The 57,854-nt window shown below is 42.9% G+C and overlaps 1 protein-coding gene across 2 annotated transcripts; it reads right to left on the reverse strand.

Moving 5' to 3' along the window:
- Positions 1-7,859: 7,859 nt before the first annotated feature.
- On the reverse strand, positions 7,860-51,808 carry LOC147895788 (endoribonuclease YBEY, chloroplastic-like). 2 transcript variants are annotated; one of them, XM_087382514.1, is made up of 12 exons: positions 51,366-51,808; positions 44,191-44,406; positions 44,022-44,117; positions 43,723-43,927; positions 42,772-42,852; positions 42,518-42,618; positions 42,336-42,428; positions 16,714-16,785; positions 11,210-11,329; positions 11,059-11,109; positions 10,764-10,952; positions 7,860-8,457 (listed from the first exon to the last, which is right to left on the reverse strand). In XM_087382514.1, exons 1-12 carry the CDS (start codon positions 51,738-51,740, stop codon positions 8,287-8,289), a joined length of 1,770 nt encoding a protein of 589 aa, XP_087238640.1. In that variant the 5' UTR covers positions 51,741-51,808; the 3' UTR covers positions 7,860-8,286. The 2 variants fall into 2 exon arrangements, with proteins under 2 accessions (XP_087238640.1, XP_087238641.1); XM_087382515.1 differs by having other exon boundaries at positions 7,862-8,457; positions 43,723-43,900.
- Between the last annotated feature and the right edge of the window lie 6,046 nt (positions 51,809-57,854).

The following is a 57,854-nucleotide window of genomic DNA, read 5'->3' on the forward strand; positions in this document are numbered from 1 at the left end:
CAGGAGGTCAGAGCCACATGGCAGTGCTGAGGTCGTTACTGAGGTGGCAGTGATGTGGCAGTTGACTTGGTCAAAGGATGATGTGGTAGTCAATGATGGTGTGGCACTAGGGCTGATGTGGCCTTAATGATGTGTCATATCAGGATAAGATGATAATGTGGTACTGGGCTAGAGATGATGATTTGGCAAGTTGTTGGCTACCTACATGGCCAACAGATAAGGTAACACATGGTAAATAAGGTTGCTGGCCGGTTGCTAGCTGCCTATGTGGCAGATGAGGTAACACATGGAAGATAATGCCTTGCTGATGTGACACGGAGTGGATAAGTGCCATGTGTCCTATTTTTTAATGGTGCCACATGTGGTCAGCCTAGGGATAACCCTGCCATGTAGCAGTTGGAGAGCCAACCACTAGAATCTATTGTAGATGCTGATGGAATCTTGAGATTCCGTCCATCAACTAACATTGTGTGGTCGCCATCTTCGTTGTTGGTGATTGTGTGCCGCTTGCTGAGCGTTGGCTGGCCGTGAGCCGTCAGGAGAGTCGTTTGGAGGCGTAACATGCGGTTGTATGCAGATGGAAAGTTGAGGCCAACAAAGAGCCGACTGGAGAGGTGAGGCATCGGCTATATAGAGACGGGGTACTACAAGGAGGCATTGACAGAGCTTTGAGTTGGGAGGCTTTAGTCATAGATAGGCGTTTGTAGAGGCGATTGAACGTTGTAGACTTTGGTTCTACCGATGGGCGTTGCAGCTCATGTTAGAGGTTGTTGCCTCTGAACGTTGGAGGTAGGTTGTGTAGAGGCAGCTGGCCGGCGGTGGTGCAAGGCAAAGTTGTTAAGCCTAGTAGATGCTCTGATACCATGACCAAATATGAAGAGGGACAGGAGAAGATTGTAGATGTTGATGGAATCTTGAGATTCTCTTCGTCGACTAACGCTATGTGGCCGTCGTCCATCATTGGTAATTGTGTCTGCTGCTTGGTGAGTGTTGGTTGGTCGTGAGCTATCGGGAGGCTCATTTGGGGGCGTAGCATGCGGTTGTATGTAGATGGAGAGCCAGGGCCAATGAAGAGCTGGCTGGAGAGGTGAGGCATGGAGACAGGGTGCTGCAAGGAGGCACAGAGCTTTGAGCTGGGAGGCGAGGCTTTAGTCCTAGGTAGGCATTTGTAGAGGCGATTGAACGTTGTAGAGGTGGCTCTGCAGACAGGCGTGGTGAACATTAGAGGTAGGCTGTGTAGAGGCAGCTGGTGGACAACGGTGGTGTGAGTTAAGCCGACTAGTAGATGCTCTGATACCATGACAAAATATGAAGAGGGGAGAGGAGAAGATTGGAGATGAGGAGAGATCAATGTCGTTTTGAGGGGCGGCTTGGAGATGCTCATTGGTGGACGTTGCATGCAGTCAGTCCAGCATGGGCAGTCTTGTTAGAGCGTCCGGCTTGTAGGCGCTTGTTAGAGCTTAGTTGCTTGGGCTTCATTGAGGAGCCTCGATGGCTTTGGCGAGCAAATGGAGTCAGGCTGTGGCGAGCAAGAGATAGGTTGTGGTCTGTCATGGTAGCTGCCCCCTTTAGTCATAGGTAGCACAGGTGATGACTGTCGAGGCCATGCCTTGGTCGATTATCAGAGTTGTAGATGGAGCTTTTGCCTTTGTCTTTGTTTGTAGAGTCATAGGAGCCTGGTCGAAGGAGTTGCACAAATAGTTGGTGTAGCCAACAAGGTAGATGGACTTTCCTTAGAAACTATGGCTCTCTCTCTCCCTCAAAAGCTCACAAGTACCTTTGTTTCTCTCAATCGACCTAGAATCTCTCACACAAGCTCTTGTAAGAGATGAGATCTTTTCTCTCTCAGAGGACAACAAAGAGATTTCTCTAAATAAGAATACCCATCTCATAAGAAGCTCTCAATGAAATGGAAGAATCTCTCCACAAGTAGGAATCAAATAATCAAGGGAATGAGTGAAATATCTCTCTCTTTCAATAGATCTCTCACGAACTCTCGAAAGAGATGAACGAAAATCCTTTGGATGAAAATTTCTCTATCACTCAATGCAAACCTTTCATCACAAAAATGAAAGAACAATCGCTCGCTCTCAATCTCTCACATGAACGATGGTGCCTCAATGGAAGCCATGATCATTCTCTGATACCATGATAAAATATGGAGGGGAGAGGAGAAGAGTGGAGATGAGGAGAGAGGGCAAAGCTAGAGAGCACACCACAAATGACTAATTATACAATAGACTTAGTTGAAAATGTAGAATATATACAAACCCTTTTAGGATTAGGGTTAGGGCATCTAACCCTTTCCTTTATAGCACTCTATTGGGTTAGTGCTATGAAAATATCTAACACATGATGTTGAGATGGTTTCTCAATATTCATTTTGTGTAGTATGCATGGAAAACATCCTAAACCTAAACATTATCTCGGTAGATGGCACATGTTGCAAACATTAACAAATAAATGCTTTGCATACGTGATGATGTGCGGCCATTTCTTAACTGGGCCTTGCAACACTTTCTTGTGTTTATTTAGAGTCTTGATAGGTTTGTAAGGGGGACAAAAGTGTTGTTTATGCTTTCTTGATTGATATGGCATGCTTTTTAGAGTGTATGGACAAGATTATTGTGAGCTCCTCGGTCCAAATGTTGTTGTTTTGGATACTCGTACATGGACTTGAAATTTTAATTGTAGCATGTATGGGTGGAGTGGATTTTGCAGATCAAGGACATGAAAATTTAATTGTAATTACCTCAAAGCTATCATAAAAGGAAGTATGAACTATGTATGATAGCTTTGAGGTAATTACAATTAAATTTTCAAGTCCTTGATCCGCAATATCCACTCCACCACTCAAACTAATTTCAAACTTCCAAAAATCTTTTCAACTTGTATATCACCCTGCTAGGGTCTACTTATAGACAACATATATTAAATCCAACTACTTGTGATATTAGCTTATTGTTTTTTGAGATATGGCTGTACAACCTAAGAGGAAAAAGTGATAAATTGAACACTTTGTACATAGTTTTTTTGGTGCACTCGATGCACCTATTCTAAATTTCATGTATCACATTTTACCATATTGCCACATGTTTTCCAAAAAACTTCAAAAACATCTTTATTTCTTTCACAGAGTACCTTTGGCTTATCTAATGCAATTTAATAGGGGTTTTAGAACATAGGATAAATTGCATAAGATATGGTGCAATCCTATTACGAACATGTGGATGGAAGGAGAAACCCGTATCCATTGAGGTGCATATATTCCCTTATCTTCATTTGAATGGGGGTGTGCACTACTCTCTCTCTCTCTCTCTCTCTCTCTCTCTCTCTCTCTCCAATACCTCCAATCAAGTCTAGTGGCATATTATTTAGTTGCTCCCCCTCATTTGGACCAAACTTCTTGTATTAGAAGATTAGAGCTACATGTGTATTCAATCTATTAAGTTATGGTCTTCTGGCGCTTACAAAAATGCATACGAAGGAGATACGCAAGGTTTAGTGAAAGGGCATGAAATCATAAATATTGAACTTAAAATAACCCTACCCTTAACACTAAATCCAGTTCTAATCAAGACTATAAATATAATGAGATGGCATTTGGGGTCATTTTACAAGTGTTCACTACCTCCAAGTCAATACTAGCTCCCCTTCTCATATAGCATATTCTCTTGAGACCTCATTGCCACCACTATATAATATTGTGCTTCTAAACCAAAAGATCCATCTACACACCTCTAGACAATGGGAAGACCATTGCTATGCAAAGCAAGAAATTCTTGGTAACGTCACTAGATTGGTTGCAATCTTCTAGAATTGAGTGAGCTACTTTGGAGCTCAAACCACTCCATGACATGAAGGGGGAGATGCTACATACTCGACAAGATTACATGAGTCAATGTTCATGCAAACCAAGGAGGGCAAAATACTAGCATTCCCCCCTTTACTTTTTACACATGATTCCTTTCACCAACTGCTATCTTCCCATTATACAAGTTGCAGATCTAACAAATTAGGGGGTTGGATGTCCTCTTTGAAGAAATGCCAAGAGACAACCAATGTGATGGACATTATCCAACAATTGGAATGCAATTAAAGGACAATATGAATAGAAGGTTGGAGCAACTAGATGACTTCATTCCTATCTCCAAGTCAACAACAACTAGAGACATTAGAGTCAAGTGAGAAAGGTTGATCAACCTACACCACCATCAAAACATCACACAAGCAAAAGATTTTGTCCAAGACAATAAGCTAAGACACCAAGATCTTTGTTAAATGTCAAGAAACTAGCACAAAGTTAGAACACTTACTCTAAGCAATGGATGAAGAATATGAAGGCATCATGAAGAAAAAGCTATGGGAACTTATGGAACCACCTCCAACTAAAGCGTTATTACTAATGGCATAGTTTTCAAAGGAAAAGCAAGGCTAGTTGCAAAAGTTTACTTTCATGTTATGAAACTTTAATACAATATCACAATTCAAGGAGGTTTTCTTTTCTCTATTTGGCATGGAATTGCAAGGACACTGTCCCCTTACCTATGACTTTGGATAGTATAGCTTTTGTAAGGATTAGCCTATTAGGTTATCATATAAGCTAGCAATAAATGCCTCAAATAATAAGTTTGAAAGAGTCTAATTAATTACATCGTTGTTATTAGAATTGAATTACATCATTTTCAACAATCTAACAAACAAGCTTCTAGAGGGCCCATGGTCTCAAACATAAGACTCCTATAATTTATGCAAAATGGTAATCTCTAAAGAGTCTTAATGATTGATAAGATGAAGCAATGCTCTTTTGGTTTTTTTCTCTTAACAAAGAGGGATCATATATAATTTTCTATATCCATAAGGGCATAAACATTTAAAACATATATGTATGTGGCATCTATATCTAGAGTTAGGAAGCTATTAAGGTATTCATTAACGAGGCAATTACCTATTGAAGCAATTCAAAGTCCTTTCTCGTCTTCTTGATGTATGCTATGGCATCATTCACAACTTCAACTCTTTTATGAGATCAAGGACTATTGGTGATTAGATGCAATAAGCATTTTTCCCTCCCTCGTGTTCTTAGAAATCTATGTGTTTCGTTCATGACATTGCATTGCCTCCGTCAAGTGGTGCCATTGATTTCCTCACTTCTATCACATTTGCAATGCACCTCATTGGGGCTCTTATTTTGACTCTTCTTTATATCTTAGGCTACATTATCTTTTTCTTCTTAAAAAGACTTCCATTAGGTTACTTCTTGTTTTGTCCAAGTTGGACATTCTCCTAGGTACTTCTCTATCAAGTATTTCTTTGTGTTGAGATTGAATACAATTTCACTACATAAGGAATCTTTTCTTCTCTATAAAGCTAGGTGTTTACAAAGAACAAAAGCTCCAACAATGATCGATTTCAACAACTTGACATCCTTCAAGTTCAAAGATCAATTGCCCTCTCATGGTTCTCTCACCTCTCCTACTATTGAAATCACTTTCAAAGTCCAACCTTGACTTGGACTTATTCAAAGCTTCACAAATGATGAACATTCAAAACTTGATGTTTCCAATACCTCTATTCTCGCAACATCAAGATTGCTCAAAGCAAAGCATCACACACAAAAATGGTTCCTAGGAATCAATTTGCAAAAAACTACTAGTTCACAAATCTAGCAATGAGTGCAATTCTTACATTGTATCAAATTGCAAATAACACTTATACATACTAAAGATTAAGACCATGCATGCAAAGGTGTACCAATAAGACTATAGAAATCAACTATATAAGGATCATTCCAAAAAGGCAACAAGATAGACATTCTCTTGATAATATAAACATCACAATGAGATCTCCATGACAAATTGGTAAGAGGCCTTCAATTGAATACCATGTATTATGATGCCATCCATTGTCCTAGCCCCTTCCCCAGTAGTTGGCCCTTAAACTCAAAGGTGCATGATATGCATCTTAACCCCTATTCAAAATCGCCAACCTGTCAAACCTACACATTTTTGCCCCATACTATCTGGTACACAATTCCAAGTCTTCAATCTAGTCAAATACTTTACTATATGTGCCACCCATGTCGCAACCCCTTTTCTATGTTTTTTGCAAGTGATTGTTGTCCACGTGACAACCAAAGTGATGTCCATGTGGCAACCTAGTTAGTTGAGGCCGAGGCTCCTCGTTCATGCTTGGACAAATGAGAAGGTGAACATGGCATCTGTTGGCTAGCTAAGGGAAGATCCACCTTCAAATGGGGAGTGGTTGTGGATGGTCATGTATCTTTGCCCATGCAAAGCACAGGTTCAATACTCATGTTTCTTAAGGGAAAAAACCTTGGGTTATTTTAGTGCATTTCGAAGATCTAGAGCATGGTTGGAGATGGATTCTCATTTTAGGAGTCTGGGATTTTAAATTTAGAATCTATATACTCCAAAGTTTTGATCAAAGGTACTGTTATATTGTTGGCACTGCAAGAAGGTAAAATTAAGACTATGGAAGATATCAAAGAAAAAATGAATGTTCGTTATGACATCATGGATATGGGGGAAGTTCATGAGGGTTGAACCCAATGCTATTGCATTTGTTCATTGTTAACTTGAATTGTACATGTGAGGACTCCTTCTCAATCCATATACTTAAGTATGCTTCATTTGTAACTTGCCAAAACAACCCACGAGCTTGTAGATATTTAAACCTCAACAACTTGCCTACAAAAACTTGAGGTGCAAGTAGTATGAACACCAAGTTCAAGACCTGGATATATAGTAAATCTTTAAGCATGCTTCATTTTGTGACCTACCAAGGCAGCCCACAACTTGTAGATATCTATAAACCTCAACAACTTGCGAGCATACACAAAAAACTCATAGTGCAAGTAGTACCCTTGCGAGCATTAAACCTATATTGACTTACAACACAATATGCTCTATATGACATTGAGATAGACAATACCCCACCTCTACAACTTTAGACTAGGTTTTGGTAAATACCCAACATCTTTCCATCATAGTGTAGCCAATGGCCATAATAGTAACCTTAAATATAAATGAAATCATTGCCCAAGAGCATTTTTAAAATTGCCCTCAAGTGTGAAGCCATCCACAGGTATTATCTACCATTAGTTATTTAAAGATCCATTAAGTCCACATGCTTGATATGTTATTTGAAAATCCATTAGATCCACAATACATTCTTTTGAACCAGCTTCCATTGGAGTTTAGTCCTAATCTCTAACTCGAAGCTCAAAACTACACAAGCCACTATTCGACAATGACGAAACAACAAGGAAGAACAAGTCCTAAGAGGGCGAGGAACTATTAAGAAAAAGAAAAGACAGCCACATAATTGGGATGAAGAGACATAGGAATGCGAGGCAAAGGCATATCATAGGAAACTGCCTAAGACAACAAGTATGAAAGAAATAACCTCACACCAACCCATTTTAGGCGCTCTAGAAAGGGAAACAAGAAAAGGAGAAGCTCCAAAAGAGATATGAAAGGAGAGAAAAAAGAAAGTCTAATAATGTCCATCAGAGACCGACAAGTCTAAGGGACATTTAAAAAACCAACTAATACATCTATTCAAGGAGGGCACAAGGCAACTCCCAAGGAGAACATAAAGCAACTTCTGATTGTTATAAAATACCTATGTTGTAGTCTAAAATAATAAGACAATAGAGGACCATATATCAGTATAAGACTGAGGATCTTTCGGTTTTGATTTAAAATCCTTGGTGAGGGACACGCCTCACGATATACTGCCCATCTGCGGGGGAAGATTCGAAGGGAGTGAGAAGGGACAGCAAAGGAGTCGACGGAATTAGTAGGAAGAAAAAAAATCCTTACATTAGTTTCATTCATATGCGCACATATGCATGTTAAATGCTTGCACGAGAAAAAGCAGTAAGGCCAGAATCCACAAATTGCAGGAGCACTTAGGCCTCTTGCTTAGGCTTCTAAGAGACCTTACCTCAGCCGGGATCCATGCACAATACCCCTGCCAAATAATAAGTGACCATATGTACATTGGGCTGTGCAGTTCCTTGTAGCTTAAGAAGAAATAAATTGAACCTGCCACTTTATTCCAATTAGTGGACAACAAGAAGTGTCTGGATGTGAGAACATCATCAATAATCAAACCGAAATAAGACTCAACTCTTTGCCATCATACACTAACTGCATAACAAACCAGCCTCCAGAGCCAACACTATGCATTTAAGAGCTTCCACCTTCTCCACTACAACAGATTCCCAATGAAACAGGATGAAACATTGTACACCTTGAATCAAGCCAAGATGAACCGTTCTAGGGCTTCAACTACCCCATCTTCGTCATTACTGGCAACCTGTGCATCGGCTACGGCGATTGTTCGGGCTGCACCATTTCCCATCACCACCCCCCAGCCAACAAGTTCGAGCATTTCAATGTCATTCTCCCCATCCCCAATCGCCATAACCTGAGCGCATAGGAATATACATATAGAGAAACAATCAGTACACCATATTTAAAGTGTTAACACTGTGCAAGGAAATGGTAAGGGAGGATGGTGAGAGAAATTTAATCGAAGGAGGTTCTATAGATCTAGCGAAACTAATTAATAGAACTGGTGGAGTAGTTAAAAAACCAGCAACAAATTCTGTTGAATCCTTCTATCCTCTTTCTCTATCAATAAGATGCTCACCTGCTGAAAAGGATAGAAAGGGAAAGACACGTAATTCTTACTATTCGGATTCAAACGGAAATATTTCCACAACTTCGACAAGGGAAGGACCGCAAGTTAGCCTGTCACTTAAAATAATGCTTCAGTGAAGAACTTGTCAGCATGAGACTTCAAAAATGTTTGTATTATTTCATAGACATGGAGAACAATCATGTATTGCTCAGTATCAAGCGAATCTGTGCCATGAACCGGAAGGCAAAAGAGTCATTGACTTGTCCAACATGAAATGAATCGGCCCAAAGGTGACACAACAGCATTCCCGAAAGGATGAATTCTCTCCAAAAGATCAGACACATGAAAACATGCAAGGCAACTTAAAACAACAAAAGAGAGGATGCTCATTTCCAATGACACTTAACAGTATCCAATAAATTGTCAGAGGTATTGGGGAATGATATAAATAATAAAGTACATATACCTAGATGAATCCAGGAACACTCCAAATTCATCCTCTAAATACACAACACAGTGCAGTTTCAATCTCACGATAGTCACTCATAAGATTGAAAACCATAAACTCATAGCAGGGACTAGCTACTATGACATCCCCACTGACGTCATCAGCGCCCAACAGTGGGTGTAGACCATAGTATAAAAATATGCTCTCACACATACAAATCCCCACACCCACACATACTTGAGCATCCATTTATACAAAGTCTTCGTACTGAGTTTCTGTCGGCACTCCGGAGGTAAAGGGCAAACTCAGCCATGACGAAGGCTAGCTCTAAAGGAGAAGGCTAATCAAAAAGTAGTCCAAATCTATTCATTCAAGCTACAACTGCTTGTGAAGTCTAAACAATTTCATTTTAGTCTCTCCCAAATGAGCATCTAAAGTACACCTCAATGATATTGCTCTTACAGTTGGTGCATCCAGCCTTGAGCTTCATATTCGAAAGCTCAAGGATTATCTCCTTGATGCTTGTATATTAGAATAAATGATGCACCTTCACTAGATCCTAATGTCACATCTCGTTTCATGTAACACTCAGCCATTACCCAAACTAAATTCTTTTCTAAAAGTGCACAAGTTCCTAAGGTGGGCCTTTCATAAGCGGTTTAGTGGATGTTCCATTCCTATATCATAAGTGGTTTATTGGTGGCCTACTTGTGCCATAAATAAAACCTTATCATCAGAGAACGTTTGCACTCCAGATTGCATGGTGACCCAACCACCCAACACGCATGTGCCAAAAGTCCGGAACTGCTTAACATCATTCACCAATCCAAAAGCAAGTTCCAGTCAAGCACAATACATTCCCAATGCTCTTTGCCGATCACACTTGTAACGTCCCCGAAATAAATCAGTTGCCAATAACCCTATCCACAAGAATGGATATAATGAACCAAGTCCATTGCAATTCTTGTATACCTGAAGAAGGAGGCTGCAAATAGAAATTGGTAGCCGTTTTATGTTTTTAGATTTGCACCCTTCTACAATTGATGTATACATTGCGCCAAGACTCTTGGATCCCAAGACAATGTATCCAGAGCATTGTTGGTTAGAGTCAGGCCTAAGCTTACTATTAGCCCACAAGAGATCATCATCTATCGAGGGATATGCGGGCGAGGACATGCAATGTAGCTTGCACTCATGGTGCTGCGTGGCCTGAAATTAATGGTGAGCTATTTAAGTACATGAGCTATGAGTAGCAGTGGGACCCCATGTCAAGGGTGCCTAGATCCTGTGGAACTCTTGCGTGGTGATTTTAGCTTCTTATCTCATCTTTACTCATTCCTCTTCTATGAAGCACCATTTGCATCATTTGGGTTAAACATAATATTGTAGGCTTTTACATATCAGTGTTTCACAGTGATAATGTTTCAAAAGAAAGTAGTGATGCCCTCATGGATGGTTCCTGCACAAAATCTGAATGTTTTATAGCTGCTACGTATTCTGAATAAAATATTCCTAAAATGCTGAAAAGAAACCTCTTCTGAAAATTAATCCTCAAAGCAGAGCTCTTGGCAGAAATTTTTATTAGCTCACAAGATACATCTGATTAGTATTTTAAGACAGACGAATGAAGTTAGATTCTTACATCATCTGGGTGAACACCCAGATTATCAAGCAGTAATGCAACCCCGTTGCCCTTTGATGCACCAACAGGAATAATCTCTAACATGTCAGCTTGTGCTTGCACAACACGTGCAAGATTCTTTGTTTCTTCTTCCCAATAAGGTCGAATCAAACTTGCAATACGCTCAGCAGTGTCTGCAAACAATAATTTCTGGCAGTCATTGTGAAAATGAAGAATGTTAAGGCATGTTTTGAACTTTCAAATTGGTAGCTGCAAATTGTAATCTTTGAAATTGAAAAGAAATTATAAAGCATGCCTGTATGGGAATGTTATTTATAAGATATTCCAGGGATGGTAAAATTTCTGCCTGCCAATTTACAAATCCAATTGTTAATTCCTAAATATATGTCTTTCTTGGGTATACTTATACAAGCACCTACATCACACTCAAATACACAGCCAAGTACCTTGGGTTCCATATAAACTCTATGCAAGTCTTCAATGAGAGGATGATTGAATAATGTGACTGTCCGATCACCACTGAATCCCACGAGTGGCTGTTTATGGTCTAAAGAATATTTGAAAGCCTGCAGATATAACCTTTTAACTTCATCATAATCTCTCTCTCTCTCTCTCTCTCTCTCTCTCTCTCTCTCTCAGCCTCCTTCCCTCCCTCGCACACCCTCCCTCCCGCCTCTCACCTGCACCCTCAGCCTCAGCTGCTTCACAGTGCAGTAGCAGCAGCTGCCTTCAGCACACAGACGTGCAACAGCCAAGCAGCAGCTCTAGGTCATGCCATCAACCTCTTCTCAACCCCCTAACTCCCTTCCAGTTTCGCGTCACCCTAGGCTGGGCTGGACCCTTGGCCCAGCTTGGGGGATAGCTTCAGCAGAAGGGTTCTCAGATTTGCAAAGGCCATGATGGATTTTTTCCCAAAACGAAGATGTTTGCCACGACCCCAATCAGCAACCTTCGTACTCTACCATTGCAGTCTCGTCAACCCCTAGCCCTTATGCATTGACATTCAAGTGCAGGATCAGTTCAGACCCATAGGAATAAATCTACTATTTACAGCAAGAAGTAAGAGAGCTCAGGCTTCAGCTTGCAGCCCTTGGAAGAAAGATGAAGGAGACGGAGAGTAATGGCAACCTGGAAATCATTGCAGAGGTCATACAAAAATGTAGCACATCTCCACCAGCACCAATGCTTGTTTCCACCATCAAGGAGATGATCACCACTCAAGTCAGCTCAGCCAATAAAGAGATGGCCATCATGGCCAACAACAAAATCAATAAAAGCAGACCTTTATGTGGAAGTAAAAGAGCAGGAAGCCATAGTACAAATCAAAATATCTTACGCATTGGGGGGGTTGCAAGAGGACTGCCTTGGCTGTCTAATGGATTGAGCTAGCCTAAGAATGGCGTGGCTAAATAGAGTTAGCCTAAGGATGGCGTGTGGATACGCAAGGCAAATTAGGGCAAAGCGAGGACCCCAACTGAAGTACTGCTACTTTGGGCATGCAACCTAAGTTTAGGACCTATTGCTAAGGATAACTAGTGTGTGGCCTATAAATTATTTGTCTAAGCTTTGGTTTGGTCTCACATGTATAATTGCTTGAAGATCGTCGAGTTTTATACTTGCCTAGCAGTGGGTATGCCACACTCACCAAACTTGAGCAACAGTGTTTCCAGTCCCATTTCACAATCACGGGACCAAAAGTCTTCGTTTCGACTCTCTTGTTCGCCTCACCCAGCTGGGATTCATGGCAGCCCCAAACATATCAGAGGCATAGGTCCCGAGTAGAGAGACTACATGTTTTATTAGCACGAATGATTCGCAACAAACTGCCAGTCATACATCAGATCTTTCTCCTAGAGTTTGGAGCTAAATCCCCTATAGCTTGATGTAGGCTTTCACACAGTCAACGTACCTCCATGGAGTCAAGGATTTCAGCACCACGACATCAAGACATGGCAGGCTAGCGTAGTTGGCCCTGACCTCCTCTATGGTAGTAGCGGTGAAGGGAGCGGTGAAGGGAGACCGGAGGAGTTGGTATGCTCCAACATGCATAGGGTTTTCAGGCCTAAGACTCCATATGGACTGCAGCAGATTTGGGGCACTTTGGAGGACTGGACTCCCTATTCACAGCAGACTCTTGACTTCCTGGATCAATTCGGAGCTTGGTCTGGAACACTTGGGAAGCCTAGGAATCCAAATCGCAACAAGAGGTGGCCTCCTGGTGGCTGGAAATCAAATTGCAGCAAACTCTCTCTCTCTCTCTCTCTCTCTTTCTCTCTCTCTCTCTCTCTCTGTGGACAATTACACATGCGAAAGTACAAGGATTTGGATGCTGGAATAAATTGCAATTCAGCTTGGGAGATGTGGGAAAGCAGTAGGAGGAAATCATAGCAAAAGAAGAGAACTTGGAGGGAAAGAGAAAGAGAATACACCGCACTAGGGCGCAGAAATAAGGGCTGCCCCTTCCCCCCCGAAGGTCTTTATCACAATAGAAAATAACTTTGTACAGCTGGCTCTGAGGAGAGCATGAAGCTGTGTACAACTCTTGAATAGATCTAGGAGCCCTAAGGGCCTTTTTTTATAGAGTTGGCCTAGCAAAACGCTAGACCTGGTTTTCTAAAGCTACTTTTACAAAAGCTGAGCTTTCCTGCTTTTAGCCCATCTTGGGGCAGCTTTTATGATCTTTTAAGAACCATGTGGGGGCCCCCTTAATGGCACCGTCTTCCTGGTGCTTTTTGGCCTTGTGGGACCTGCTTTTTTGGCACTTGCTCCATCATTTGTGAGCCTTTTTGCACTCTTCCAAGTCCTACACAAACACCAACACTTTACTCATTAAAGGTTAGCGAAATGCTTCCATTTCCTAGTTCTTGGACTGATCCCAGTCCCTTGTGGCATCCCCACAGTTCTCTTTTACCAATGCAAAGCAAAAATAAAAACAATAAAACTTATTCTAGTTAACCAAAGTCAACATTCTTTGACCAAAGTCAATTCTAATAAAGATTCTTTATTTCTTGGGGGAGGCACCAAATGGTGACATCAAATCATTGAGATCGATAGGTCACTCATTCAAGACCTCCTGAGCAAATCACATTATATTATCCTATAAATAGGTTTTCACATATCTAAACACCACATACACATTAGCATGCAATCAGTAGCTTATAGTCAAAAGATCTTTAAAGCGATGTGAATCATCACTCAAGCTTCAATATTATTCAAGAATAGATGGCATGAAAAATGGCTAGAAATTGTGGAGTACAATATGCTATACAAAGCAAGAGATGTTATGAATCTTCAAAAGGATTAAGAAATAGAGCAGATTCAAGCCATAAGTATAGACTATAGAAAAGAAACAAAGGAATTCTGCCATGGTGATTCTTTAAAACTTTGAGAATCCTATTTCATGAAGATTAAAAAACACCTAACCAAAGGATTAGATACTCTAGAAGTAATACAGAGTACAACCAAACATAAATTGTTTTCCTTAGTAGATGAATTTCTACAAGTCTGCACTTTTTGGCTTCTAAATCGTGAAAGCAAGGCAATACTACTGAACTGTCTTGTCCTTAGCAGATGAATTTCTACAAGTCTGCCCTTTTTGGCTTCTAAATCGTGAAAGCAAGGCAATACTACGGAATGTCTTGTAACGCTTTTCTTTCTACGGCACATGGTCTGCTTTAGAATAGAAATACGGATAGTTTGGAATTTCTATTCTAAACCAACTGCCTTAAATGGGAACAAAGAGAAATTAGCCACACTATTTCCGGTCCAAACCGAAGCCCTAGACCCCACCGTATAGTATGAATTACAAGGAAAAGTGCCTAGTGTCATTGTACGTTAGCACAAGTCCTTCCAATTTAAGATGGGTTTAGGATGTGAAATGAACTTTTGTCACTAGAAATATTTCCATCCTACCTCCCTTCATGTTATAACACCCTTAGACTTCTAAAAGGTGGTGCGCCCTCTTTAAAAAGGAATTCATTTTGTCTTTCAAGACAAAAAAGATATTACTCCACAAACCTTAAGAATCTTCAACAAACACCATTATTTCCACCATTCTATGAAATTCTCGTCTTGGCTTCAACTGAATTTCTTATGGCAATACACTAGAATTAGTAACACTTTGTAGCTGTATCAAGTCCAAACAGGAAAGTGTCAATATCTACATAGGAAATCACACTTCACATACTAAGAAAAATAACTGAAAATGCCAACACTCATAAATTACATTTCACTAGATAGAAGACCCATTAGGGTAAAAAGTTTACACTAGCCAATTCTGTTCTTATTACGTTTTGGTAGCCACCAGCTAGAAAACATAACATAACAATACTTTTTTAAGTAGAAGCCTTTCAAATTGAACACAAAAAACCTTCCTTTATTTATTACACCTAATAAGAAACCCAAGCACTGAAAAAAAACTAGAGAGAGTATATGTTTGCTTCCTCTTTATAGTTTGTCTGCCTTCAACACTAATAAGCACCAGTTTGGTACCTCAACAGGACATAAAAGTGTCTTTTTCAGCATTCCAAATTTGTTTTTTAGTGGTTTGAACCTAATTACCCTTGAAGACATATATTGTTGACTTGTTCCTGAACATGCGAATTTACTTCTATAGACAAAAAGCTATGACAAAGCATCCATTATCTTTGCAACAATTAAATGGTGGTTGTTTGGAATCGTACAAACTGTTGGCTGAACAAAATTCAAGCATATAGCTCTATAAAAAATCTACTTCCTAGTGGTATCAATGTTTTTTGACATAGTATTAGTATAGAAAATAAAATTGGGTGGAAATTTCAATCCTAAAAAACATCTTATGGTCTCTAAAATGTGTATGTCGTCGCTGAAAATGTGTATGTTATATATCTATGAAGCATACATTTTATACAGCTAACCTATTTTAAAACCTTGACCTTTCGTTTACATCATATAATATAACATTAATTCATGAGTAAAAATTTTTTGAGTCTGATACAATGGAGCTCATGCGCCCTTGAATTTTTTCATATTTCATCTAATGCTCTTATATTACTTGTGGGAATACCTTTCATATAACCCATGTTAATCATCATCATGTTTAACCATTCATGACCTGAAATTTTTCTTAACGCTATATTACCATTACCTTTGCACCACATTACTCTCTGGGCACACTTACAATAATTATCATTTCGATAGACCCAAAAAAAGAAGATAAAACGCTCACATTCAACCAATCTAAGGACTTGGAAAAAAGCAATACTATCTTTGACATACAAAGAAGTTTCCATCCATATATAGAAACCTCAAAATAAAAATACCTATTTTGAGAAAAATTTGATTACAAGTCATTTTTAGCCTATTTGACAGAAAAAATAAGAGAAAATAGCAGTCTACACCTAGATATATCCCTAAATTTTGAACTTTTTTATTCAAATAAGATTATTTTAACCATATACCAATGACCATAAATTTATAGATCCAAAAAATTATGCATTACGACCTTGTAAGACCCACATTTCACAAACTTGAAGCTGCTGTTTTTGTGTGCTTTTTTTGCCACTAAGGTTTTAGGATGGAGAAAATTTTATAAATTTTGATCCTAGGACACATAATTATATAAATTTTGATCCTAGGACACATAATTATATCATAGAGTTTTTTAAAATAGCATAAGAAAGAACATGATGAAGATAAGATATGAAACTTCATTGCACTTAGCGTGACATTTTTGTGTCTTAAGAAACTTTAATGTCCTATTACCTAACTAGTACTAAATTCATACAACCACCGTCTTGTCTCAGATTACCATGCAAAGAATCATTGAAGAATAAATAAGAGGCTTTTATAAAAATTAAAAGCATCCCTTCCCAGGCATACACATGAGATTCCCATAGAAGCATATCCTCTACTAAATTGACCAATCAACACACAACCTGCAAACTAGGTGCTCAAGGCAATAGATGTTTACCTTCATGCACACTTCGGTGTCCAGGTGCTGCTTGTGAGCAACCTTTCCATGCTGCCCATACACCAAAAGTCCCTGAAACAGTGCATATAGTAATATTGTCAAGTTCAAAAGCAATCAATCGCTTTAACCACCAATTAACCTATTTAAATTCAAAAGCAAAAGTTGTGCTCACAACAAATGACATGGCAGACTGTCCACATGGCAGTCAACCACGTGGCAGGTTGGCTGTCGATCAGCCATGCACGTCGTCGAGCTACAGACAATTTTGGCCGTCTTTTGTTGATTATGACCAGGCGCTGGTCAACCCACTCTCGGCCATGTCATGGCTTATATAAGGCTTATACAGACCGGTTTTGGTCCTCTCTAGTTGATTATGACTTAGGAGCTGGTCATCCCAATCTAGGCCATCTCATCGATTATACAAGGTGAGGGTTACCCTGGCCATTTTGGGACGACTGGGTCGATCTCCCAATTGGGTCTAACCGACTACAACTGGTGGCTCCACTCCATATCTCATCCCCATACTTCACTACTCCAACCCATAGAAAGTAGAAGTGATCTCAAGCATTATGCTCAGCCTTGGAGCACATTGTCCTTCACCTCTCGCATCTCAACAGAGTGCAAGGAGGATCAATAAGAATGAGGTGTGGCTATTTGATTGAGTATTCAAGTGGAGCTTTTATTTCATCCATATTTGCATCCTCTCTCCTACGTGGAGCTTCTATTTCAGCTTGTAGACCCTTCCATCTTTCAAAGACTTTAAAATAAACTCTCTCTCTCTCTCTCTCACACACACACACAGACATCAGGCCTATGCACACATCAGAGAAAGATATGATGTCAATTGAGACAACCTGAAAATCCCATTAGAGCAGCCAGCTACAAAGCTAGGCAGTTATCTCAAAAGAAGTTCTGCTGCGGGCTCTAGGACAGGCAGGTTTCCGACGACAGCACTCCACCCTCGACCACATCTTCACTCTAAGGGCCATCATCAAGGAAGCGAGATCGAGGCGCCGAAAATTCTACGCTTGGTTTGTAGATTTCCGGAAGGCCTTCGACACTGTCCCACACTCCCGTATGACCAAGAGGCTTCAAGAGATTCAGAGGTTTTGATTTGGGGAACGATGAGCCTATACGAGTCCGTCAAAGAGAGAGTTCGGATCCCGAGAGGTCTATCAGACTGGGTTGAGAGCACCATCAGAGTGAAGCAGGGATGTGCTGTTTCACCAACTTTCTTTGGACTCTACAATGATGAGATCACATCCTTCATTGACTGCCTAGGAGGCGAGGGATCAATGTTGGTAGACTTGATGTTATAGATATTGCTATATCATCTTCAGAAGCATCCGGAGGCATTAGAGATGTTTTGCATAGAGAGAGAGAGACTTGATAGTCAACCCTGGGAAGACCAAGGTCATGCATGATCTTCAACACCTTAAGTGCTATACTACACCGACATAGCTTCACTTACCGAGGTGAGCCAATAGAGATAGTGCGGTCCTACACATACATGGGAGCAGTTTTCACAAGGCTAATTTATAGATGATCCAGCAGCCAAAGCACGACTCACGTGGACAAGGAGCTTTGGCCCAACTAGAGAGGCAATGCTTTCAGGCACACTTTCAGGACCCACCAACATTCGACACATTAGTGAGGCCAACTACCATGTACGTAGCACCTTTTTAAAGGAGCGACCTTTCAACAACAGAGTGGAACAAATTTGAGCGGCTGCACGTGATTATGGGTTCCAAGATGATTCGTAGTAAGCTCTTACTCCCACGTCAGATAGTACAAGCAAAGTTCGCCACGACACCTCTCCACGTTGATGCCAACTTTCAAACAGTGTCTTTCCTCCACAAAGTATGTGCCTTACCTCACGGGAGACTCTGAGGTGGACACTAGAGTCTTCCACATGACTAGCAAAGAGCAAGGCTGATACATGGTATGCACGCGTACCCACATGGTTTGCCAGTCACAGTATCCAGATGGGCTGACTGTCCCCCTTCTAGTACAACATAAATGCATCACCCAAGACGATCCCTCGAGATGAGATTAACCGTATCATACGGTTAGACCTCCTCCAGCTCTATACATCTTGGACTTGGGGAGGGACCAAAAGTTCCCCTCTAAAATCCAGTTCTATCACAATCAATTTCTGAGAATAACGGAGGTGGACTCATCATCAGACCCTAGTACCTAAGAAATGCCATTGGACAGATGCAGGTCTCGCCACATCAGCTGGAAATCGAAGCAGGGAAAGCTGCAGGCATACCTAGAGAGTAGTGAATCTGCAGGCTATGCACACTGGAGACAACTGCGATAGAGGAGTATTTCTTATGTGTCTGCCTAGCCTATTATGAGACCCGGGGACGCTATCACTGCCTCTTTCAAGAAGGACGGAGCTTTGGTCCACTTCCAACTGATCCACTTCTATGATCAAGCATAGTTTTTTCCATACGTTACCATACGCATACGTCATACAGGTACGGAAGTATGATTAGAGTATGGTTCAACCCCCCTGGGGCTGAATCATACGTGACCCTAATTTACCCCTCAGAAAATACTAGGAAAATATACATTGTACACATTTTCTTGAGAGAGCTACCAAACTTTCAACTTCAAACTTGTATTAATCTTAAAGTCATGATTCATTAAAGAGTCCAAAGACTAGAGTCATCTAGATTGTGATACATAGTGATAGACACCAAAACATCATGATCAAAGGTAGTAGGTAGTAGATAGTAGAAAATTGAAAGTAGCATGTAGGTACTATACCAAAACATCAAAGGCAAGCTGCAAAACATCATATAAGAAACTGAAAAGGCTACCAGGGTGCTAGCCTGCAGGCTGCCACAGCCGCGAACAAAGCTGAAATGCATCACAACTGATGAGGCTCAAGCCTCAAGCTGTATCCTCATCCTCATCATCACCAGCATCAGCATCAGCATCAGCATTAGCATCAGTGCCCTACTCGTCCTCCTCCTCCTCATCATCCTCATCCTCATCACTATCGTTCTCATCTGCCTCGCCATAGGACTCCAAAATACTAGAGTTGCTTGAAGCTACAACAACATCCATCCTTCCTGTAACAAGAGGGGCTGGAATCTCCTCTTCTCCCTCTGTACTCTCTTGCTTGCAAAGCAAGAAGCCTCTCATCATCCTTCTCCTTGTTGATCATTTATCATTTCCAAGGTCACTTCTATCTTCTTGAATCCCCTTTCCTTGATGTTGGAGATAAGTCACAAATTAGTATGGATGTATTGTAAATTTTATGTATTCTCTTCGAAAGCAGTCTATTCCTTTTTTTGGTATGTAGAAGAGAGAACGTGCTCCAGCTACTCTCACAAGGAGAAGCACATGTCCCCTGCGAGGACACTCAAATAGACAACTGCTGCAAATTTGGAGTGAGCCCACAATGTCTCCCACCACTTCACCCCTTGGTGCATCCTCTTATCATCCTTCGCAATTGCCTGAGCAAATGTGCCTGTCATGGACTTGTAAATAAATAACTCATCAATTAAGATGCCCTGCCTCTCAACATCATACTTCAAGTACCGCTCTATGACATCTATCCACCCATTATGCACCTCCTTATCACCATCTGGATTTTTCTCTCTTCAAATAGGATGGAGAAATAGGATGGAGAACAAATGCTGCTGCATGCAACGGAGAGTGCATTATATCCCACCTATTAACACACAAGGCTCTGACATCAACCAACTTTGAGGAGTCTATCCCATCCATAGTTTGCATCTTCTCCTGTAGCATGCAACGGTTATCTGATCGTGTAATTCACAGCAAGACCTTCTTTAAACCTTTAGCGAGGAATGAGCGTTGTTTACCATAGAGAGAGAAAGGAGATGAGGGTAGAGAGAGAGTAGAGTCGACAATCGATTGGGTCCCTGTACCCACTGAGGGCCCCCTCCCCCAATCAAGGGAGAATTTGCTTTATACTTGGAGAATTAAGAAATATAAAGAACACTCTTCGAGAGAGCACGGAACGCGCTTCTGAAGAGCTCACTGTGCACACGTATAGCAGACCCAAGGACTTGAGAGGCAACGCCGACCAATACCGAGACCTTGATGCTGTCCACACTGACGATGTAGGACGCTTCTACAAGGCAAGGAAGAGGCTTGTGCTGTCTACCGGAATGCAGGGTTACTGCGTGAGTGAGAGAGTGAAAACTAGAAGGGATAGATCCTATGAGAGAACTGAGAGATGACTGAAATATAGAGCTGAGAGTGAGCTGTGTAAACTGTAAAAGAGAGCTGAGAAAGCTGAGGAAACAGTGTCCAAACCTCTCTCCGTTTGCTGGTCCAAACCTCCGACTGTTGTGCTGCGTGGTCACCTTCAGATCAGGCTGAACTGATGGCCAAGGGACTGAGGCTAGAGCAGGGCCAGATCTGAGGATCTCAGGGGCTGCACAGGAGGCTGAAGTGGAGCTGTAGGAGGACTGAAGGCAGGAGCAAGCTGAATGAGAAAACAGGGCAGCCAAGGGGCCCTTTTATAGGGCTGGACTGAGCCAACCCAGTCTGTAAATAGACCAACTCAGTCTGTTTTACAGACTGGCTGGCCTACAACCAGCCTATAAAAGGCCCTCCCTAGCTCATTTGCCAGGGGAGTTTTTGGGCAGCCTTTGCAGGCTGCCTTCCCTGCTTACCTGTCCAGCCTTTGGGGACCCTAAAGGGTCTCCTAACCTAGGCTAAGACCTAAACTATAAGATGGAAACACTTAACCTACTGTTCTCTAGTGGGTACTAGTGAACAAGAACTGACTACTGACTTGACCTAAGGCTGAGAGCTTGACCTACGTAGCTTGTGCCTGACTGTCCCTAGACAAGGGCTCACAAAGGGGTCACAGCATACGACAAAATCTCCTATCTAGGAACTATAATGCACTTGTTGATGTAACCAGTGTGTCACCTTGCACCCAAGTGTAGGGGTGCATGTGACATTCCCTCCTTCTTAACTTGGCGGTAGGTTCATTGCTTCCAAGTAGTCCGCCAATATCTAGGGAAACTCCTAGAAAAGATCTTCGTCCAACCACACTACTTCATGGGTACCTCGATCACGGAACTTGGTGTAAAACTCCCGGATCATGCGTACTAACCCATGCTTGAATTTATTATGAAGGATTTGTTCTGGCTGCAAAACTTCGACTTCATCAAGAACTTCAAGTTGTTGCTCGTCGGAAATCTCTGAAAGAGGAGGTCCAAAATATGGCTTCAACCAAGCTACATGGAACACTTTGTGCATAGTCCAACTGTCTGGTAGGCGTAACTTCATTGAGACATCGCTGATATTTTGAATAATAGGGAATGGTCCAAAGCTCTTGAAGGACAGCTTAGGGCATCGCTTGCCCACCTGCTTCAATCGTTGCTTGATAATGCCTAAATACACCCATTGACCCTCTTTATACTGGACATCTCGTCTGGATTTATTAACTTGGCGTGTATACGATGCTTGAGCTTTGGCGATGCGGCTTTTCACGGACTCCGTAATCTCTGCCATGGATTCGGTGGTTTTGTTGGCTTCAAGAGATGGAGACACCATCCGGGTGAGGAGTGAGGTAAATCGCCGTCCAAACGCCACTTCATAAGGTGTGCGACCAATACTCGAAGAATAGGTATCGTTCAAAACTGCACAAGCGGAAGAAACTGCTCCCACTTTCCCTGAGCATCATGACAAAATATCAAATGCCATACCATTATACTTTTCTGTCTCGCCGTTCGATTGCGGATGGAAAGCGTTGGACATCTGCAGCTTAGTACCAAAATTATCAAACAAGGCTCGCCAAAAGTTAGACGTAAACTTGGAGTCCCTGTCGGATGTTATGGTCTTTGGCCACCCTCCAATGGGATACCAATACTTGATAAACAAACGAGCTACATCTTCAGCACTAGCCATTTGTTTGCAGGGAATTAGCATACAATATTTACTAAAGCGACAAACAATAGTAAGACATTGAGTATTACGAGTACTTGCGGATGATGGAAGTGGTCCCACGAAATCCATACCTATGTCCTGGAAAGGACCATCGGGGATTGGCAATGGCATAAGTAAGCCTGCCGCTTTCTTGTGGGAAGCCTTGACCTTTTGGCATATTTGACAATTCTGCACATAGCCGTATACGTCCTTCCGCATCTTTGGCCAATAGAAATAGCGCTCTAACTTCTCCAAAGTCCCGTTCATACCTCTGTGACCACCGGTAAGGGCATCATGGGCATCATGAAGAAGCAACTGTCGTTTGTCTTTGAGTACACATAGGCTTTTCTTATAGAAAAGCCAACTGTCCTCTAATGAGTAATGGCTTGAAGCAAGCGTCGTGGCTAACTGGAACTTCGTGCCAAACTCTGCTGACTCCGCGTACTGTGTCTTCATGCTATCAAGATCCTTTCCTTTGATTTCAAGCACAGTGGCCTGCTCAATGGTCTGGATGGAATCTTTCCGACTGAGAGAGTCTGCAACGGGATTGTTTTTGCCGAGAATGTACTCGATCATTCCCCCAAACTGCTGGAATATCTGACTCCACCGCTGCTGTTGATCACTCCGTTGCGTACTAGGCATTGTCTGAAGCCACTTAAGGGCTTGGTGATCTGTCTTTACCTTGAAAGTCAATCCATATAGGAAAGGCTTCCAATGTTTTAATGCCTGGATGACACCAAGGAGCTCTCTATCATACACTGAATAGGCCTTTTCGGCATCGTTAAGCTTTCTGCTGTAGTATCCCACTGACCTATCTTCTTGCTGTGAAACTGCCCCTATGGCGACATTGCTAGCATCTGTGATTACCAGAAATGGATCATCCCAAGAGGCGATCTTCATAACTGGTGCTGTCGTGGCCAACCGTTGCAAGTCGTGGAAGGCCTGCAAAGCTTTGCCTGTGACTTGAACTTTTTTTACTCCCTTGAGTAAATCTGTAAGAGGAGCTGCGTATGTTGAGAAACCCTCCATGTGCAAGCTGTATGCTTGACACAAACCCACAAAGAATCGGATCTCTTGGGCCGTCGTGGGGACAGCCCAACTTGTGATAGCTTGGATCTTCTCAAGGTCCAATCGAATCCCTTGAGCACTAATGTGGTAGCCCAAATACTGAATTTCCAGCAATCCGAATTCACTTTTCTTTGCGTTGAGATATAACTGGTTATCACGTAATAATTGTAGGGCACATCGCACATCCTTAATATGCTACTCGGCTGTCGCGGAAAAGATAAGGATATCATCGAGAAAGATGAACATGCACTTCCCAATATACTCTGCGAATACTCGAGACATCATCTTGTTGAATGTTGGTGGTGCATTCTTCAGACCAAAGGGCATGACAACGAACTCGTAATGAGCTCGCTCAGTTCAAAAAGCTGTCTTTGGGATGTCAACTTCAAAAATCCGGACTTGCCACTCTTGAGGTCAATCTTTGAAAAAAAATCTTGCACCATTGAGTCTTTCCAAGATGTACTCGATGCGAGGCATAGGAAACTTGTTACTTACCGTAAGCTTGTTGAGTACTCTGTAGTCGACACATAGTCGTGCGGACTTATCCTTCTTTGCCACAAATAGAATGGGTGCAACAAAAGGCGAAGAAGAAGGTCTAATAAACCCTGCGCACAGTAATTGAGACAATTGCTGCTCTAACTCCCCCTCCATAGACTTTGAAAGTCGATAAGGGAACTTACTTGGAGGTGTCGAGTCCGGAAGTAGATCGATGCGATGGTCTTCCGGTCGGTTGGGAGGTAGCTGGGGTGGCAAATCGTCCCGGAGCGTGATGTCTTTGAACTCTTGGAGTAGATCCACCATTGCTTGCCCCATCGGAGGAGCAGCTTGAACTACAGTGATCTGGCACTGGACATAGACAAGTGCACACATGGCACCCTTGCGGGCGGCGCGACCTACTTGAATATGAGAGATTAATGGAATCCCTAGTATGTTCCGATCACCGCTTATCACGACGGGCTCAAGTAAACCTTCCACAATCGTGAAGGTGTCTTGCCGCCAATCAAACGTCGGAACACGCTCACGGAACCACTGAATCCTGAGGATCATGTCGCACCCCATCAAAGGAGTCAATATAAAATCCCACGTAAACATGGCCTTCTGAACTGAAAAAGTGAACTGGATGGCCTTATGCGTGATGTGTGTGCGCAAGCCGGATGTGAACCCGTTCACTACAAGCTCGTGAGGCACCAAGGTGCACCCCACTGTCTTGGCAAGCTGAGGGGAGATGGCATCTTCTGAACTTTCCATATCGAACAGGACAATAAACTGATGTCCGTTAGCTGTGTCGTTCGCTCAAATGAGCGCCTTCTTTTAATCTGAGAAGTCGCCCTCCTTCTTACCTTGAAAGACCATCGTGGGAATGGCGTTGAAAGCAGGGAAGATGGCATTCGTAGCTGAGGATAAAGGCGGAGCTGGAAGAGCCAATACATTAGCGACGAACAAAGTAGGTGCTTTTGCAGCGTTTTCAACAAGTCACTTCGGACAATCCTTCTTGCCATGCCCAGCGATGTGGTGGCAATGAAAGCAGCGATGTTCTTGGTGGTACCGCTTCTGTTCGAGATAGCCTCCTGTAATACCCGCTTTAGCCTTCTCATCCGGAGTCATCTTTGGCTTGGACTCCTTCTTTTGACCAAAGCCTGGCCGTCTTTCTTTTGGAACTGGTTGTCCTTTTGATCTTTACCCGCTGTATTGTTTAACTGCTGCGGGGCTTTGGAATCTTTCAGGACCTGCTTGGGCTTTCCCCCGTTCAACTCATCTCCTGATTCTGTGCGAGAGTCAGCGCACGCTCGTAATCTGGCGGATCGAAGTTCCGAATGGTAAAACGTATGTTCGTGTCCAAACCTCGAATGAATTGCTTCATCTTGGCGCTTTCCGTCACGCCCAACTGTTGCACCAGTGTGATGACCTTTTTACTGTATGTCAACACAGGCAAACCATTCTGGGAGAGACGAGCGAACTCATCCTCCAGGTTAAGCATATATTGGGATGGGAGAAAACGGGCTTTGAGGTCGGCCACAAACGTTGCCCAAACGAAATTCGTCTTAAACGTTTTTGGGTCAGTATTTTTATTAGCCCAATGCTACTACCAAGTCACCACCTCACCTATAAGATGAGGGGCTGCAAGGTGGACTTTATCTTGCTCATCTTGAATCCGCGCTAACGGAAAATGAGCTACAAACTGATGAATAAATTGCAAAATTGCTAAATGGTCACACTTACCATCATACTTAACAAAATTTGGAGTGGACCGAGTGAGTGGTGTTACCTTTGTCGATGACGAAGCTGTGGCGGAGACGGCCGCTGCACTCAAACTTGCCTGCATAGCGGCTAACATCTGTTTGTGTTGGAGAAGCATCGCCTCTCCGTCTAGCTTTTGTTGCCTCTCTGCCTGGGCGAGCTCTGCGCATCGCAATGCCTCCTCATTTTTGCGTTCCTCACGCATCAACAAGAGCAGTTTTTCAAAATCTGTGGTTTCTCTTTCTTCCACCGGCTTTTCTGCTTCTTTTTCCTCCAGACGTTGTTTTGTCTGGTCTGACTGTCTTCTGCTTTCTTTCAGCTGGGATAAATGTTCTTCGAGTTGTACAGCAGGACCCGATTCTGCTCTAGAAGGTTCGCCATCACTTCTTGAGCATTTGGCGGAAGCGTATCTTGTTGGTAGTCTTTCAAGTCTTCGCGGTTGAAATCTTTTCCTGCTTCTTCCTTGTGGAGTATGAGTGGCCCCTCCTCTACCACAAGATGTGGCTCTCCCTCTTCCTATTGGCATGCAACCATGTCCTCTTTATGCAAACTTATTTCTGTCCATAATGTTTTGAGGGGCATATGAGGCACTTCCACAGCCTCTTGGGGTTCCACTTTGCCCTCTAAAATCACCTCTTCCACCTCGGTTATAAAACAAATTGTTGCTTCCACTACTTGTGGAGGCTTTGAGTCCAAGCTTCACCTCTTCTGTCATACATAATGCAACTAGCTCCTCAAAATCGAGCATAGTACCTCGCAAGGAAATAGAAGTATCCAATGATTTGTATTGAGGGCCTAAACCATTCAAGGTGATAGACACTGAATCGTCATCTATCACATTGCAATTTATGCCAACCGAAGTTGGCACATCTTGGTTAACCGCAGTTAACCTTCTTGGTATAAACCAAGTCTTCCTGACCGAGATCAAGCTTACTTGATCGAAGTCAAGTATCTTTGACCGTAATCAATTCTTTGACTAATAGAAAAACTTTTTTGACCATAATCAACACAAATGGAAAACTCTTTAATTATGATCAAATAAATGGTCAACTGTACGTTGACTTAGGATATTTACATTGTGGTGACATCCCCTCGACTTCTATTCAGTTGACCTCAACCGAAAAGCTTCCTTGTAAACATCCAAAAGCTCTGGATGATCGAACAACATGTCTTCATCCATCCACTTGGCATCCAATGCCGTATAATTCTTGAATTTTACAAGATACCTGTAAAATTCCTTGTCCTCAGGGCCTTTGCGTACAGTATGGTACACAATCTGCTTTGGTTGAAGGACCTCCTCCAGCTTATCCACTTCTGGTGGATCCTCTAATATTGCCTCTGTAGGCTCTCGCCCCTAAAATTTCTTTAGAAGACTCGCATGGAATGCATTTTGAATCCTCCAATGCTCTGGCAATGCTAACCTGTATGCAACCTCATTTATTCTTTCTGTAATCCTGAAAAAGACCATAGTACCAGGGAGATAACTTTACATACACTTTATGTTTGCCTTTGAACTTGCAGAGCCTAGCTTTCTCGAACTTTAAAAGTACCCAATCACCTTCCTTGAGATTTAGTTGTCTCCTATGCTTATCTGCAGCTCTTTTATGTTTCTCTTGAGACCTTTCAATTGCTGTCCGGAGTTGGCCGTAAGCTGTCTGGAGGTCTCTCACAAATTGATCAACTGCAAATATTTCGTCCTTGGTCCTCAGGATAGGTGGCAAAATCACCTTCCCATAGATGACCTCAAAGGGGGATTTCCCTGTAGAGCTATGTACTGTATTATTGTAAGCAAACTCTACCAATGGTAGGTACTTTTCCCAGTCTGAACCTTGGTCACCCACGTAGCATTTCAGCATATCCGTCACCCACGTAGCATTTCAGCATATCCAATGCTGTAGAATTTGCTACTTGACTTTGACCATCTGTCTGGGGATGGAAAGAAGAAGAAAAATTCAGATTCGACCCCATATTCCTCCCCAGAATAGACTAGTCATTCTGGGATCTCGATCACTGACAATGGACTTAGGCATACCTGTTAGATATCAATGCTCCACTCTCGTGTAACTACGTGGGAACCAGCTAACTCTACTTGTAAGCCCCCCATATGGGGAGAAGGCATTTGAGTAGCTCGGTTATCCGGTAGGTCCTGGTTTGGACACCAGATGGGGGCCATGTGTGGCCTGATGGCTGGACGGAGTTGGCACACTGCCAACTAGGCTACATGCAAGTGCGGGAAGGCATCCCATGACTGACCGCATTGAGGGTAGACGGAGCATTTCCTGGGGCAGCCCACTCTCGGGTTGCGGGGCCCGTTTGGAGTCCCAGATGATCCCGGATGGTTGTGGGCCGAACAAACCCCGTAGGTTAGTTGCTCTATTTTGCGCACCGGTTCTATCATGTGGTCGGTGGCCTATTTCGGGACCGACCGTTTTGGGCAGAATGGGTCGGTCACCCAATTGAGCCCAACCGACTACGACTGATGGCTATATAAGAGCAAGCCCGTGAAGCCCATTTCATCACTGGCTACAGCAACCCTGATTCCTTACCATCCAACCTCCGTCCTCTACTGTTTCCAACACGCCATCAAAGCTTCTCTCACAAGAGCGCACGGTTGGAAGGCAGCGCCATCTATTGTATCAGTTCTACAGTAATCAAATTTTTGATTCTCCATACTATCTGGTTTTCTCTCTTGCGTACAAGATCCTGTTATCTGTTGAGCACAGAGGTTGTATTATTTTCCTACATGGTATCAGAGCCTGGACTCTAGCAAGAAGATTTGGTAGTGTGTTTCTATTTGTGAGCAGATTGTGAGAGATGGCCCAGCCCGCAAGACTGCGAATCCCACCGTTCGGCGAAAGCAAAAAAGTTGGACGGCTCTAACTATCTACTCTGGAAGTTCAAGATAAAGATCATCCTTAGCGCATATGGCTTTGGGACACTGCTACTGGGGTGGACATGAGGCCGGTTGCGAGACCGGATCCAGCCAATGCAGGACAACAGATAGTACCAACTACGGATGAGATTCTTGCGTGGACAAGAAGAAATGCAGATGCGCTGTGTTCTATTGTCTGCAGTGTAAGTGATTCCGTCATGGCGTTAATTCAACATGTCACCACAGCGGAGGAGACATGGACGGTCTCGAAAAATCAGTACGAGACAACGAATCAAACGCGGATTCAAAATCTGGAGACTCAACTCGCGAATGAGAAATTGTCTGAGTCTGAAGCGGCAGAGAAGTTCATCACCAGGGTGAAGAATCTGCGCGATCAGATGACTGCGATTGGCATCACCATCACCAGCGAGAATCTAGCACGAAGGTGTATACGGATTCTCCCACCAAAGTACGACGGTCTTGTTACGGCGCTGAATACGCAGAACAGAAATCCGCCCCTCAACTTTGAGGATTTCAGCACGATGCTTCTAGAGGAGGAGATGCGTCAAAAGACGAGGACTGGAGAAGATTCGGCTTTCTACGCTGGATCAAAGAAAGGTAAGGGTAAGGACTCTGGTAACCCATCTTCTTCTGATGATAAAAAGAGAAAGAAGAAGATCAAGTGCGTCTATTGCAACAAGGCAGGGCACAAGCAGAATGAGTGCCGGAAGAAGATTACAGATGAGAAGAACGGAGTAAAGAAAGAGTCCAGCAACAGCGCGCAGTCAGTATCAGTAGAGCTGTTCATCGCAATTGAGGAGATTTGCACGGAGGCAGTTCATGTACCTGCGCACGAACCTTGGATCATTGACAGTGGTGCATCACGCCACATGACCAGTCAGAAGGATTGGTATACCTCTATACAGCCGGTAGGGAATGACATCCTGGTAGCAATCGGCAATGATGCAAAATGTCCAGCAAAAGGAAAAGGTAAGATTGCTCTCAAGTTAGATGCAGTTGTAAAACAGTTGTCCGATGTTCTTTATGTGCCAGATATCAAGAGGAACTTGTTGTCCGTTTCTGCGATCACGGATCGGGACCTCAAAGTTCAATTCGATAAGAATGGTGCACAAATCCTGGATCTTCAAGGAAAGGTTGTTGGTAAATGTACACGGCGCAACAACATCTACGAACTCTCAGCTTTCAGTGCTCGAGCGGATGTGAAGAACACTAAGCTATGGCATGAGAGGTTTGGTCATCTAAACCTTAGTTCTTTGAAGGAGATGCATAAAAGTCGAATGATTGCAAACCTACCAAAAATTTCAGATTTGCCCGATGTATGTGAAGCTTGCATGATGGGTAAGCAGCATCGGCAGCCCTTTCCTAAAGAGGCCAGCAGGGCAAAGGCTTCTATAGAGTTCGTTCACACGGACCTCTGTGGAAAGTATACTTCCTGAAGACTAAAGACGAGGCTTTTAGTAAGTTCAAGGAATGGCATGTAATGGTCGAGAAAGAAACGGGGAAGAAGGTGAAGAAATTGAGATCAGACAGAGGTGGAGAGTTCACATCCACTGAATTCGAGAGTTACTGCAAAAGTCACGGGATCAAGAGGCAGAAATCCCCGCCACATACATCATAGCAAAATGGAGTAGCAAAACGCAAGATATGCGTCATCTGTGAAATGAACATGAGTATGATGAAAGGGAAAGATGTAACACTGCAGTTTACATTTTGAATTGTAGCTACACGAAAGCTGTGAATGGGATGACTCCACTACAGGCCTTTTCTGGTAGAAACCTTCAGCTACACATTTCAAAGTTTTTGGAAGTGACTGTTTTGTGCATGTCCCTGATGCTAACAGGACCAAATGAAAACCGAAGAGCCGAAAGTGTATTTTCTTGGGCTACAGTGAAGAGGCAAAGGGTTACCGTCTCTATAACCCTGTTACCAAGAAGGTGATAGTAAGTCGCGATGTGGTCTTCTCAGAACAGCCGCATCAATTGGAGGAGGATGCTTCCTTCCCAGACAACCAGAACCAGGATATCCATCCAATAACACCACAAACAGCAGACCGAACTCCCTCAACGGTGCTTGGGAGCATTCAAGATAAAGAAGATGAAGAAGAGCCTGCAGAACCACAACAGCAACGGCCAATCCCGAAGTGGATAAAGCAGCTTTTGGACGGCAGAGAACCTCCAGCCATTGAGGAGGAACCATCCGAACATCACCGGTCCAAGAGATTAGAGGAGCAAAGAAGAGCGCAGGAACACTTGGTCAACTATGCTTTCATGACAGAGGTGATCCGTGCTGATGAACCCAAGTGTCTTCAAGAGGCACAGGGAGATGATAGGTGGATGGAGGCTATGCAGTCGAAGTATGGCTCCATAATGAAGAACAATACTTGGGACCTTGTGGAGCGACCACCCAAACGCAAGGTAATCGGAACCAAGTGGGTGTACAAGACCAAAGTACAAGTCCGACGGCACGTTGGATAAGTACAAGGCTCGGCTCGTGGCAAAAGAATTCGCACAGGTACATGGTTTTGATTATCAGGATACTTTTGCTCCCACAACTCGACTAACCACAATTCGCAGTGTTTTGACTTTAGCTGCCCAGGGAAGTTGGCCCGTATTTCAGATGGATGTAAAATCCGCCTTTCTGAATGGGGGTCTCAAGGAGGAGGTATACGTGGAACAACCACCAGATTTTGTGATCCCCGGTTCAAAAGGTAAAGTCTGTAAACTGAATAAGGCACTTTACGGACTGAAACAGGTCCCACGAGCGTGGTACCAGCGAATTGATGCCTACTTTCTGCAAAACGGGTTCAGGAGAAGCCCATCAGATGCAAATTTGTATATCTTCAGAGGAGGCAGGTGTATGATCGTGGTCCTTTATGTGAACGACCTTGTCATAACAGGGAACCATGAAGAGAAGATCTCGCAGACAAAGTATTTGCTAGGAAGAGAGTTTGAAATGACAGACCTCGGACTGATGCATTTCTGTTTGGGGATTGAAGTTTGGCAAGAGCCGAAACAGATCTTCATTTCATAGCTGAAGTATGCTGGAGAGATACTGAAGGCATTTGGCATGGCTGAGTACAAAACAGTTGGTACCCCTATGGAGGTTGACGTGAAGCTCTCAAACGAGGATTCATCACCACTGGTGGACGAAGCGAAGTACAGAAGGCTTGTGGGCAGTTTGATTTACTTGTACAACACACGGTCGAACATCAGCTTTGCGACTGGTATACTAAGTAGGTTTTCCAATAAGCCCCGGGAGAACCATTGAAGGGCAGGGATACGGGTGCTGAAATACATCTTGATTATGGCATCACCTATACCAAGGGCAACATCTTGACCGGATTCTGTGACTCGGATTGGGCAGGAGACGTGAACAGCAGGAGATCAGTGACAGGTTATTGTTTCTCACTTGGATCTGGAGCTGTGTCATTGGTCAGCAAGAAGCAACCCACAGTTGCTCTTTCTTCTACCGAGGCTGAGTACAAATCAGCATGCTTTGCTTCTTGCGAGGCAAAGTGGTTGAGGAGGATTCTGGGGGACATGGGTGCAGTGCAGAACAAGCCTACGCAGTATGATGTGACAATCAGAGTTGCATGGCGATTGCAAAGAACCCTGTGTTCCACGCTCGCACAAAACACATTGAGATTCAATATCACTTTGTACGACAGCTCATCATGGATGGAGAGGTCGACTTGGTGTACTGTCCGACTACAGAGAATGCTGCGGACATCTTCACAAAGGCTCTTGGAAGAGACTTGTTGGAGAGGCATCTTCATCGACTTGGCATTGGACCAAAAAAGTAAGTTCACTTACACGTGGACATTGAGGGGGGGTGTTAGATATCAATGCTCCACTCTCGTGTAACTACGCGGGAACCAGCTAACTCTACTTGTGAGCCCCCCATATGAGGAGAAGGCATTTGAGTAGCTCGGTTATCCGGTAGGTCCTGGTTTGGACACCAGATGGGGGCCATGTGTGGCCTGATGGCTAGACGGAGTTGGCACACTGCCAACTAGGCTACATGCAAGTACGAGAAGACATCCCATGACTGACCGCATTGAGGGTAGACGGAGCATTTCTCGGGGCAGCCCACTCTCGGGTTGCGGGACCCGTTTGGAGTCCCAGATGATCCCGGATGGCTGTGGGCCGAACGATGAGAGTAGGTCAGTTGCTCTATTTTGCGCACCAGTTCTATCGTGTGGTCGGTGGCCTATTTCGAGACCGACCGTTTTGGGCGGACTGGGTCGGTCACCCAATTGAGCCCAACCGACTACGACTGGTGGCTATATAAAAGCAAGCCCATGAAAGCCCATTTCATCACTGGCTACAGCAACCCTGATTCCTTAGCATCCAGCCTCCGTCCTCTACTGTTTCCAGCACGCCATCGAAGCTTCTCTCACAGGAGCGCACGGTTGGGAGGCAGCGCCATCTATTGTATCAGTTCTACAGTAATCAAATTTTTGGTTCTCCATACTGTCTGGTTTGCTCTCTTGCGTACGAGATCCTGTTATCTGTTGAGCACATACGTTGTATTATTTTCTTACAATACCATGATGCTTAAAGATCTGTGCCATGAAAAGCTTAGCCATATGATCTGCCTTTATGGTTTTACGAACCGGAATGAAATGAGCTTGCTTGCTAAATCTATCAATGATAGTCCAAATCCCATCATTCCTTGACATCAAAAATAAAGTCCATTGTAATACTTTCCCACAGGGCTTGAGGCACGGAAAGAGGCATAAGTAGGCCAGGTGTCTTCCGTCTTACTTCACTTTCTGACACGTAAGGCATTCAATGACAAACTGATGTATATCTTTCCGCATCCCTGGCCAAAAGAAATACCTCTCTAGTGCTAGAGTTGTTGCTAAAATTCCTCTATGTCCAGCATAGGGAGGTGCATGGCATTCTTCCAAAATCTTTTTCCTCATCTCCTGGGTGATGCATAGGCAGTCATCTTTCATTAAATACCCATCTTTCAGGGAAAAGTGACTCGTGGACTGTCCCTCTTGCATTTGCTGTAAAATCTCACCAAAATCTGTGTCATTAGCATATTGCTCCCTCATGCCTTCCAAATCCTGATGATAAGCAATGGTCACATTATTGACCTGGGGTCTTCGGGACAAGGCATCTACCACTCTGTTCCGAATTCCTAGAGTATGGACAATCTGAAAATGATACATTGACAGCATATTTGCCCATTTCATATGCTTCTCGGAGAGTTTTGTCTGAGTTAGAAAATATCTCAGACTTTGGTGATCTGTTTTAATAGTAAAATCTGCACCCAAAAGATAATGCTTCCATGTGTTCACAACATGAACTACAGCCAACAATTCTTTTTCATAGAGTCCCAGATATCTCTCAGCAGCACGCAATCTTCGACTCTCGTATGCTACTACATGTCCATTCTGATGTAATGCAGCCCCAACACACTCTCCACAGGCATCGCAATCAACATCAAAAGATTGATACACACTCTCCACAAGCATCGCAATCAACATCAAAAGCTTCTCGCAGAGTTTTGTCTAAGTTAGAAAATATCTCAGACTTTGGTGATCCGTTTTAATAGTAAAATCTGCACCCAAAAGATAATGCTTCCATGTGTTCACAGCATGAACTACAGCCAACAATTCTTTTTCATAGAGTCCCAGATATCTCTCAGCATCACGCAATCTTCAGCTCTCGTATGCTACTACATGTCCATTCTGATGTGATGCAGCGCCAACACACTCTCCATAGGCATCGCAATCAACATCAAAAGATTGATACAGATCCGAGACTTCAAGAATAGACTCTGTAGTCAACTTCTCCTTGAGTGTATTGAATGCTTTCTTCTGTGACATTCCCCACGTGAAGGCTGCATTTTTCTTAGTAAGGTCATGTAGTGGAGCTGCAACATCAGCAAAATGCCTGATGAATCTCCTATATCAAAAGATTGATACAGATCCGAGACTTCAAGAATAGACTCTGTAGTCAACTTCTCCTTGAGTGTATTGAATGCTTTCTTCTGTGACATTCCCCACGTGAAGGCTGCATTTTTCTTAGTAAGGTCATGTAGTGGAGCTGCAACATCAGCAAAATGCCTGATGAATCTCCTATAATAGGAGCAAAGTCCCAAAAAACTACGAACTTCATGCACAGTTTTCAGCTCAGGCTATTCTTGGATGGCTCGGATCTTTGCTGGATCCATCTGTATCCCATTCTTGGATATTATGTGCCCCAGATAATGGATCTCTTCCAAAAAGAATTCACTTTTCTTGCTATTGGCAAAAAGCTGATGATTTCGAAGTTCTTGAAACACCAAAGCAAGATGTTCCCGGTGCTCTTCTTCTATCTTTGAAAAGACTAGGATGTCATCAAAGAAAATACCTGTGAAATGCATGCACTTTCGGAAGATGCGATCCATCATTCTATTGAATGTGGCTAGAGCATTTGTCAACCCAAAAGCATCACTAAGTATTCATACAACCCAAATGTAGTGCGAAAAGCTGTCTTATGCACATCTTGTGGTTGTATTCTGACTTGATGATAACCACTCTTCAAGTCTATCCTGCTGAAAATTGTTGCTCCTCTGAGCTGGTCAAGCACATCATCTATGTGTGGTATTGGGAATCTATTTTTGAAGGTCATTTATTCAATGCACGGTAATCAATGCACATTCGAAAAGAACCATCTTTCTTCTGTACTAAAAGTACTAGTGAGCAAAAAGGAGGTCACCAGTTTCCACTTATCTGCTGTCAGTTAATTTCCTGTCAGAAAGACAGAGTTTTACAAAAATCTAGAGACTTCCAAAGGCTTGGGCAGAAGAAGGAAGTTCGGGACATCTGCACTACGTGGAACATCCAGGGAGCATCTTTTTTTTTCCTTTTATACAAATTTTCAGCTTGCAGTCTATTTACTTTTGTACAGCAAAAGGATGCAATAGATTTATCTAATGTAGTCACATATTTAGCACGAACTTCCATTTTAATCTTGTCGTTCAGTCCATAGATATAGTCTTTCAACTGAACCGACATAGGGAGAGGGTCTGTTATTTTCATAACACATTCCCTGAATTTGTCAGTGTACTCTGCCACCGACAAATTCCTCTGGCGAAGGTTTCTATAAGCATCCCAAGCTCGGGACTCTTCGTGGGGTGGAAGAAAGTGTTTCTTAAATTCAGCTTTAAACCCTTCCTAGGTGGTAGGGGCAACTTGATCTTTCTGTTGCTTAATCCACCATCTATCCGCTGCCTCAATAAACAGGTGAGTGGTCTCGCGGATTTTCTTTAGATCAGATCTGATTTCACAAATGGCGAAGGCTTCTTCCCACTTGTGTAACGAAACCTCGATCACATCAGAACTGCGCTCGGTCATCCGACCAGTGTACTTCTCTGGTTCTAGTTGGCAATATTAGGTACCTTGACCTTCGCACGTTCTGATGAGTGTATACTGGGCTCTGGCTCTGCTAGAGCTTTGCCCTTTTCATTTCTAGATTTTGACCAACATTCACTTGAAGCTGCTGGTTCATGGTCTGCTGTAAAGCATCTTCTAGTACAAAAATCCTACCCACCAAAGTAGGTGTTGTGTGATGGGACACTTGTCGTGTAGACTGCGCTCTAGATTCGCCAAGATTTACCTTGGAATCTTGTCCCTCTGCCTCCATTCTTTCAAAAGGGAAAATAGAAAAAAAAAAAATCAACTTCTTTCCGTACGTCAAAACCCCAAAAGTATATCACACTTCGAATTGAGGCTGTATCAACCCTTTGGACAGCAAGTCCTGCACCTGAGCCATAATCTCCTCTCTCTGAGTCGCACTGACTCTATCAAGTAGTCTATTTGGTGGCTCACTACCAGGCATTAACTCTATCTAATGATCCTCTGGTCTCTCTCGGGGTAACTCCCCTCGCAAAGCATCTAAAAAACAATCTTTAAAGTTTACAAGAAACTGAAATTTATCTTTGTCTGCATCATTCATTTCAGCATGCATATCATTCTCTTTGTACACGGGAATTGTAGACTTTATTGCTTTACCACATGTAACATCAGATACAATGGGGATAGTCTCCCCTTTATTCCTCGCAACTAAACGCTGGTTTTTTCCCCTATGGATAAAACTCAGCACCCTCTCAGGGTATTCTATCGTTACTTCCTTCCTATGGAACCACGGTGTACCAAGTACAACATCATGCTGCTTGAGAGGAGAAATTAAGAAGTCCTCCTAATCTACATAGCTCTGCACATGGACACGAAGCTTTCCAATCAAAGAAGTAACTTGCACTGGATTTCCCTGGAACATTTGATTAGCATCAAGAGCTCTACCCAACTCTTCAGTTTTAATCCCTAATCTCAGGGCTAAATCTTCGGATATGAAATTGTCTGTAGACCCTGAATCAAATAGGATTAATGCTTGCTGATCTCTTATCTTTCCCCCATGATAGCAAAAGTTCTTTTTCCTTTGGGTCTGAGGTACTACCCAAAACATCTGGGACTGCTCCCACCATTGGCCTCGGTGGTACTTATGGCTTTTTCTGCTCCTTAAAACCTGAAGGGTTCTTAGGGCACTGGGCAGCCATATGCCCCTCTTTCCCACATCTAAAGCATTTCCCATCTTTGCGGAATTCAGCTATCTGTTCAGGAGTGAATGGGGATTTGCCTTTATATGACTTTGAAAGCTCAGAACCCCTCGGATTCTCAGGCTGAAACCCTTTCTTTTCAACCTTGGGATACTCTTTCTTTTCTGATTCTAAAAAATTAGTTCTTCCTTTCAGCACCTCCTGCATGCAAGGATAACACTGTAAATGGATCTTGTAATGGCACGAGACTAGCTACTGAAGCTGAATGCATAATGTCCTGAATGTTCTTTGCCCCCAAAGCATTCACCATTGCCTGAATTTTTGGACTGAGACCTGCTCTGTACTTTCTCATTTGGGTTCTTTTGGAGATCTTTTTGAAAGGTGCAACCTATAAATAAGCATCCGAAAACTTTTGGTTGTACACATCCACTGTATCTCCTGCACCCATATGCAAACTGTCCCAATCTTGAAGAACATGATCTCTAAACTGTTTAGGCATGAACTGCTGGTAGAAGGCTTTCTTGAAGCCCTTCCACCTCTTTGGGGCTGACCCATCTGTGGTCTGTGCACTCCACCATGCACTAGCTATCGTTGTCAAGTGCAAACTGACCATTCTCAACTTGGAGGATTCTGAAAACTTTTCTGTACCGAATGCAACATCAAACTGCCTGATGAACTACAATGCTTTGTCTGTATGACCATATTGTCCATTATAGGTCATAAACTTGACAGATTTACCTCCACCTTTGAATTCCTTGGTCTCTCTCGAAGACTTGCTCTTCCTAGACTTCTTGTGTTTCCTTCTTTTCCTGGATGGTTTATCTGATAAAGAAGAAGATATAGAAGTCAAGCTCGATGTAGTAGACGGTGAAGGGCTTGGAGATCAGTGATGATACCTCGATCTCTTCCTGCTATGAGACCGTCCCCTATGAGATCCCTCTCTCTCGAGCTGTGCACGAGAGTGTGCCTCTGGCATTGGCACATCATAAGCTGCATTAGGCATAGTTTCTGCTTGAAACAAATGCTAAGCTCTTGGATCCCTTCTGAGATTTTCCATCTTCTGCATACGAATGCGTACCATCTGCTCAAATTCTTGCTGAGTTTGCTGCACACTTCTCTGTCTTGGATGTGCATCCCTATCTTGTGAATCCCACTGGATAGGTGATTGAGCCATTCTCCTGCAACTTGTCTGAGATCTGCAAGTTTCTCACACACTGTGTATACAACTGATGCACGTTGCCTTTACTTTTCAAATAGAAAATTAACTCAACAACAAGTGTCTTGCATTCACAACTTGTGCTAGTAATGGGCTGTCAATTTCAAGCATATACCCACAAAGTGGCCAAAGCATCAACTCTATGTTGCCCCTTTTCTAGTTGCTGCAAAAAGCACTCAGAATGCATTTGTTTTTCCCTCTTCTCACTGCTCAAAGGCATGCATACTCTTTTTTTGCAAATCTCTGATTTTCTCTGATTTCTGCTTTTTCTGACAGTAAATACTCTCTCAAGTAGGTGAAAACTGCTAGCAGAAACAGTCTCTGTAACTGTCCTTTTTTTTTTGGACAATAACCAGATGGGTAACTGCTGGTTACTCTAACCAGACTGACTGGTTCTGATTTGGTTAGTCTGCAACTAGACTAACTGGACTGGTCACAGTCTGGTTACAGTGACCAGACTAGTCTGGTTGGGTCAATTAACTGGACCTCTAACCAGTCCACTAACCAAGGTTAAGTTAAATTAACCCCTGGTCAGCCATGTCAGCATCCATGTCACCTGTCAGAATGCCAGGTCATCTCACACGTGCATGCCACATCATCCCTGCACATGGGTCTGCCGCATCAGCTGACACGTGTCAGAATGACACATCAGGACTGTTCTGTGCACTGCCATGTGTCGCCTGTGCCACGTCAGCTCCGAGCTGGAGGCCACGTCAGCTCTGGCTGCCTTGCCTGCCACGTCAGTAACACGTGTCAGATCTGTCACATCGGGTGGGCTGCCACATCAGCCTAAGGTCAGAGACGTTGGGCGCAAGCCATGGAATTCTGTAGACCATAGCACGTCGCGCATTACGCCCCTCGTTCACAAACATTTCAATGCATCTTCTTCCGTGCAGCGTCTCGTTTTCTCGCTGCCTTCGCCATTCACAAACAAGCGCCAGCGTGAAAGCTTCAACGCACAAGAAGGCGCCTATTAGCGAGGAAATCTATCACTATGTCTTCCGTGGAACTGCTCTTCCACGCAAATATCCCATGAAGCGTTTCATACTCCCGAAAGAACACGACGCCACCTTGCTGTTTCAAGCCTACGCTTGTGTGAAAACGTCTCGCCACGTGAAGGAATTTCTTTGCCGACGTGTATCTGTTGCGTCTTAGCTGGGCTGGCCTCTTCAAAGGCTTCATGCGCATCTGTTGGTAGGTCTCGGGTGGCTTTCAAACCAACCCATACAACTTAGCAGGCGTGGACATTCCTCAACGTCCATCCCGTACGCCAATTGCATGCCTCAATTCTCCTTGGACCGTCATCTCTTGAGAAAGGGTTGAGCCTTAGGCTCTGATACCAATGAAACCCAGAAGGTTATCTGCCCTGTCGCTCAATTCTCTACGAACAGCTCTGTGTTACATTTCTTCGAGGGAAGCGTCACGTAACAGCAGCAGACACTCTTTTCACTACACTCGCATTCTCTCTCTCTCTCTCTCTCTCTCTCTCTCTCTCTCTACACAATCCTAGGGCCCAGGACAACAGTCGGGCTGGACCCCCCCGAAGGATTTTATTACTTGCAAAGAGAATTCTGAGTACATAGTTTAGCGTAGAAGCTGTCTCAACAAATCCAAAACATGAAATTCCAATTACACCACTAAGGGCAACTCTGGAGTCTTCGAAGCACTTGGTCACACGAACCGCCTCCTAGACTCTTGTTAGGCTCCATTGCGCTTAGGAAAATAACTCTTCCTAGTACCTGCAACAATTAATTAAAGCGCACCACCATGGCACCCATTAATTGTTAGCGCTTTGCATGCAAATAACACAGTGTGGACTAATTCTAATCACGATGGGCATCCCCACTAAACACATGTGCACACATAACAAATATATAAATATATTTATTCTTTGGTTGACCGGAGTCAACACTCTTGATTATAATTAAGGGGCTTTGACCAAGGGTCGAGGTGCCTTAATTATAGTCAAGTCTCTCCAACCGAAGTTGGCACATCTTGGTTAACCGCAGTTAACCTTCTTGGTATAAACCAAGTCATCCTGACCGAGATCAAGCTTACTTGACCAAAGTCAAGTATCTTTGACCGTAGTCAATTCTTTGACCAATAGAAAAACTCTTTTGACCATAATCACCCCAGATGGAAAACTCTTTAATTATGATCAAATAAATGGTCGACTGTACTTTGACTTAGGATATTTACATTGTGGTGACAGGTGCAATGAGGTGGATGACATCTCTTGCCTGGCCACATCCAAGACTTGCTGTCCCCATCATTTGCTCCTTCCACAGGTTCCGTCCGTTGTAGCCACGCCGGTCTCTATAGGTACCTCTTTCTTCCATCTTTGATTCCTGCCCACATGGCAGACAATACCCTACCCATGCATCAGTCTCTCAAGACCCCCCCAATGCTCTCCTCATATGGGAGCTCATAGACGGGGAGGTGACCTCTAATATTCCAATAGATGGTGCACCTCTCTTTATCCCTTCTCCCCCCTTTCCGGAGAGAGCTGGGCAGACCACATGAAAGCGTGGTGAAGGGGTTCAACTCCGCTACTCCCTGTAATTGTAACCATTTTAATATATATCAACTAAGTTCAATGAAATTTATCTCAAATCTTGCCTTGCGCAGGGGTTTTGACAAGTTTGTATATTAAACTTATAATTAGTCAAATTAATCCTTAATTCTAACCCATGTCCGCCAGTTGCCATCCTGGCAGTGTGTAAGCATCTTCGGACGGACACCAGTTTGGTAAAAATGTGTCCACTCCCCAGTGTGGGGTGGCGGATGGACACGCGCCCACCTTGTGTCCACAAACTGGGCATAGCTTGGGCCGGCAGTGATGGTGTGTAACGACCTTTAGACTCACCTAGTCATGCAAATCACCTCACCGACGACCTTCACATTAAATCCCATTCAAGATTACATAAAGCGCAACACAAACTGTTTACAATTGTTGGTCCTCAAAAGGGAAAATGTCGACTGACCCTTCCGAGGTCATATTACCTCAGCTTGGGCATAACATTTGTTTGCCCCTGCGTGTGCTCCTTAACTCTACTTGGTTTACAAGTCTGACTTGACAGAAGTGATAAGATGAACGTGGGAGGAAGGTTTAATGTCACAAAAATATTTAACAAGTGAATGGGCCATTGCATTTATTTACTGTGGAAGAAAGACCAGATATGAGACCAAGCTGCGGTCTACATTACACCAACATGAGAGCTGTGGCATGATGTGGAGAACGATCCATGATTGAGCCAAGGTGGGCTCTAACCATCTGCACTTCTCGCTTACTGAGGCTTGGTCCCTCTGCTCACATTTGTTTGCTTGTGTTTCTCTCAATTTGGGTATGGTCAGAAAACTTCCTAACAGAAGAAGATCGAGACACAAGAATGAAAACTTGCCGTTTTGGCAACAAGGGAAGACGAATAGTAATAGCATGTCACCACCACCAAGTGCTAGGGCAGAAATCAAGTCTTCTGTCAAAAGCTATAGAATTATTAGACTTTGTGGCATTAACAAATTCCATTTCATCATATCCATCTTGCAGTCTCTTGTTCACACATTAGCATGAGGAAAAGCTTTCTGCTAAGAGTTTCATCCCCTGTCACTATGCCTCAAAAGAAGTAGATATAACCATTATTAAGAGCTGCTACGTCAATATATAATTTTAGTCGCATCAACAGATTTTGACTGGTACTTCAACTTAGAGCACCAAAAAAAGATAAAGCATACCTGCAAGAAGACTCCCGGCGAGGAATCTGACACTACACCCTTTTCACCCACAAGTCCAACAGTCTGACAAGCTGTTATCGCTGCCGGTCGTGTCTACAAGGCACCCAGCAACAACAACAAAAATCAGACCCAAACAATAATTCGTCATCCAAAATTATCAAGGCTATAGGATGATTTTGAACCTTTCCCGTCGCAATGAGAACCTTGACTCCACGTGCAATAGCTGCTTTAAGAGCAGAAGCTGTTTCTTTTGTTATCTGACTCTTACTATTGAGTAAAGTACCTGCAAGGGTCATCACACCACTTAAAGACATAACAAAAATGTTTGTTAGATCTATAAAAATCGTATGAGATGCTACCAAAGACACCTTTTCAAACAAAAAGTGTTTGTTGTGTTCCTCGGGAAATTATGAGGAAACAGAAAATTAGTATATACCATCCATATCACAAAGAAGCACCCTAAAAGGAGGCCTGTTTTGCCACACCACCTTCGATTTCACAGTTTGATCCTTCGAGTCTGCATTCAAAATAGACTTTCAACAAAGAACACTTGAAAAGCTTTATACTAAACTTCTTCTAAGGTTCAAAAGACACAGTTAGTCTTAATTTCACACAGGAATCCACTGGCAAATCTGCAAACTGATCATTCTGTCTGCCTTTGGACTACATTAGTAGCACCCACAAGCATAGCCCAAATAAAAGTACGAAACGCCCGGTTATGTTCAGAAATGCCTACTATCTATTTGACATTTTTATTTCAAGACTTTCTCAAGGCACGATGATATGCTCAGATATGAATGGAGCTAATGCTAAGAAGTGCAGTCCATACTTTACAGTCCCTAACCACAGCTGCAGAGAAAAATATTGTTCAAAACTCAAAGGCACCACAACACCTAATGAATGTGACCAGCAGACAAACGCACGACTAAAAACTTAAATACAACATAACAGATGCCCACAGCTTCACCAATTTCTCAAACGAGCTTGACTAGTCTTGTGATATGGCAGAGAGAGATTGCACCATAGGCTACAACTAAGCATCACAAGAAAAACCAGATCTCTCTGTCTAGACTTTGCAATGCTCCACTCATATGAACACTATCCCAGAGATCAGTTCTATGCCAATCAATCTTAGCAAGGCCATTTACTCTAGATGAATAAGAGTAAAACTCCATTGACCTGGACTCCACTGCCAGATGCAAGGAGCTCGCGAGTAGCGGGTTGCTTAGATTACCAGAAATTTTAGGGACGAGCCCAGTGAGCCAAGGACAGGAACGAGGGTAGTTTCCAAAAGGGAGGCCTGACAATATTTTTTAGAAATGCAAATCTTGTGACTTTCATTTCAGAAACAGGGCATCAGACCCAGAAATGCCAGCCATATGCATACCTTTATGCACTGATGATAGCTGTGTTTCCCCAGAAGTTTCATCAGATGAAGCAGTAATCAAGCCCTTACTGTTCCACCCAAGATTTTGCAAGATGCGCAACTCTTCATTTTCCATCTTTGCTGCAGCATCTGGGCCTTCTTCATGATCATAACCAAGGATATGAAGCACCCCATGTATCTGAAACTCATATGAAGACAGACATGGCTTGACCATGTCAATGGCAAAAGACTCATGGATGTGCTTCTAAGGCTCCATCCCAATTAAACAAATTTGACAACTTTCAGATTAAAGATCATACCAAGAGAACACGTATTTCATCCAGAAGACTATGGCCTCTTTCTTTTGCCTGCCGTGAAGCAGTGTCCACAGAAATGATGACATCCCCTAAAAGCAACTGCTCAATAAAAGCAATAGGTCAGTTTTTGCAAGTCAGTACACAGAACCAAAAAGGAAGCCAAGGCCCTTACAATGGATGACATTTCTGGGGGCGGATCCTGAGGGAAAGAAAGGACATCAGTAGGAGAGTCTTCCCCCCGCCAATCATTGTTAAGCTTGCGTATATAACCATCATTGCAGATGACTACTGACAGCTCGACTACCTCAGATGGTGTCAAACCATTAATACCATCAAGTGCCAGCTTCAGTGCCAAAGGCCCATCATGTTCAAGTTGATCAAGTAAACCCTGTACAAAATGAGAAGTAGACATTTTTGAAACTCTGTCTGCAGTATGTAGAAATACAAGAAACTCTGTATTACTCAAGGCTGCATCAAAAAAAAAAAGTACTCATATAATCTGTTCAGCTTTATCGTCAGGCTTGTTTGCTTTGCCGACAATATATTTGACTGGGACAGTTTTCAGGGCTATTCATGATATTGAAGTACACATTAGAGTGCATACTTGAATACTGAAGACATATTCAAACATTTAGAACGTATGAAAATCAGAAATGTACTGCTTTTGCCTTTCTGAGACTCCCTCCTGTTACAAGAGCTTATCCATCTAGTTGCACAGGAATTCAGGGATTAAAAGAAAAAGTAAAATAGGTATCATAAATCTGGCTCCTTGAGCTCCGCACATTAACTTCTAGCTAACTTTTCCGAGCTCGTCTTCACTCATCTGAACCTACTTAGTACGTCCTAGAAAAGATTGAAAAAGTTTGAAGACAATAGCTTCACTTTCTGTTTTCATTTTGAGTAAAATTACTAAGCATTGTTTGTACTGGTCTCCACCTCACATGCCAAATTTGGTCCTGGTATATGTTTGCAGTGATCATAATCTCTCTCTCTCTCTCTGTTTTCTGTCGCGCACGACAGTCGCGTCACAGTTTCAAGACAGTTCCTCAACTTTCTTTCAAAATCTGAGGGCACCATCAGCTTCGAAAGAGGGGTAATACCCCAACGCGGTTGACCGTAATGATCCCTTAGTCCCCACTACTCTTCAGCCGAGCTGCAATAACTGTTGCTTCTTTTTCTCTCTCGCACGTCGCGCGATTTATTTGCTCTCCTGCTCGAGACATATCTACCAAGGGCGGAGATTCCATCAGAGCTTTGGTGACACTTGACAAAGGGCTTTCTTCTGCTGCTGTTCAACAGACTACATTGCCTGGCTTATATGAGAGCATAAATCATTGGTTGACACGATCAGACCTGGCTGAAGCAAAGATCAACAGGAGAGAGCTCAGAAGCGGGCTCTCCTCACACTCTACACCAATCAAGGCAATGCCAAGAGCAGGAACTGAAGCAACGATGGTACGTCAACAGATTGAGGTGCAGAAGGTGACAAAAGAAGTAAAAGAAACCCCTCAAAAATCATCAATGTTGCCACCTCCTTTGGAAGAATTGGCACTTACCACTTTAGATGGAAATGCAACGCCTTTTATGCCAGCACAAGGAAACTTTTGGAATTTTCTAGCATCCATTCAGGCAGCAATGATGCAACAGCAGCAAGAGTTAAAGAGTCTAGCACTAAAATGCCAAGATCTAGAGCATAAAAATGCTCAATTAGATCAAGTTGTGAGCACGCAAGCTGAGGACATTGGTCACCTGCAACAGAGAGTACATGACTTGGAAGAAAACAAGATCATACAACAGCAACGGATGCATTCTGTTACTTGGCCTGAGATAGCCAAGGGTGCAAATACAGAGGGGCATGGAAGCAATCAAGAAATCAATAACAAAGAGGTGCATATTGAGCAAGAGATAGATGCAAAAGAATGCATTGAAAGGGAGAAAAGAGCACAAAATATAGTCATACGAGGTATGACAGAAAAGGATGCAGAAACACCCCTGTCACTAGCCAAAGAAATTACAGATTTCTTTCAAGAGCATTTTGCTATGCAGGATGTGACTGTGTTTGGAGCTCACCGGGTAGGAAAGAAGCAGGAAAACAAGGATTACCATCGAGCAATAGTGTGTACAATGGACACAAGAAAGAGAGCAATTATATTGGATAGTAGCAAGGTGTATCTAAAAGGAACTTCTTATTTTGTGACTGAGGATAGGACACCCAAACAGCAAGAAGAGAGACGTCAACTCTATGAGGCCCGTAAGAAGAGGCAAGAGGCAAGAGAAGGCAATAATCTCTAGGGGTACGCTACCCATGGGACCAAACAAAGTCTCAAGATAATGTTTTGGAATTGCAGGGGTTTCCCTTGGAAAAAAGGGGCAGGCCTTAATGACGTGCTTGAAAATGCTGATATAATCTTTCTGGCTGAGACATGGGAAAGGGACATATGCAGACTCCCCCCAATTCATGGTTACAAAGTGCATTCTCTATGGCAATCAAATGTTGGTTCTCACTAACCCGAGCCCTCTCAACCATAGGTCAGAATAGGATTGGGTTAGTTGAGGTATGAAGTTTGTCACATGGCAAAACCTTCTCCACAAGGCCACGTCACCTCGCATGCCATGTAGGCAAGTCCACTCATAGGTGCCATGTGGCAACCTTATCTCCAATGCCAAGTCATCAAACACATGGCAACCGACTGCCACGTAAGCACTCCATCTCAGTAGACACATCAGTTGCCACAGTGGCAGCCACATCATCATTGACTGCCACATCATCAATGACATGTCACTCACCATGTCATCTATGCCACATCATCTACCATGTCATCAATGACACATTACCCACCACATCACCCCTGCCAGCTCAGCTGCCACATCATCTGTTGACATCATCATGTGTGCCACATCACGGAGGGGTGGCATGCTTATGCAAAGAGCACTTAGAAGACATGGTGAGTATATGCAAAGATGATCCACATAAAAGGTATATATGGATCAAGGTCAAAACGCAGTCAATGCCACTATTTATTGCAGGATGCTATATCCCACATCAAGACTCCCCATTTTATCAAAGGTTTGGTAAAGATGCATCAGATCCATATGGAGACCTATGCTTGGATGTGGCACATTTCAGACTTGAAGGACACGTGATGGTGCTGGGTGATATGAATGCGCGTATAGGGGACACACAATTTCAGCCCCTCACAGAGCATGAGTACAACAAAGAAGAGGAAATGCACATAGATCATAGTTGGTGCCGTCATTCACATGATAAGAAGGTCAATGCACATGGTGACGCATTAACCAGCATGATCAATGGCCTCCGTTTGATCGAGATGAATGGGTACCCACAAACAAGAATACCAACATGCTTCCCACATAGTGGAGGATCTAGTGTAATAGATTATGCATTGATCTCGCTCGATGCAATACATCTTGTGACTGATTTTACAATCGGTTCTAAGTACCCGGAATCAGATCACACCCCCCTCTATGTTGAGATGCATATGCCCCATCAAGCAGAACTTGCAAAGCAAATAGCTGAACATTGGACCTTCCGACTATGCCTAGATCAAAGAGAGAAATATGCTGATGTTGTTGACGAATTAATGAAGGATATATGCAAATTAAATTGGGATGAAACAAGAAGGGTTTTGGTCTCAGCAGGAGAAATTGCGTTAGGCAAGAAAAAGAGTGGTAAAGCATGCAGGAAGGGTCTGCCACAAAATAAATGGTTTGATAAGGATTGCAAAGTAGCCAGGATAAAGTTGAAACTAATGACAGATGATGAGGAACGTAAAAAAGCAGAAAGGCTCTTCCATACACTCACTCGAAGAAAGAAGAGGAAATATTTACTGGAAAAGGAATGGGAAGACGCTATCGATTTTGCTAAAAACCCAAAGGGGACATGGAGACGCACTAAAGGTAGACCAAGAGACATAATATGGGACTTCACAGACGAAGAAATGCTGCAATATGTCAAACAATTGTATGTGCACACCCAAGCCCCACCTATGACAGCAGAGATAGTTCATTATAATGGCCCAAACGTCTTTTCATTGGATGATGTGAATGAAGGGCTGAAGAAGATGGCTAATGGAAAAGCATCGGACACAATGCAATTGAGTGCAGAACTTATAAAATGGACAAATGAATACACATGAAGATGCCTAGTAGGGCTACTCAATGATGCAATGCTCTATGGTTTTCCACCCGAATGGCAAGAGAATTGAATAAAGCCACTTTACAAAGGAGGGAACCGCAATCAACTTACCAATTATAGAACCATAATGGTGAGCTCCACAATGGCAAAACTGTTTAGCACAATAATTGAGTCAGAACTCAGCCTATGGGCAGAGTTGCTTAAAAAAAGGGCCATTGGACAAGCAGGCTTTAGGAAAGCTCACAGCACTGTGGATCATCTGGTCACTATACGAGTTTTAATGGAGGAGAGTAGGCTACAAGGCAAAACCCTTTTTTGTTGCTTTATAGATTTTAAGAAAGCATTCGATATGGTGCCCAGAAACAGTTTATGGGAGAGAATGTTGCAGTTGGAAGTACCACACCAACTCAGGATAGCAGTTTTCAGGCTATATGAGAAGGTAACATGCCAACTCAAGGGAAAAAATGGGCTATCAACAGCGTTCTACAGCAATATGGGGGTGAAACAGGGATGCCCACTGTCACCTACATTGTTTGGCTTATGCATTGATAGACTAGAAGAATCGGTCGAGGAGACACTACAAGAAAAGAGCATAGACAGCCCTCAAATCTTGGGATAAGCTGTATTACTGCTGTTGTATGCACATGATGTTGTTTTCTCACACACAGCAGAAAAGGTGGGATGGATGATGCGTGTACTTCATAAATTTTGTGTGGAAAGTGGCTTTGCTGTTAATGTCAACAAAACAAAGATGATGATAGTCAAAACAGTACAGCCAGCAAACACACCAAATATTATGTACAATGGCCAGCAAATTGAAAGAGTGCAAACTTTCAAATACCTAGGGGTGGATATACCAGCAAATCACAGGTGGAGTGATTGTGTTCAAAGAAGGATTGATGCAGGGTGGGGTAAGTACTATCAGTTTGAGAATCATTGCAGGAATAGTGACACTATAAGATGGGGTATTAGACAAATCCTTTTTGATGCATATATTGTACAGACAGTGTTATATGGGGTGGAAGTTTGGGGAGGAAGTATCTCAGCATCAAAATGGGATGATATTGAGAAGATGCAAAAATCATTCATCAGAAGGCACTTGGGAATCAAAATTACCACACCCTACTCAATCATGCTTCTAGAGACTGGCACCAAACCAATTGAAATAAGGGCATTGGAAAGAGTTTTCAAATACATCAAGAAGGTCAAGGCCATGGACATACACAGACTACCAAGAAAGGCATGGGAAGCAAGTAGAAGACTTCAAAAAACAAATAAGAGTAAGATACTATCCTCAGGATGGTGGCTAGATATTCATGGCTGGTTCCAAAGGTGGGAAGTTGCCTCATATTTAGATAGCCCCCCAGACAAAATGGATGAGGAGGCACTGCAAAAGCGCTCCTTGAAGCATTGCATCATAAATGGCAATCAGCTAAGAAAAGAGCTAAGTTTGAATACTATTGCCAACATATTAGTCCCAGCTATTGGAGCACATATGCTCAAGCAAAGGACAATGTTCAAAGATACATAAGCATGCCCATACCTATTAATGTTAGGCGTAATATTGCAAGTATGCGTACCCGTTCTCATATGCTAGAGGTGGAGAGAGGAGCCTGGGGAGATACTTCAAGAGATCGACGAATTTGCCAAATGTGTGATTTGCAGGACGTGGAGACAGAAGCACATGTTTTATTGGCATGCCACATAAGGAAAGATTTTCAGAATGTCATAGAGAGGCACTCAAATCTTGTGAGCCTACTCACGCATGTACATCCTCCTATCTTGGGCACATATATTGGTAGGATTCTTAAGCACAGAGAACAATGCACCATGTCGTAGGCTATAAAGCAGTGATACTGTGTTACTATATCACACCTTCCTCTTTGGAGGACAGAGACTTCCTTTTTTGTATCTTCTCTGATCAGATGAGGTCCCATGGATTGTTTTTCGGCCTCCAGAGGACGATAATACAACATTCTATTCCATTCTATTCTCTCCCCTACTCATTGCACCCGCTCCGCTCCCTGGTCCCTCCCCCCCCCCCCCAATCTGCTCCCTACTACCTCCTATCCCTGCTCCCCGGCCCACCATTCCCCCTCTGCTCCCTGCTCCCTTGCCCCCTGTCGTACCCTACTCCCCCCGTGTGTCACTCTACTGCCCCCCCCCCCAAAACCCCCTGCTTCACACAGCCCACAGCTCTCCCACCTATCCCATGACTAGCTGCTGCCCTGCCCCCTTTCAGGCCTTCCACTTCCTGTCCTCTAGCTCTGTTTTCCCTTTTGCAGAAATGCAGGGCATGAAGGGCACTGCTCCCTTGAAAAAACAAAACAGCAACACAGGAAGAGGCATGAGAACGGGAAAACATGGCAAAAGAGCCAAAGGTGGCGGAGAGACAAAAAAAATGAGCAGCCCAAACAACAAATAGGACAGCAGGATGCAATTAACAATATAAACAATCGACTGATGCACAGCAGACTACAGACCATCAGTATTGCTGTGCAGAAGCCTGCAACCTCAGCATCAGTTGCAGCCGCAGCAGTAACTCCAGCCTCAGCATCATCATCATCATCCACAACAGCCTCCACACACACATGGCATCATGTTATTCACGTCCGTTTGGACACCCCACAATATCGTCTTCTATCAAAGATAACAAGTTCCAGCTGTACAAATAGCTGTCACCCATATTTTTCATGTGTTTGATCTCATGGCCAATCTTGCTCGGCCTGAAAGCTATCCAAGGCCCTGCTACGGTGCCGGATACAGTTTTATGTAGAATCCTACCATTTTTGCTGGAGGTTGGGTACACTTAAGGGTGTAAAAAGAAGCAGTTGATTTCCCTTTTCCTTGGTCAAGGCAGTCGTATCTTTTAGAGTTGCACATTTTTTATATTTTAGCAATTAAATAATTATTTTAACAAATAATTGGGACAGCCCAAGGTGATCTACTTCATAAGCTACTCGTTATGTTGCCATAGAGCTTATACTTTCAATAATAGCATGCATCTTTACTGGTAAAATAAAATGGGGACCTCTTAGCAGCCTCTCGTTTCCCCATAAAAACTCGGGATGACTTTGCACCAAAGACGTACACCACTGGAATTAATCACAGCAATACCGTTCCATTGCTTTCTCACAAGAAAATGGTTTGGGCTGGAGACTAGGCTGTACGAAAAGAACAAACAATCCTACCTCCAGTTCTGGAGTCGACTCGAGGGAATCTTCTAATAAAAAAGGAACATTTAGGGTGGCCTCCTTCTTTGACTTGGGATCGCTCGGGCTTCGGGATTTTGTAGAGCTGCCAGCTGTTCTCGCAGCGCGCCGTGACGAAGTAAATGAGACGGACCCCCTCCAAAAAGGTGGATGAAGAGCAGGGCGGGCGTTGATGGGATGAAATAGCCAGGAAACGGGGCGTTCAACATCGCAGGGCACGCCGGGCAAGATGGGAGGGAGATGGGGATGTTGACGAGGAGAGAATGAGAGACGGGAGGGGTGGAATGGAAGGAAACGGAGACGGGAGATGGAGGGGGGGAAGGAAGAAGCACAGCGCACACCGGAAGTGGCCATGAAGCGCCCACTCCCTCCCTCTCTCTCCTTCGTTCAAAACGTTGTCGGTTCGTTGAGAAGCCCGTCAACTTGAGAGCTCTCTATAAGTTTCCACAGGCTCATGTTTCGCATTCGACAGACTTTGATTACTCTAACCACACCATGCTTGGGTTGCGTTTTGGGTAATTACCACCTTCAAATTTTAGCAAATTTTAACTAGATCCGGGCACGTAGCTGTATTGACATAGAATAGTTTTTATTTCTATGTTGTAATTTTAGGATATAACCACACTTATTGTTTCTAGAAAATTGAATCAGCACATAGCAATTTGAATTTGGTACATAGCACTTTGTATTCAATCAACACATAGCACTTTATGCACTGCACATAATACTATGGGCGAAGAGTTACCACACTTCCTTACCAAAGTTATAAGACCAAGGAATGTGCCCTTCTTTGGGTTCATTTCAATTTGCATTTGGCAGAAAGCACTTTTAATTTTGCACATAGCATTTTGCATCTCATTTGTGTGGGGGGAGAGTTGGCACACTTCCTCTCCAAAAATTATAAGACCAAGGAACATGTTCTTCCTTGGGTTTGTATCTAGCACATATCAATTTGCATATAGCACATAGAAATTGAGTTTAGCACATAGCACTTTGCACTTGTCGGTTACTTCTACATAATTTATCTTCTAATTCATTTCAACTGCATTTGCCACAAAGCACTTTTAGTTTTGCACATAGCATTTTGAATATGGCATATAGCACTTTGCATTTGGCTTATAGTACTTTGCATTTACCACATAACCACACATTTGTGTGGGGGGAGAGTTGGCACACTTCCTCTCCAAAAATTATAAGACCAAGGAACGTGCCCTTCCTTGGGTTCATATCGATTTGTATCTAGGACATAGCAATTTGTATGTAGCACATAGCAATTTGAGTTTAGCACCTAGCACTTTGCATTTGGTACATTGCACTTTCCACTTGTTGGATACTTTTGCAGAATTCGTCTTCTTATTCATTTCAATTTGCATTTGACACAAAGCAATTTTAATTTTGCACATAGCAGTTTGAATCTGGCATATAGCACTTTGCATTTGGCTTATAGTACTTTGCATTTAGCACATAACCACACATTTGTGTGGGGGGAGAGTTGGCACACTTCCTCTCCAAAAATTATAAGACCAAGGAACGTGCCCTTCCTTGGGTTCATATCAATTTAGATCTAGGACATAGCAATTTGTATATAGCACATAGCAATTTGTATATAGCACATAGTAATTTGAGTTTAGCACATAGAAATCTGCATTTGGCTTATAGTACTTTGCATTTAGCATATCACCACACATTTCTTGGAAACTTACTCTCCAAAAATTATACAACCAAGGAAAGTACCCTTTCTTGGGCCCATAACACTTTAAATTGATCATATAACATTTTGCATTTAGCATATATATCTACACGGATATCTTTATGCATCGCATGCTTAAATAAGCTAGTTTCATGGCTTTCATCAAGGGCTATTCACCTACATACTTGTTTAGGACAATAAAGAAAATTTAAACAAACTTGCTAGAGCAGCACAATCCTTGAAGCATAAATGGAACATGCAAATGAATCTTTCTGTGTACCTAAACATTGGAGTAAGGAGAGCAAATGTCATGGTGTGGGCGGTGGCCTAGAATCCATGCAATGCTTCTAGATTTTTCTTAGTATGTCATGGCCTAAAGACTGCAAAATGGAGAATAAGAAAAGCTCGCCTTTGATAATTGGGAAAATAAATAACACTACACGACATATGGACATCGAAATAAAGTACTTTCACTTCCAAAAGACTATAGAAATTACAACACGTTCAACGGATTAGGAGAAATTGAACCACCGATCCTCGTCAATGTGTTCAATGCTTGGCATTTGAATTCGGCTTTCCATAGAAGGAAATGGAAATCAACCCTCTTCTACTTCTTTCCTTGGCAGTTTTCGTGAGACTCTTTCATCTAGCCAAGCCTTGATGTCGGAGAATATGACTTCCACATCCTCATCATATTCCCATGCTAATAATGCATGCCACATATTTTCGTAGAGCTTGAGAGTCTTATCAATGCTCTTGGCAATCTCGAAAAGGGATTTACTGACAGTAGGGTCAATGATAACATCACGGCCAAGGCTTAGAGGGCCTCCTCGCGTCTCGCTGAGGCTGGGGACTCGGAGGCTGTCCATTCAGCATCAGCTCGTTTCATGGGAATAACATCACCCTGTGTCTATGTTGATGAATTGCAAGCAAAAGCAAACAGGCTAAACCTCCTGCAACTTGCTATGCAAGTCTTCAGCACAAGGGAATGAACACCGCTATTGGCAATTTCAGAAAATGATAACCTCATTTTACCAGTTCATCCAGTCTAGCAGTGGAATGATGGGCTAGAATTTGGAAAATCCAGGCAGCCAGAGCAGTAGTCCACTGCCAGGAAAATGGCATCACTCAGCATTTTGCATGCACAGGGTTGCAAAAGGATCCTGCCAGTAGGGCTCCCCAAGCTCCACTGGTTGGCGTGGGAAGGCCCTCTTACGTCTTGAAGATGCTCGCTCAAATACAAAGTGACCCTCAGCAATTCCCAGGCCGTACCGAGCCTGGGTTTACCTGCATATACCAGCGCAGGCTCTACTTGGATAGTGCCAATTCAAAGTGACCGTCAGCAATTCCAAGGCCGTACCGAGCTTGGGTTTTACCTGCATACCTGCGCGCGCTCTACTTGGGTTTTACCTGCATACCTGCGCGGGCTCTACTTGGACAATGCCAATTTAGCAGGGTCTTTGAAGAAAAGGTCTTTAATTCTTTGGTTGGAACAATGCCCCAAGTGGGAACGATCGTACCGAAGAAAGTAAACATTTGAGGAGAGGTCAGGGCGGCTTAATCGAGTCAGATATCTTCACATTAGGGAGAGTGCCATCGAAAGCATCAGGGGTGATGAGAATTCCATCGATGTTGCAAAGTAAGGCAAATTTCAAGCAACATTTTCTCGAAGTCACTCACTAGGCTCAAAAGAGAGAGATCAATTCTCTATTGCCACGTCATAACAAACAACCTGCAAGTCTTGGTATAGAGGAAATCTTGGGACAAATCTTCAGGTTGAAATGGGGGGGGTTAACGGCCTGAAATTACAGTGAGCAGACAATGAGAATGGATCGCAACATCCCGGCCAGAGGTGAAGTAGAGAATCCTAGACTTGCAGTGGCTCATGCAGAGCTGTGAGACAAAAGGGAGGGATCATGTCTTTGGCATGCATATGGCTTGGAGAGCGTACCTTCAGCATTTGGCGTCGCTGCTACCATATGCGAGATTGTCTTTGTAGTCATATTGGTTGTCGTCTCGGAGATTTGACTGGGTAATCTTGGATGGAATCATGTGCGTAGGAAACACCAACAAGATGGTCTTCATCGTCATCATCCGGGTCTGATTCAACTGGGGGCAAAGCATTAGCAGTGTCCAGCCACAGCATCACAAAAACTTCTAGCACTATGCTCATGGGTTCCATAATTCTCCTACAGTGGTAGAGCTATGTCTACGAGTGGCAGGGCAGGAGTGGGGGTGTCCGAGGAGGGGGGGAGTGGGATACATGGAGAAGAGGGTGCTGGATGATGAGCTCCGGTTGTAGTTGGCATCAATAACTGTGCATAGATGGTGGTGTTTTGGTCCTTGTGTGACAGAGAGAGATTCTTTCTCAGATATTGAAGGGCTCTCTGAGCATTCCCCAAATCCCTCAATGCCGAGAATTTGTTCCCGATGCCATTGATGAATGAATTTTTTAGAGAGAGAGAGAGAAGAGAGAGCCATTCTCGCTCAAAACCAAGAGTTGTTCCCGATGCAAGGGAGCAATTGGGGTTTGCAATGTTTATTGTAGCCGATTTCAGGCGTTACTCCTCCAAAGTTGCGAAAATGGAGGACATTGTAGCTCCTTACAAGCACGTCACACCTACATTCGAGGATGATGTAACTACGTATGAAAGCACAGAAATCTTGCTGTTCTTTCAAGGGGAGAGGGAGGTGGGTGGAGGAAACAATGAAGGTCAAGGTGAGGAGGGAGGGAGGGAGGGAGGGAGGGAGGAGATGTCCATGGCAAGGCAGGAAGGAGGAGGAGGAGATGGAGAATGTGGCTATGGCAGAAGCTATTTCCCTTGAGATTTTGCAAGAAACGAAATGATGGAAGTTAGGAAATGTGGCATCGGTTGAACTTCACAAAAGAAATAAAAAGTATTAAAGTTTATTTAAATCATTTAACACGTGGCTCAATGAGAGGCCAAATTTTCGTTTCATTCCACAATGCTACCTGCCTAATGAGGAGGTGACTTACATGCCTTAAGGACTTCAAATCTTTACACCCTCTTTGCCATGCCTATTCACAATGTAGATTTGCCGATCAAGTTTGTGGTTGTTTTCAGTTTTGGATATCTAATGAGAATTGTTGGCCCCAGCAAAGGTTGAGACTAGCGTGTCATTGCTCATACCTCAAATAGTGATAAAAATTACCCCTCTGCCTTCTTTTTTTAGAAAGAGATCTTAATAAAGATGACCATATTGGTTTCACTAAAATTTTTAAGGATTGTTAAGTTTGAATGTTTGTGGGATAGCCATAGGATGAGTAATGCTTTAAAAAGGAACACATGTTGCATATTTCAATAAGAAGTTGAATGAGTCTAAGCAAAATTATATTGTACGGTCTTTTGCAAGCACTAAGGCAATGGACTCATCACTTGTTGCTCAAATAGTTCATCATGGATACTCACTATCAAAGCACTAAAATGCTCGTGAAGTGGATAAAAATTGTAGCAAAGGCATGCCAAATGCCTGGTTTTTTGCAAGAGTATGCTTTTGTGGTTTAGCAAAAAGTGGGAGTCACCAACAAATTGGTTGGTGCAATGAGCAAAAAGGCATTGTTGGTCACTATGAAGATTAAGGTTATTTTTTTCAGAATATGAAGGGACTTTATGCTTAATTAAAGAGCTTGGTGAAGCATACAAAGGTGTGAATCCAAGCATGGTTAATGAGGAACCATACCAAAGGTTCAAGATGGATTCTTGTTCAAGGGAATCAGTTAAGCATTCCAAAAGGATGAATGCAACGGTGGATCATAATCATCAATCGAGTGTAGTAGTAGATCGCCTTGAAAGAAACCAGGTGATTTTTGTCTTAGAATGACTTTCCCAATTCTAGTGAGGCAAAAGAAAGGAAGCCTAATGCAAGGCTATATCAATCCATATCAATGTGTGGGAAGTTGTAAGAATGGATTTAATCTTGGGATTGCCAAGATTTAATCTTGGGATTACCAAGAACCACGAAGTGGAATGACAGCATGGCACATTGTATTGCTTGTAAGGATACAATTAATGCTAAGTTATTTTCCAAATAAGTGATTAGATGCCATGGATTACCTACTTGTTTTCTCAAAAATTTCCACAAAAATATTACAGAAGAAGGGTATTGTGATTCAATACCATCCATAGATTGATGGTCAAATGAAATCAAAGAACAAAAGGCTAGCTAATATGTTGAGGTTTATTGTTGCAAGAAAGCATCTCGAGTATTAGGACAATCAGCACAAGCTGAATTTCTTGACACAATAGCCAAAAGCACTTTACTGGACTATCAAGCTAGTGTAATTGTTAGCCTATCTCCAATCAAGAGATTGAAATCTTTCAAACTAGGGGAGTTTTAAGCAAGAGCATACATTGCTCATTTCAAACTAAAAGGAGTTTGAAGTTGGAGCATACATTGTGCATTTCAAGCATATGGATTCATTGTATAGTAGAATTTCTTGAAGGACACTAATCTCAAAAAATATGTGGTAAACCATACCTTAAAGTAGGGAAACATATTCAGATGCACATAGTGGAGAATCTGACTTCAAGGTATAGGCAAAGAGAAGACCATGATGACCTTATGTCCCTTCCCTTGTTCATACTCCTCATCCACTATAGATACATTCTACCAAGAGATCCATTCACTAGAGAGCATGTGCATTACATTGTAGAATATCTGTGAGTCTCTTATATTGGCCTTATGTTGTTACATTGAGAACTATGTGTGTACATGAGAGTGATTGAGAGAGATAAATAAAGCTCATGCTAGATGAT

The sequence above is a fragment of the Dipteris shenzhenensis genome, chromosome 12, assembly GCF_047967505.1.
Source record: "Dipteris shenzhenensis isolate YYH24624 ecotype China chromosome 12, Dip_SZ_1.0, whole genome shotgun sequence".
NCBI classification, from domain to species: domain Eukaryota; kingdom Viridiplantae; phylum Streptophyta; class Polypodiopsida; order Gleicheniales; family Dipteridaceae; genus Dipteris; species Dipteris shenzhenensis.

Bases quoted from the DNA above. Each gene is read 5' to 3' on its own strand.
- LOC147895788 (XM_087382514.1), bottom strand. From the start codon at position 51,740: ATGGCCACTTCCGGTGTGCGCTGTGCTTCTTCCTTCCCCCCCTCCATC. The intron at 16,786-42,335 runs GTATGCTTTATC...GCACTGTTTCAG, and splicing joins CGCCGGGAGTCTTCTTGCAG to GGACTTTTGGTGTATGGGCA. The intron at 11,110-11,209 runs GTACTTGGCTGT...GTAAATTGGCAG, and splicing joins GAGTTTATATGGAACCCAAG to GCAGAAATTTTACCATCCCT.